This window comes from Ovis canadensis, chromosome 7 (genome assembly GCF_042477335.2).
Source record: "Ovis canadensis isolate MfBH-ARS-UI-01 breed Bighorn chromosome 7, ARS-UI_OviCan_v2, whole genome shotgun sequence".
NCBI classification, from domain to species: Eukaryota; Metazoa; Chordata; class Mammalia; order Artiodactyla; family Bovidae; genus Ovis; species Ovis canadensis.
Window position 1 is genome coordinate 52835486 of NC_091251.1, and position 72089 is coordinate 52907574.

The following is a 72089-nucleotide window of genomic DNA, read 5'->3' on the forward strand; positions in this document are numbered from 1 at the left end:
CCTGTGGCCACTGCTGAGTTTTCCAAATTTGCTGGCGTATTGGGTGCAGCACTTTCACAGCATCATCTTTCAGGATTTGAAATAGTTCAACTGGAATTCCATCACCTCCACTAGCTTTGTTCTAGAGTCCTCCAAATTTTCTGAATGGTACTAGGCTGCATGTTGGTATTTTACTTTTTCCCCCTCTGGCCTGAATCTGCCATATTAATGTCTTTACATTAAAAAAGCACTCAGCACACATCTTGTGGTATAAAGTACATTTCCTAGAGTCTTCATCAATTTTTCTTTTTTGCATTTCTCATTAAGCATACCCTAATCTTATAAGTCTGTTCCACTAGACTAGTTATAAAAGCTATTTTGTTTAAAATATCTCAGCATCCAGTAGATGATAGAAATAAAACCATAACTAGCACTAACTAGAAGAAAACATAGTGATGAATCACCACAGGAGGCCCCAAGCACCCCCAGAGCTCTGTCACCTGCTTTTGTTATGGCCCCTTAATCCTACACAGTCACGTGCACAATCAGAGGAAAATTCGAGGGTGGTTCAGTCAGGCACCAATCTTTTAGCACTGTCTTACTCAGCTGGGGCTGCTGTAACAAATTATTGTAGACTAGGAGCTCAAAAGCAACAAAAATTTATTTCTCATAGTGGTAGAGGCTGAGAAGTCTGAGATCAGGGTACCAGGGTCTCTGGGTTTTGATGAGAGCTCTCCTCCCACTTTGCAGACGACTGCCTTCCTGATGTGTACTCACGTGGTGGGAAGAGAGAAACAGGAGGCAAGCTCTCCATGTCTCTTCTTACAGACACTAATGCCATGAGAGCAGATTCACACTTATGACCTAATTACCTCCCAAAGGTCCTGTCTCCCAATACCATCACATTGTCAATCAGGGTTTCAACATGCAAAGTTGGTGGGGATACAAACATTCAATCCATAGCATACTAAACTATCATTGTAATAAATTGAAAATATTGTATCAATTATCTCAAGTTTTCATGTGTAATCCCTTACATAATTAATGAAATGGAAATTGTCCTTATTCCTGCCAAAATAGGGACCTTAAATGAAATGTTTTACTAAAATTAGTTTTTAAAAAAATCCTCATCAGTACTCAGTTCAGAATTTTTGCTGCATTGTACAAGATTCACACAATAATCACAAGCCTCAGCAACCCTGATTCCTGCCAGCTGATGATTATTTTGGGTCAATGCTCTCAAATCATCCAAAACTGAGGAAACACTAAACAGCATAGTGTAGTTACCTGGAAAAACATCTCATTTTACTATGCAAATTTTAAACATTTTAATTGTTTCATCTAAAAAGTTACAAAAAAAATCTGGAAGGTGGAAAATAATTTTTAAAAATATTGTTTAAAACACTTTCTAACACTAAGTTCAGAAGAAACAATCACTTCCAATACTTTGACCACCTGATGCGAAGAAATGACTCATCAGAAAAGACCCTGATGCTGGGAAAGATTGAAGGCAGGAGGAGAAGGGGAAAACAGAGGATGTGATGGTTGGATAGCAACACTGACTTGATGGACATGAGTTTGAGAAAGCTCGGGGAGTTGGTAATGGACAAGGAAGCCTGGCGTGCTACAGTCCATGGGGTCACAAAGAGTCAGACACAACTGAGTGACTGAACTGAACCATTTCCAATGATTGCAATATTTTGAAAGCCATTAATGTGCTTTTTATTCTGACTTTTTGAGTAAGAGACCATCATATTGATTGACATCTGGCTGGGGGAGGGGGTAGAGAGAAGGATTTTTTCACTCAAAGATGCAAATAAGGGCTTCCTTGGAGGCTCAGTAGTAAGGAATCCGCCTGCCAATGCAAGAGACACAGGTTTGATCCCTGATCCAGCAAGATCCCACGTGCTGCAGAGCAACAAAGCCTGTGCGCCACAACTATTGAGCCTGTGCACCACAGCTACTGAGGCCTGCGCATCCGAGAGCCCACGCTCAACAAGAGAAGCCACTACAATGAGAAGCCTGCGCACTGTACCTAGACTGCAGCCCCTGTTTGCCACAACTAGAGGAAACACCCGTGCAGCAACAAAGACCCAGCACAGCCAAAAATACACAAATAAATTATATTAAGGATGCAAAGAGAAAGAATGATTTCCAGTTTCTAACACGCAAAATAAGATTATGCAGCAAGAAATAACTTTGAATGTCAGGCATTCCTTTTGAGTGACTATAGTCTCCAGGAGAATAGGTATTTTCTGTTTTGTTTATGGCTGTATCTGCTATGAACAGAGCCCAGTAATGGACTCTCAACAAAGAGCAGACATTCAACAAATATTTAGTGGATGAATGAACAAATGAACGAGGGAGTTTATATCTTTATCTCCTCCTTTAATATATCAGCAACCAAGCCTGGAGTTGCCAATTCAACCTGGAGTTGCCAAATTCATGGAATTTTCCCCTCAAGTAGAAAATACAACTTTCTGTAATAATGAAAGCCTATTCTATCAAAAAAAGAATGTGCTGCTGGGAGAGGAGGGGGCAGGAAGGAGGTTTCACCCTTCTCTCCCCAAAGAGATTATAGAGGAAGAGAAAAGAAGGAGCAAGACTACCAGAATGTGTGCCCTGATTTCCGTGCATTGAATAAGTAAAGACAACGCTGAAGGCAGATGAAAATCCGACCCCATTTGTTTCAGACTTCTGAAAAAGATGGCCCTTGTGTGGCTCTCACACCAACCCAAGGAATTGCTATGTCAATCTGCCAGGGTGGCTTGGTCAAAGAAAGGTACTAAAATTTAGCATTTCAGAGCAACTTTACCTGGTTCTTCTGTGGCACAGATGAGATCAAGAAGTAGCTGCAGGATGACCAAGGAGCCCGGCAGAAGGGGCACCGTGGTGGGAAACAAAGTAGAGCTGAAGCAAGGCCTGCAGAGCAAAGGTCAGGTCCCCACTGAACGAGAGTCAGAACTGACTTCCGAGCACGGAACCGCTGCTGGGAGGGGCCGTCTTCCCAGGTGTATTAGTTTTCTATTGCTGTGTAACTAATGACCACAAATTGAGCAGCTAACACAATACACATGTTTTATCTCACAGTTTCTCTGATCAAAAGTCTAGGCGTGGCTTAACTGGGTCCTCTGCTCAGGGGCTCACAGGCTACAGTCAAGGTGTCGGTAGGCTGCATTCTCATGCAAAGGCTCAGAGTCAGCTTTCAACCTCACTCAAGTGGTTGGCAGAATTCATCTCATTTTGGCTATAAAATAGAGAGCCCTGAGTGAGTTTTTCCTGACTGTTGGCTTGGGGTCACCTCCAGAGCTAAAGACCACCCACAGTGTCTTGCCCACTGACATCCTCACCATTTGATACTTACTTCATCAGACCCACAGGAGTCTCTCCTGCTTGGGGTCTTTGACCTCCAAAAGGGGCAGTCCTTCTTTTAAGGGCTCTCACCTGATTATATCAGCCCTCACCCCCACCCCTCAAGATAACTGTCCTTTCAATTTACTCAAAATCAGTTATCTGGGACCTTAATTATGTCTGTAAAATCCCTTCACCTTTGGCATATAATGTAATAGCCATGGGTATGACATCATTTCACCTTTGCTGCGTTCAGCTGGCTAGAAGCAATTCCCGGGTCTCACTTCAAATAAGGAGAGGGATCACACAAAGATGCGAACACTGCAATTAGTTAGGGTCACCCTAGGGTCTGTTTTCCACACCAGAAAAACTAGGGTAGCACCCCTCTATCCAGCAGAGGGGAAAGAGCAAAGGTCATGTGAGGCAGATGGCAACCAGGGTGACGATGGTGACACCACTCCAGACACTTCAGAGGCTAAAGAATCTCCACCACCACATGGTCACTCTTCACCTTCCTCTTCCCAAAACCCAGAAACAATCTCAGAAGGAGACAAGAAGGAAGAAGGGGACTCAAACCCCCAGAAATTAACCAGTTTCAGCTCTAGAAACTGAACTTCACCTGAAAGGTTTATGTCTTGAAGGCAGAGTAAAATCGGAGTTAACACTTCACATTTTAACTCTTATGGACCAGGTTAATTAGAAACAAAATAACCAACACATATTTCACAGACATCCAGAGAGATGTGCAATAAAAAAATCATGTGACTTGCCACACCTATTTTTATGAAGATTTGGTAAATCCATGGAGAGTGTCTCAGTCTTTGGTGAATATGGCTAAAGCTACCCTCTTAGAATGGAACACCATAAAATAAGACCATTTTAAATAAATTTAAGTGTTGCATAATATTCACTACAAATAATAATCCTTTTATCTTGAACATAAAGAAAAAGATACATAATTTTGCTACGAGAAAGTTAGTCTTTGCTACCAAAAAGTCAGGTTTTCCTCATCTCTACCAAATACATGTTGAATAAAGAATTCCACTTAAACTGTTGTAGAAATAGAAGCCAATCCAGCACATCTACGTGTCTCAAGTCAGTCTTTCAGCAACTGCATGTGCATGCAGCTTACAACAGAAGTCTCTGCTAGCTGTTTGTTAGAATTTATAATACATTTGCAACATTAACTACCATTTTAACCATTGATTATATGCTACACACTATGTTAAGTGCTTTGCATAATTTCAGGAAATCATTAAAACCTATGACAAATATGTAAATATGCCCATTTTACAGACAAAAAAACTGAGGCAGTGAAAGCAATTTGCCCAAGGTCACACAAAGAGTCCTACAGGAATTTAAACTCAGATCCACGTGGTTCCAACAGCCATGCTTGGAATCCTTGCACTATACCCATCAGTGCATGTGGATTGGTCTACAAAAGCCTACTGAACTCAGAATGTACCTAAATACAGTATTGCAATTGTACCTACGACTTTCAGAAATGATACAACAGCAAAATGTATTCCAACACAGAAAGCCTCCTTCCTCTCCCTTTTACAGCCCTGGAGAAAATAAGGGCAGAGTCACTCTGATTTCATCGTGGCTTCCTACCTCCAGGAAAGCAAGGAGATGCCTCCAGCTCCAAGTCTGTGCTGGTTGTTGTTCTCACAAGCTGAGTGAGTGACAGACATTTTCAGGAGTGGGTGAGCCAGGGAGTCCACAGCCTCCTGCCACATTCAAGCCCCAGGTCACTCCTCAGTCTGGGATGCTCCCCGTCACACTCTTACTTCTCCTCCTCAGGCCCCAGGGATTGGCCTATTCCTGCTTGTTTCCTCTAATCAAGGTTTTTCTCTTCTCTAACCTTCTATAAAACAGAAGCTGGCCTCAAGACTTCTAAATTTTAACCTTCTTATCAGAGAAAAAAACACAAATCATAAGTTCCCTATTCTTCCTACCCTTCCTATAAGATGTGAAAGCTCACATTTGCATGTAATTGTCAGTGACCAGACTGAGAGATTCAGGTGAAAAAGGAGGTGACTATAACCAGTTGCTATGACAACAGGAAGATATGAAATGGCATAGCAATTCATAGGACAAGCTTTTTAAATTACATAAATTTGAATTATTTCAAGAAACCATTCAAAACTACACATTTATAAATGACTGGCCAGTTGAAAGAATGAAGTATATCACACAAATAAACCACCTTGAATTAATCAGACAATTAAAGATCTGTACACAGTTTTTATCCTCAAGAGACTATAACAGGGAGAATTACTTACAATTCTGCAGCCTCTGTAAAGTTACATGTCAATCAGGCTGATCCAGCCGCATTAATATTAACGTGTTTCATGTCTACGGCAGCTCTAAGAATTAAGTCACAACTAGATTACACGGCCAACAGCATGAATCAGAAGCATTTGCCTTCACAGTTTAACACTGTTGACTATTGCCTCTCTCTTAAAATGTTCTCTCCCTAGGTTTCCCAAACACTTCACTCATTTACAGCCTTCATTGCTCTCAGAATTCCTCTCTGTCTCTGGTATTTCCAAGATTTTGTAGATGGTGCTCATTCTTTTGCTGTCTATTAGCATGTCCTCAGTCATTACCTCTAATCTGATGTCTCCCAAATATTTACCTTCATTCCCCAACCCTCTCCAGAGAGGCAGACCTCACATTCCAACTGCATGAAGAAATCTCCACTTGCATGTCCTAATGGCATCTCAAAATTGGTACTCCTCTATTCAAGCTTAAAGATTATTTCTCCTATTAGTGGATTCCCTGATGAGATTAATGGCACCAGCATCTTCCAGGAATTCAGGCAAAAATCTTTTTAGTCATTGTCTTTCCCTTCTTTCTTATATCCAGGCACAAAAGTCTTATTAATTCTACCTCCATAGCAGCTGTTTAGTCTGTGTGCTCCGATACAGTCAACACAGGCACCACCAAGTCTAGAACTGTCTATTACCTCCCATCTAAGCTACGGCCATGGGCTCCCAACTTCTCTCCCTGATTTCAGGCTTTTCTTACTTCACTGTTGTTCATACAATTCTGATCATAAGAATCATATGAGTGGGTTTTCTAATATGTTTCTAGACTTTGCACAATACCTACTGAATCCGAATTTATAGCAGAGGGGCTTGAGAACTTATATTTTCCTAAGTATCACCAGAGATTACTCTAATCAGATGAACATAGTTTGCTTAGTACTACAGACTGAATTAATTCATGGCTCTTGACCAAAATTTTCCATGGTCTTCCATCGCTGGTAAAATCAAGTCCAAATTTCTGTCTTGACATTTAAGGCCCTCCACAATCTAGTCTATATACATCCTTCCTGTCATCTTCCCGATTATTTCTTCTCACGTACTCTATGCCAAAACCACACTATTTGTCATGCCAGAATTTTTCTTGTTTTCCCTTCACAGTGACTTTGTTCACATAGTACCCTCAGCCTGGACTGCCCTCTAATGCATCAATCTCTGTGTTCAAACCCTATCCATCCTTCAAAGTTCATCTTAGCTCTACTCATTCCCCATTTTTGTAGCATCACCACAGCAAGTCGATACATGCATTGCTGTGCTATTATATTGCTATTTTGGGGTGTATGCCTGCCTCTCTTCTGTAAGATTAAGCTCTCTGAGGAAGAAGATTAGCCGTTTTCCCTTTTTTTCTGTTATTGAAGTGCTTATAGTAAGCAGCACATAGTTGGTGCTCAAAATGTTTGCATAAATAAGTAAACGATATAGCAGAAACAATCAGAACCAGTGGCTTGGAGCAAATGTTTTATCTATTATTCCCTCTACTCACCCACATGGCCCACCTCATTATCACTGCCTGAATGCAGGGCTTTTTCTTCCTCCTTACTAGTCAAGTCCTGCAGTCTTTAAGACACTGTCTCTCAAAGTATAGGCCACCAACTATTTGCATCAGAATGATACAGGTTTTTGTTAAAATGCAGATTTCCAGGTTACTGTTCTCAGACCTGAATTACAATCTCTGAGAGAAGGAACCTAATGATCCACATTTTTGATCAGCAGCAGCTCCCAAGGGATCCTTTTGCACAGGGATGTTGAAAATATTTGCTTTTAAACCTGGTTAAAGCTTCACTCCTAGAAAATTCAAGTTTGAGGCTTTACTATGGGCTTGATGCCATGTTGCTGCCTTATGACCTTGTTTACTATTTACCTCTATTTTTATTGGTAGACCAAAAACTTCATTTGGCTTTTTCTGTCAGATGCTGTGGAAAAATCCAAATGAACTTTTTTGCCAGCCCAACATTTTGTAGGTCCAGATAATTATAATATTTGTAAGTTGTCAATATTAAACAGTACTGTAGAGAGAATGTCATATAAAATACATACGTAGTAATAATTTACAATGTGCCCTTGGAATCAACCTGCCTCCAATCAGATATCAGCTCTAGTACTTAGGAGGTACATAGCCTTGAGTGAGTTACTTGAACCCTCCATGTCTCCACTTTCCCACTCATAAAATAGAATCATGATGCTACTTACATCATAGGACTGTTGTGAAGATTGCATGGGATAATTCATGTAGAGTACAAGCAGAGTACCCCAAGAGACATTAGTCATTATTACTGCTGCATAATTATCACTATCCAAAAAGTCTTTTTATTCTGCTTGGGTAGATAGGACACAAAATTAAAGGAGACTAACAAGACAGTCCTTTCAATCTGTGTCATCTATACTACAGAGTTATTCTGTACATGCAATAGTGGGTAAAACTATTAGACACAACAAAAAGGGCTCCAAATTTAGATGACCCAATACTGAAACATCATACACAACTCTAATATCCAGGGGGCTTCCCTTGTGGCTCAGTAGGAAAATAATCCACCTGCAATATGGAGACTTGGGTTTGATCCCTGGGTTGGGAAGATTCCCTGGAGAAGGGAAAGGCTACCCACTCCCGTATTCTGACCTGGAGAATTCCATGGACTGTATAGTCCATGGGGTCACAAAGAGTTGGACATGACTGAGAGACTTAAAAAAACAAAAAAATATCCACGGCCTTATTCTAGGAAAAACAATCTATCCTTTAGTTCTAAAGGCAACTGACATAGAGGCAATTTCTATCTAAGCCATGACAAATGTCTATCTCTGTTTTGAAATTTCACTAGTCTATCTATGTCCCAATGGGAGCATAATAACTTTTCAGTTTGTGATTTCCAGACTAAGGTAGTTTGACTGATGCTTCTCTTCAGAGGTCTAGATAGCATCACCCAGCATCCAGTTCATTGCTCTTTCCCTCTCATCACTTCAACCATAGACAGTGTTCAAGGAAATGCGTTCTCTTCAAGATCCTAATTTCAATCTTTGGACATATATACCCAGAACCGAGATTGCTGGATCATACGGTACTTCTATTTTTAATTTTTCAAGGAACTCCGGTAATTTTGGGAAAGGCTGTACCATTTTACATTCCCACCCATAGTGTACAAGAATTCCATTTCTCCACAACTTTGCCAGCACTTTTTTGTTTTTTTAATAATAACCACCCTAAAATATGCAATGTAATATCTCATCATTTGTCGTCTTGCTTTGCATTTCCTTGATGATTAGTGATGTTGAGCAATGTTTGATTTGTCTCTCAAATGTGTATGTCTTCTCTGGAGAAATGTCTACTCAAGTCCTTTGCCCATTTTTAATCAGGTTATCCGAACTTTTTTCTGTTGAGTTGTAGAAATTCCTTTTATGTTTAGGAAATTAACTTCTCAGCAGATACATGGTTTGCAAATATATTTTTTCCTCATCCTTAAGGTTGCCTTTTCACTCTGTTGACTGTTTCTTTTGAATAAATTTCAAGTGTTGAACAACTTTGCAATCCTGGGATAAATCCCACTTCATCATGGTATATTATCCTTTTGCATGCTATTGCTAGTATTTTGTTGAAGATTTTTATACTATATTCATAAGCAATGTTGATCTGTAGTTCTCTTTACTCATGATGGCTTTGTCTGATTTTGGTATCTGGGTAACAATGACCTCATAGAATGAGCTGGGAAGTGATTCTCTATTTTCAGAACAGGTTGTGAAGAATTTGTATTCATTCTTCTTTAAAATTCATAGACTTCACCAGTGAAGTCTTCTGGGTCACACTGAGACATGTTTTATGGCCTAATACATGGTTTATCTGGAAATGTTCCTTGTGAACTCGAGAAAAATTTATACTCTGCTATTTGTGGGTAGAGGGTTCCGTAGATGTCTTTTAGGTCTGGTTGGTTTATATACAGTGTTGTTGAAGTCTTCCTCAGGGACAGTTTCTACTGACTGCTTTTTCCTATAAATGGGCCATCGTTTCCTGTTTCTTGTGTGTCTCATAATATTTGGCTGAAAATTGGACATTATAAATAATATAATGCAGCAACTCTGAAAATAAGATTTACACACACACAGAGTATTTTCTTTTTGCTGTTTACTGCTGTTGCTGGAAAAGTGAAAGCGTTACTGCTATTTATTTGTGTAGTGATTTTCCTGGACTATAAATTCGGTACAGTCTGTATCCTTTGTCATATGTAACCACTGAAGTCTCTGCTTGTTTAGTTCAGTGATCAGCTGATGACTGAACAGAAATTTCCTTGAATGCCTTGAACCAGTAAATCTCCCAACCTTTGCTGAAGGGCTATGTGCATGTGTGTGTGTTGATGTATGAGTCAATCTCTGGGTCAGGAAAATCCCCTGGAGAAGGAAATGGCAACCCACTCCAGTATTCTTGCCTGGGAAATCCCATGAACAAAGGAACCTGGCGGGGTACAGTCCATGAAGCTGCAAATAGTCAGACACGACTGAGCGACTGAGCATGTACACACAGCCATATAAAAACATGTAGGTACATGTTTTTAACAGATCTATTCACAACTGTCAAAAACGGAAAACCACTCAATGTCCATCAACCGATGAGTAAAATAAAAAGGAACAAACTACTGGTATATGCAGCTGTATGTTTGAATATCTAATAGATCATGCTACATAAAAGAAGTCAGCCTCAAAAGGCTATATACTGTATGATTCCATTTCTATGATATTCTGGAAAAGGCAAAACTATATAATAAAATAGATTAGTGGTTGACAGGGACTGGGGTTGTGGGAAAGGAATGACTTCAAAGGGACATGAGAGAACATTCAGAATGAGGAGGAAATTAAATAAAGAGGTATTTGCAGGGCAGGAATAGAGACGCAGACACAGGAAACAGACTTGTGGACACAGCGGAGGATGGGATGAATTGAGAGAGCAGCACTGAAACGTATAGTGACCATATGCAAAACAGATAGCTAGTGGGAAGTTGCTGTATTACATGGGGAGCTCAGCCTGGTGCTCTGTGACCACCTGGAGCGGTGGGATGGGGTGGGGGTGGGTCAGGAGGAAAGGGACACAAGTATACTTATGGCTGATTCATGTTTATGTATGGCAGAGGCCAATACAACACTGTAAAGCAATCATCCTCCAGTAAAAAATAAAAGAAGAGGTTAACCTGGCTACGTGCATTTATGGATAGTAAAAGAAACATACATCTAAACAAGGCAAATTTTACTGTACATAGTAAATTATACCTCAAAGGAAAAAAAACTCCTTCCTGCTCTAAATATTTTTCTTGGTTTAATTAGTTTAGCCTAAGACTACCCTCTAGCTCTGGCCAGTCTTTAATCATTGTTTGTTTAGCAGACTATCCAGAATTAAAATATCGTTCATGAACATCTAAATATGTAATAATATCACGAGTTGTCTTCCCACAAAATGTGTAAGAGAATTCAATAGAAGAAAGGAAAAAAAATTAATTTGATAACATAACTACAAGGAGATTCAATGTCACATTTTTATAATAACAAAAAGATAAAAACATGAATGCTGATCAATAGCTGATTAGCAACTAGTAATATAAAACCATATCATAGGCTACTATGTAGCCATTAAAATAATTATGAAATTGTATATCAATATTTATTAATATGAAAAGTTATCAATATCTACAGCATTGTGTTAAGGTAAAAGCAAATGATTAAATAGTATGCTAGTGTGATTTTATTTTGGAAATGCCTAGGAAACATTCCCCAATATGTAAATGCTGGATTCTCCTGGTGGGTTAATTATAGATAGTTCATATTTACACATGCAGGATAATCCTACTAGTTGTCTCAAGACCTGCTGGCCTGAGTCTGGAGTTGCCTGGGTAACTGATCCCATCCTTGGTTTGTAGCACTCAGTTCAGAAAAGCTGGAAGCCCAGGCTATGAGAGCCTAGGGAGTCTGAAGGTGATAAATGAGCATTGTGTTCTAGTTTAAGTGTGCTTTACCGAAGCACTCACAGGAGACCTTTTGTATATTTTTTAACACTGGCATGGATGAAATGCACCTGGCTCAGTGGAGCACTCTCAGCTCACATCAAACTATGCGTGCAAAACTGCTCCGGCCTCAGGTGTAAAATGCTGAACTTCCAGAGGTTTTAACATAACCACTGGTCACTCAGACTTCTTACCCACAGCAGTGTATCTACCGGGAAGGTCCTGTTTATTGGGAAGGACCTTCCCTGAAGGTCCTGGGAAAGTCACTGGATAATGTTGCTATGACCTCTTTCTACAACCTCTAGATTAAAAAAAGCTTGATTGATTTACCCAAATGTGATCAGTGTCCGATCAGTCTGAACCTATTACAACTGACATTTGTTCATTCACTTCATTTCCATCTGTAAAAAGAAAAGAAAACCCATTTAGTGAGTCTGTAATATTATTCATAACAAGTAAAATGAAAAAGATAATGTCGATTTTAAGACAGAAAGTCCTTATTAAATTAAAATTGACACTTCTCTTTGAACTATGGATTCTAGTTCTTTCAAAGATATGCCTTGAGCTTATTTCTGATCAGGTATAATTCATTATATTTTTCTATTAGAGAATTTATTAAATGACACAAATTTTGTTAAAAAAACTTCCGCTGTATAAATAATTTCTGGAGAAAATATTTTTTAAATAATATTCTTTCTAAGCCATACTAAAAGCAAACTATGACTTTTACAGTGGATGTGGAAGAGGGGTTATAAAATAAACAACAAAAAAGCTATTGAAAGGAACACAATAAATCAGTTGAGAAGTAGGAGAAATCTGAGCTGCTGAAACTACTTACATCCATTCCCTGAGCCATCATGGCAGAATGGAAATTATCCTCTTTTTTAGTGTCTGCTTTTATACCAAGTATTGCAAGAAAAACTGAAAACACACAAATGTCTACATAAAAACACATGCACCAAAACAAAAACACAAAACCAAATTGCAGATGACTACCCAATTACATTCCCCAGTGGAACTGAAGAGCAGTCAGTGCTAAGCAGATAATTAAGAACATAGGACGTGAAACATGCTAAATTTGTCTTGATCTCAGACCCATCACCTTTTTAAGTGCAGACAGATCACTGCCTCATTTCCATATTGTGAGTCATATTCCACCTGAACTTAAGCCCTGAAAAACTGGGGGATTACTGCATTGTAGTCTGAGTGCATACAGTGTTGAGCAAAGGCAATACAGATACCAATCCTTCCACAGACTAATACTTGAGTCTTTGTCTCAATCAACCGAGTAATTTTGAGCTTGCATTTATACATAACACTGTAATCATGGCTATCACACATCCCAGATTTTCAAAGCATGTCTGATTTTAAGTGTTCCGTTATTACATGGTCTGTTTTTTTTTAAGACTGAAAAAGAAATGCAGTCCTCTAAATAGCATAAAACAGGGTTGTTATTGGCAAGGAGGCCTTATGGGAAGACCAGATATAGTTGAACAGTATAAGTTGGTAGAGAAGTAAAAGATAACTGACCCAATTCCTGAAGCTCAGAGGAACAATAATAACCCTGGTTTCATTATAGTCAAGGCTTCATAACACATGTGTAACTTCCCCTACTAGAACTGTGAGTTGTATATCTAAGTATGTTAATAACCTTAAATAGGTGTTAGAAGATTGAAAGGCATGCCTGTATTATTAATGCTATAGAAGTAATCAAGAGCAGCAGTCTCTAAACTTTTTAATCACATACACATTCCCTCAGGAAAAAATTTTGAGTATTCACTCAAAATGTATATTTATTTATATAAATACACACAAGTACTATTTATTTCTATAAATACATGCATGTAAGAGTAGGGAAGTACTGTGGTAGTTCTCTATCACGTGGCATAATATAAATTTTGAATAAGATGATCCTTAACAATTGAGATTTTGTAGCTTACTTTCTGGGCTTCCCCGGTGGTGTTGGTGGTGGTGGTTTAGTTGCTAAGTCGTGTCCGACTCTTGCGACAACATGGTCTGTAGCCCTCAAGGCTCCTCTGTTCGCAGGATTTCCCGGGCAAGAATACTGCAGTGGGTTGCCATTTCCTTCTCCACCAGGTGGCGTTAGTGGTAAAGATTCCAGCTGCCAATGCAGGAGACACAAGGGACATCCATTGGAATATCCCCTGGAGAAGGAAATGGCAACCTACTCCAATATTCTTGCCTGGAAAATTCCATGGACAGAAGAGCCTGGTGGGCTACCGTCCATGGAGTCCTCAGTCACATCCGACTGAGCCCACACACAGTTTACTTTTTAAACTCTTCTTGATGGTTTTAAACTGTGGTTGTTTTGTGATGTGATTGATGAATTAGGATGAGGAGTGTCAGGGTGGAAATTTCTGTGTAGTTCCCAGCATTTCTAGTTTTACTTTAGCCAATATACTTTTGTTAGAATCTTTGTAAACCACTTGCCCATTTTATGAGCGTTTTTCTTTACATCTAGACTAGATGTGAGAGTTGGACTGTGAAGAAGGCTGAGCGCCAAAGAATTGATGCTTTTGAACTGTGGTGTTGGAGAACACTCTTGAGAGTCCCTTGGGCTGCAAGGAGATCTAACCAGTCTGTTCTGAAGGAGATCAACCCTGGGATTTCTTTGGAAGGAATGATGCTAAAGCTGAAACTCCAGTACTTTGGACACCTCATGTGAAGAGTTAACTCACTGGAAAAGACTTTGATGCTGGGAGGGATTGCGGGCAGGAGGAGAAGGGGACGACCGAGGATGAGATGGCTGGATGGCATCACTGACTTGATGGACGTGAGTCTGAGTGAACTCCGGGAGTTGGTGATGGACAGGGAGACCTGGCGTGCTGCGATTCATGGGGTCACAAAGAGTCAGACACGACTGAGCGACTGAACTGAACTGAACTGAACTGAGACTATAATCCATAGATCTCCTTAACCAGAGGCAAATGAACTGCCTAGTATCACACATACTGAAAGTAAAGAGTTGGGGCACTGACCTGTGGAGCCCCAAGTTTCTCATGCATATTTTTGCGATGCGACATCCATGCTAAAGAAAGGAGCCAATGCCAGCCTGCACATTAAATATTAGTAAAGCTTAACTTCTTTCTTAATTTCTTAATTTGGGGGCAGGGGCTTCCCCTGTGGCTCAGCAGTAAAAAACTCCGCCTGCAATGCATAAGATTCAGCAAACATGGGTTAGATCCCTGGCTCGGGAAGATCGCCTGGAGGAGGAAATGGCAACCCACTCCAGTATTCTTGCCTGAAGAATTCCACAGAGGAGCCTGGCAGGCTACAGTCCAAAGGAACACAAAGAGTCAGACACAAATAAGCACACACACATGCAATTTCTTTCTCATATGTATAATGCACGTATGATAAATTTAAGTGAAAGTTCTAATGCTTTCCACATGAACCCTAACCACTCCCCCTCCCACCATGCACACAGGAGTAATTCTTAACTTACGAACAGAAATAACCAATATACTAAAATTAATATTATTTACTATTGAATTGTATTTAAGAGGGACCACATAAGTATTATAAGGAAAGGGCAGGTCACAAGAATACTCAAACCAAATAACAAGACAAAAATAGAACCAACCTCTGTATGAGGTTAATCCAATAGACTTATCTCCCTGGTCTAAACTCTATGGTATCTAGACTCTATACTTTCCAGAACTATTCTACAGAAAATAGTAATGACCCTCTGTGGTATTGTCCTCAGTTACATCTCATTATTTCCTGTTTCAGTTCAGTTCAGTTCAGTCGCTCAGTCGTGTCTGACTCTTTGCGACCCCATGAATTGCAGCACGCCAGGCCTCCCTGTCCATCACCAACTCCCGGAGTTCACTCAGACTCACGTCCATCGAGTCAGTGATGCCATCCAGCCATCTCATCCTCTGTCGTCCCCTTTTCCTCCTGCCCCCAATCCCTCCCAGCATCAGAGTCTTTTCCAATGAGTCAACTCTTCGCATGAGGTGGCCAAAGTACTGGAATTTCAGCTTTAGCATCATTCCTTCCAAAGAAATCCCAGGGTTGATCTCCTTCAGAATGGACTGGTTGGATTTCCTTGCAGCCCAAGGGACTCTCAAGAGTCTTCTCCAACACCACAGTTCAAAAGCATCAATTCTTTGGTGCTCAGCCTTCCTCACAGTCCAACTCTCACATCCATACATGACTACTGGAAAAACCATAGCCTTGGCTAGATGGACCTTAGTCGGCAAAGTAATGTCTCTGCTTTTGAATATTACTTGCACTGTTTTCTATCCTTCCCGTTGGCATCATCTTTTTCCTAAGTAATCGATATTTAGATAATCCATTTCTCAACTAACAGAATCTCAGCTTGGTACACCGTGGAACATTCGCCAAGATCACTCAATAGACTCTCCATCCAAGCTCTTCATCAGCTTTCCCTGTCCTTTGTCATCTGGTCTCATGCAAGAACTGTGTCCAAAGTAATTACCTATTACCATCCAAATTCAGATCCATCAAACTCCTCTGGATTTTCCCATTTCCCTTAGTCCCTCATACTTTTCAGTCTACAAGACATTTCAGACAGGCTATCTTACTGCTTAAACAAATGCAAGAAGACACAGAAAGGCACTCAACCTTACTTTTACATCCTTTTCCAGTGCCCTAAGGGCATCACCACATGCCATGGGCTTCCGAAAGGATCATTTATCCCACATCACTGTCTGCACACATCATGCAGAGTGCAGCCAGCACCTGCTGCTGCTAACTGAAACAGCTGGACCTGCACCAGAGTCACTGCTGTTTCTTTTTTTCCCAACTTTATTCAAGTATGGTTGACAAATAAAAATTGTGTATATTTAAGGTATGGGCTTCCCCAGTGGCTCAGAGGTAAAGAATCCACCTGCAATGCAAGAGCCACAGGAGATGAAGGTTCAATCCCTGGGTCGAGAAGATCTCCTGGAGGAGAGCATGGCAACACCCTCCAGTATTCTTGCTTGGAAATTCCCATGGACAAAGGCGCCTGGTGGGCTGCAGTCCATAGAGTCACAAAGAGTCAGACACGACTGAAGTAACTTAGCACATATATTTAAGGTATACAGTGGGATGGTTTGTTATATGTGCAGATTGTGAAATAATTATCATAATCAAGTTCACTAACACATGCATCACTTCACCTAGTTACAATTTTTGTGTGTGTGGTAAAAACACTTATGGTATACTCTCTTAGCAGATTTCAACTATAGAATACTATATCATTAACTATAGTCACCGTGCTGTGCATTAGATCCCCAGAACTTGTTCATCTTATAACCGGAAGCCTGTACACACTAAACATCTCCCCATTTCCCCCACACCCCAGCTCCTAGCAGTCACCATTCTACTTTCTGCTTCTATGAGCTCAAGTACTTCAGATTCCACTTATAAATGAGATGATACAGTATTTGTCTGTCTGTCTGATTTATTTCACCTAGCATAATGGCCACTAGGCTTTTCCCTATTGTTGCAAATGGCAGGGTTTCCTTCTTTTTATGACTAAATACTATTCCATTGTTTGTACATACCATATTTTCTTTATCCGTTCACCCATCAGTGGACATTTTTGGTATTTCCATATCTTGACTATTAGATGATGCTTCAGTGAACGAGAGAGGGCAGATATCTTTTGGAGGTATTGATTTCATTTCTTTTGGATACATACCCAGGAGTAGAATTGCTGGATCACATGGAAGGGTATTTTTTTTATAAACTTCCATATCGTTTTCCATAATGGCTGTACCACTTTACATTCTTATATGTGCTATGAATATGTACTTCTTGACCACTTTCACCACTGCTAAACTTCAGTCAAGCCTTTTGCAAGTTTTCTGAGATATTCACACTCCAAAAATTTATGGATAAATAAAGGCCATTTGACTTCTAATGAGTCTTTTTTTTAAGTTTACCTTTACTTTAAACAACTAAAACTAAACAGCATAAACCAAATGTCAACACCTACTTCGTGGAAAAAATGCTGAGTATGGCCATTTTTCACAGGGGGGAAGAAATGCATTTTTAAAGCCCACACAATGTGGGTCATAAAGTAATTAAGCAATGGTTTTGAAATGCTACTATTTGGAGAAGGCTTTCCGGGGCTTTAGAAAGCATAACAGAGCGGTGTGAAAAGTGGGGCAAATCTATTACTGGCCCCAGACTTAAGGAAGGAAATGACTCTACTCACCAATGAAGATACTTAATTTTCCTTCTCAGTCCCTCAACACAGAAAACTTCTATTTTCCACAAAGAGAACAAAGACCTCAGAGAGAATGCAGTCACAATATGCTGAAACTTAGTGAGTCATTTTCATTAACAAACAAAGGAGTTAAATTTTTCTGTAGCCTATTTGAAGGAAGTAAATTCTGTAAGAATCAACTGATTAATAACTGACTGATGAGTGTTTAAGAAAAGCCCAGGACACAGGGACAAGAGGTGGACAACCAGAACAGATATCCCAGGACACAAGCATCAGGGCACAAAGAAACAATCTCAACAACATAATAGAAACTATATTTTTAACTCTATGGTTTTGGATTATCACTCCCTCCTTGAAGGAGTTGGAAATGTTTCTAAAATACTATCTAACCTTATATTTTGTCATATATAAATGTTTATAGTTAGACTGTTTGTAGATCACATTAATTCAGTAAGTCTTCACAAATATTTTATTATCTGATTTAAAGAACCCTCCCACCAGATATGATGATCCACAGAGTCGTATAGTGGCTGGGCCTTGTACACTATTGTTCCTCAAGGCCAGGCCAACTCAGTGAAAGAGAATTCTTAATGAGCAATGTCTTAGTCAGGCTGAATTTTATTTAAGTATGCTACAACTTACACTGAGAAAAATAGCTTTCAGCAAATAAACTGTAGGTATATGATTTTTTAAAGTACAGAAGTATTTAACACTAAGAAAAGTCTTTTGACATTGGTTCAATGTGTTGATGATATACAACAGAACCATTACACTTACACTCATGTTCTGGTAAAGGTCTGAATGCTAATTTTTAAAATGTATCTATAAATAGCAACTGTCCTCCACCCTCAGGAAACTGCAGGAAAAAATTGTCTCAGAGGTTATAAATTATATACTGTTCATCTTGATCTCAGTCAAACTGATCATGTTTGCTTTAGTTGAAATGAAGACATCTTTTGAAATTTTGGATCAGAGATATTTTCTTTTGGAAGAAATAAAATCAAGAAACAAACCAGACATCGATTCTCCACTAGCTACTACAGGTCATTTATTCATCTACCGAGAAACCCCCAACAGGAGAGTGGACAAGTCTTACCTATGAGGTCACCAGGGTGATGTGAGGTCACCAGGGTGATGAGTCCAGGCTTTCTGAAACCAGAAGCACAACCTCTTCTGGGATTCTCTTCTCTGAGGCATTTCTTGGGCAGCATTCACCAGCTCCCCTCAGCCTCAACAACACTAGAACATTCTTTACTCTATCTGCACCAGTTGCAACAAAAAGCTTTAGGAAACAAAAACTCTCTCATTTTAATACCAAGATGGAATCAATGTGATATGAAGATTTAGTGATTTAATGGTTTTGTGATTTAATGTCTAAATTTAATATAAATGCCAGTCATAAAATTGAAGTTATATGAAAGAGATTTCCAATCTATGCTAGTTGGCACTGTCTACTAAATACCATACCAAAATGTACACGAGAGAATATTTGCTATAATGTGTTATGTTAGAGTGAAACAGATGAGTACCTATAACTGGAAATTGCTCCCAAAGAAAGCTAAATTAGCAAGTCTTTTACTTTGATAGATAAGCAATTTGAAAATATGCTGTCAAATCCCTACTGTCTTTTGAAAATAGCTTTAAAGACTGTGTGTGAATCAGGGCTGTCTTGATTACAAAAGGGAAAAAATAATTCGAGCCTGGTTAAGTAGACCAGCTCATGAAAGTCGAGGAGATCATCTAATCAAACAGCAGAATATGCAGGGTTAGAACCAACCCTAACAGCCTGACCACAACCTAGAGAAAAATCTCTGTGTCTCTCTGTCTCTGTCTCCCTCCTTCCCTCTCTCTCTCGCCCTCAACCCCATCCCCTCTCACTGCCTACAAACTCCTCCAAACAGCAAGTTCTGGGCTGCATTTGTGTTTTACCTCTTGTGACTTTCAATGACTTTCACCATCACGGAGAGAATACCTCACCAGCTCTCTGCAAATGTAAAAATCCCAGGTAGAAATGAATGCCCAAGTTCAGGTCAAGAAGCCAACTTTGGGATTTTGAAAGTATATCACACCTATCATAGGATTCTGCCCTGAGAAAAAAGGAGTTCCCGGTAAAAGAGAGAGTGATAAGTCCATAAAACCAGAGTCTGATTCCACTGCATTGTAAAGATCAAAAGAGTTCTTGATGGGAAGGTCAGATTATTTTTGTCAAACTCATGATGTTTTTTAATTGCTTTGTTTTAATTTTCTCAGGCCTGACTCCAAATCTTTGATATCATTTTATCTTTTATTTAATGGGTTTATCAAACTAATGATTGACATTTTAAAAATAAAGTTTATTCTGTTTTTACCTACTTAAATCACAACTCCTATTTTGTTCAGGATATGAGAAAAAATTGCTTTTTTAAGAGATAAAAAGAATCAAGCAAGTTAACTTCCAGAAATTGACATGTTTTATTCTTTGCAAATAAAGCAGCAGAGGGAGAAAAGCTCAACAAAAATATAGGTGGGGGGAGGGTGAATAAGAGAAATGAGTGACCTGTTTTGTTTCCGTAGATATTCACAATCTATTGTGAAACTGAATTCCTTTTAACTTATCTCACATGGCAATATTTGTTCTCTGTATAATTTCATTCAAATAAACTATTTGGCAAGCAAAAATAATAAATAAACAAATAAGCTTAATTTGAAAATAAAATACTTGATAAATAAGTCTTAGTTCTATATAGAACATTGTAAGGCAAAATGGGTCAACAGATGCTCTAAAATTCACAGTCAACTGGCCCACAAACCAGTGGGCTTATATGCTCGCTTGAGTTATTTTCTCTCTCATTCTTCTGAGGCAGGCTAAATAAATACACATGCAAGAAAAATCTCTGCAACTAAAAATCCTTGATATACTCTCTACTACCATATTAATATCCAGAAAGTACACTGGGATAAAATCTCTTCCTCATTCACCTATACTGAATACCATTCACTTTCAATCATTCATTACATCTATTTCCTTTTTTTTTTTTTTCAGAATCAATTCTCTATCACTTATGATATCTAAATGGTAGTACACATATTCTCCCCAAACTTGTTTAACACTGTGGACATCTTCAAAGAGAACATATACTGCACCTCAGAGCTTTAGAATGTATATATACACGTGTGTGTGTGTATTACTTAGAATATTCTATCTTGGAGTATTTTAGAAGTTTGTAGCAAGCCATACATTTTTACTTCCATTGGAGGAAATTCATTTTTCTATGATCATTCTTATCTCCTTAAGAGTCAGGTGCTACTTGCCTACAACACCTCAACCTATAAAGAAACTACTACAGGCTCCCCTTCCACTCAAGACATGCAGAGCACAATAGCCCTGGTGAGCCCTGCACAGGTGCTCCTGACCCCTTAAGTCTCTAGATAACCAAGTAGCATCTATCTTTTATTATGCCCAGTGACAAGTGGGTTGCATAGCAAGGAACTTATACGACATTTCTCTTCAGGTGGCTCTTCACACTATGACAACCTAGATGAGTCAGCGAGTCTAGGACAGAACAAGAAAGGCCCGTAAACCTGAAGCCTTGGCCTGTGTCTCCCCTGAGCTCTGCTCAGGTGACATGGACTCCAGGGTAACTCTCCAGGGAAACAGCCTACTCGGGCAGAACAACACCTCCAAAGTTAAAAACATCTCAACTATTTCTCATAAATATGTTACACAGAGAGCAACGGGGCCTGTAAAGGAGGTTCTTTTACACTATTTTGGGCTGAGATCAGTCCATTCTGATGGCCTCATGCTTACAACAGTCACAGGAGACAATCTGATTATCCATGCCCTGGATATTGGTCAACTGAAGACTGAAAAAGCAGCCATTCTAATAGAGCAATTAATATGGAACAAGGATGACTTTCTGATTATGGTCAGAATAAACATGCAATCATTGATGATGAGCCTAATAGACGTGGCTGGACACAAATGCAAAGCCAGTTGAAATCCAGATGATTTCAGTCAGTATTCTTCTCTCATGCAATGCCTCCCATCCCTAGTCAAACCCTGTCTAGGATTGTCTGCAATGTCCAGACTGACAGTGTAATGAATCTGAGTGTAAATTCCTTGAAGCCAAAACAAAGCATTTCTGTTCTACTTTGCAAATGGTATATGGGGCTTCCCAGGTCTGCCTGCCAATGCAGGAGATACCAGAGACACAGGTTCAATCCCTGGGTCAGGGAAATCCCCCCTAGAACAGGAAATAGCAACCCACTCCAGTATTCTTGCCTGAGAAATCCCATGGACAGAGGAGCTTGGCAGGCTACAGCCCATGCAGTTGCAAAGAGTGGAATATGGTGGAGCAACTGAGCACACACAGCACACACACAGATCACATATAGCATCTATGGCGTGACAGTTAAATTTATGTGTCGGGTTGACTGGCTAAGGGGTGCCCAGATAGCTGATAAGACATTATTTCTGGAAGAAATTAGCATTTGAGTAGGTAAACTGAGTAAAGAAGACTGTGCTCCCCAATGTAGGTGGGCATCATCCAATCTGTTGAGGGCCTTAATAGAACAGAAGAGCAGAAGAAGGGGAACTTCTCATTCTTTGCCTGAGATGAGGCATTCATCTTCTGCCCTTGGACATCAGCACTTCCAGTTCTTGGGCCTTCAGACTCAAACCAGGATGTAATACCATCAGCTCCCCTGATTCTTAGGCCTTCAGACTCAGACACTGAACGTATAACCAGGTTTCCTGGGTTTCCAGCTTTTAGACAACAGACTGTGGTTTTTCTCAGCCTCCATAATCACATGAGCCAATTCCCATAATAAATCTCCTCATATATATCTGTGCCTATGGAGATATATTGGGCTTCCCAGGGAGCACAGCAGGTAAAGAATCCGCCTGCAGTGCAGGAGATGCAGGTTTGATCCGTGGGTCAGGAAAATCCCCTGGAGGAGGGCATGGCAACCCACTCCAGTAATCTTATCTGGAGAATCCCACAGACAGGAGACTGGCGGGCTACAGTCCATGGGGTCGCAAAGTCGGACAAAACTGAAGTAACTTAGCATAGGTTCTGTTTCTCTGGAGAACTCTAATAAACATAGTGTTCAAATATAATAAATTACATTGAGGTAACAAAAACTGGAAAAGTATGCTTTTTCCCTGAAATGTTCAAATTAAGTCAATCCACTAGACAGTTTCATTAAGAAAAAAACATATGGCAAATGTTCAAAAGAGATCACTCACACAAATGCAGCAAAGGCGAAAACAATAGGATGTGTTTAATAAATTTAAAACACCCCAACAGAGAATCTCCACACTTTTAAGGGAAAATAGAGAATAATCAAACAGATATATCCAAATAACTCTTAACAATCTAAGCAATGGTGTGGAGGGGTGGAGGAGGGAGGGTTTATTACAGCCAAACCCATTCCTACATGGCTTCAGTGAGACTTGGAGAAAGAAACATTTCAGGGACAAACACCACCTCTTATTTCTTACTCACATACCAATTATGTAGTTTTTAGGATTACGAGTACAAAGATCCCTTGACAAGTGGGCACTATCACTGCACCAAGGGCAAATTTTCCCTACAGGCAGTTAATAGGGGACTCCAATTACAGATCTTTCTTGGGCACCCTTGTGACCGCAGAGAAATTAGCAACTGAGTAGGGAGGTGCAAGACAGGGACATTGATGACCCCACAAGCCAGGTAACCAAACATACTGGAATGGGAGAGAATGAGGTTGCAGAGTGAACAATGCAAAAGGTTGTAAAATGGAGGCTTTTTAACATTTTAATACATGACAGCTTAAAAGCACTGATGTTCACTTTTAGTTGCAGGTGATACTCTGTATCAGTACTGTCCAACTGAAATACAGTGCAAGCCACCTGTGTAATTTAAATTTTCTAAAAACCCATTTAAAAATGTAAAAAAAGATGAAATTAATTTTAACATTACATTTTATTTAACCCAATATGCCCAACATACTATCATGTAAATGTGCAATAAATAGAAAAATGTATTAATGAGGAATTCTACATTTTTTTCTTAGTAAAGTCTTTGAAACCTAAAGTGTATATTATACTTACAGCACCTCTCACTGACCACATGTGGCCAGTGGCTACTTTATTAGACATTATAACTCAGTATGCATTCTAAGAACATTCATTCACTCAGTTAATATATAACAAAGTGCCTACTTTGTGCCAAATACTGTGCAATACATTAATAATTAACACATCTCTGCTCATATAGAGCTTGGAGCTCATCATCTTAGCAGGAACACAGACATTAAGCAAATGTCTATGAAAGAATGCTATACAGGAAATGTATAGTGTCTCAAGAATATAGAATGTGTGTACATGTGCTAAGTCACTTGAGTCATGTTCAATTCTTTGCAACTCTATGAACTGTAGCCCACCAGGCTCCTCTGTCCATGGGATTCTCCAGGCAAGAATACTATAGTGGGTTGCCATGCCCTCCTCTAGGGGATCTCCCCAACCAAGGGATCGAACCCAAGTCTCTATGTCTTCTGCTTTGGCAGACAGGTTCTTTACCACTAGCTCCACCTGGGAAGCATCAAGTGTAGAACAATATGGGCCTATCAGCTAGAAGGAGCAATCAAGAAAATATTCATGAAGAAAGCAACATCTGATCTGAGATTAGAAGGACAAATAGAAGTTGGTTAGGTTTAGAGGCTGAGAGAAGGATGGAAACAGGGAGAAAAGTGGTCCAGGCAACCCTTGAGGATCAGATAAGGACAAGGAATTGAACAAGAGCCCATGAGCTGAAAACACAGTGCATAAGGAGAAGCATAGCAAAAAATGAAGTCAAAGAGGAGGGAGAAATCACACCCAGCAAGAAGGTGTGTTTCATCATAACAGCACATGGCAGCTTGGGGATAATGTTAGAGAGGGTGTGAGATGATCAGACTGCACGTGAAGAAGGTTATATAGAGTGATTTTTTTGGCGATCACACTGAGGGCTTTAGCAGCTGCTCAGGAAAAAGATGATGGTGGTTCAAAACAGGATGGAGAGAGATGCCAGAAATATCTAGGATGTAGACTCAGTAGGGTATGATGCCAATGACTAAGTTGGGTATGAGAAGTGAGAGATAGGGATGCCAGCTGAGAAACCAGGTAAATGGTTTCATCACCATATGATGAACTGGAGATATCATGGAAGAGCAAGTCTGAGGTGGAAGAACATGAGTTCTATTTTGAACATGTTCATGTTGAAGTGCCTATTATACATACAAGAAGGAATATCATTTAGACTTGCACCTGGAGAGAGGTTGGAGCTAAAAGTTTAACTTTAGAGGTCAGCAAAAAGATCTAAAGCCACAGAAAGGAGTGAAATCACCTAGAGTCCAAATGTCCAGTGAAAGAAGAGAGGACTTGGTCCTGAGAAGCTTCATCATGTAAAGACCAAATAAGAAGAATCCCAAGATGGCTGAGATATGTCCAGGGAAGTCAGAGGATGAAAATGCAGAATGAGGACAGGACAGGGAAGCTAAGAGAAGAGCTTTCTCCAGGAAGGAGTGAATAGTGAATGTGTGAAAAGCACATTAAAAAGTCAAGGAAGGTTAGAGGTAAGAAGTGTCCACTGGACCTAAAAACCAGACAGCATTGTAAGAGCAGCTCCCGTGGAGTAGTGGGGGCCATGGAATCAGGACGTGGAGATGACATGTTTCAAAAACCGTGACAGTCTGGATATGACAGGAAGATAAGAGTCAAGGCAGTAACTTCATCTCCATTCTCAGTTCTCTATTATCCTGCTTCTATCTGCCAGTGGCCCACCATAGACTCAGAGCTGACATACATAGTTACAGCTACACACAGAAGGTCTGCCCACAGCTAAAGCCAAGCAAACATAATCCCCACAGTGGGGAAAGTGACTAAATATTACAAGGTGATTGCTGGGCATCAAAAGATGCTTCCTTTTCAAGGAACCCCCAAGTGTAAAAGGATTGGCACTCTGGTAGAGAGATTGTTCCAAAACACTCTTCTGTTGCTAAGGGACTCCTAGGCTATAGAACTGTATATGTGTTCATCTACCTCTGGTCTGTGGTGATCATCATTATTTCCTATCTATCTTCCTACCTGCAGAACAACTGGGAAGAAAAATGTCCATGGGCAGGCCAGTGAGACACTGAAGATGGAGAAAGAGAGATGGCATAAAACTGAATCACTGGGTTTGAGAACCAAAGGGCAACCTGTCAACTCATTTCTAAGATCCTTAGCAGATGGTCTGTAAAAGGTAGTTTCCGTGGATTGCAAAACCTTGAAAGCATGGTGAAAAAAAATAAGCTGAAATCTCAGATCTGCCTGGATTTAAACCCTGATGTCCTTACTGCTGCATTTCCTCAGGTAACTCACTTCCAAAGGGTAAGCCTCCATTTCTTCATCCAAAAAAGGGTCTAATATCCCCTTACAATCTTGTGGCAGAAATTAAATGGGATAATGCTCAGGATGGAAAGCACTCCCTCATCTGGCTGGCACTGAATAGTTACAGATAGTTAATAAATGTTCATTTCTTCCCATAAAAGGCTTCTGAGCCTTCTGACTCTTTGATCTAAATGTCCCTTAAATGTGCATTAAACAGCATGAATGGGAGGTGTGTGCCAGTGGAATACTTCAGCAAGAAGAATCAATGTGAAAATCAGAAGACCAAGCAATTTAATATGCCAACATATTCTGAAGGTGTTAAAGAAATCATGAAATCACACCAGTGATGATTATCTGACTGATGGGTGACTAAAACAGCCTCTGACACTCTTGTTTCAGACTTCTCAGAAAAGAATGAAGTTATGGTGACCTCTAGTATGGCTCCCCTCGACACACATGAGGAGATTTTGTCACTAATATCCTTCCTAACACAAAAAAACAATGGGATTTTCCCACTTCTCCATGGTCAATTTCAGAACCACTTTTTTTTAAGGATTTAACATTGCAGGAAATATTTATTTTTAATTTTATCTCCTTCATCAATTTGGAGATTAGTGGGCCTGTATTGGAGAAGAAAAATGGCACCCCACTCCAGTACTCTTGCCTGGAGAATCCCATGGAGGGAGGAGCCTGGTAGGCTACAGCCCATGGGGTCGCAAAGAGTCGGACACGACTGAGCAACTTCACTTTCACTTTCATTCTGCTTCCTTATCCATTATCCCAGATTTTGAGCTATGGATCATTTCTCTAAATCTCAAGGTTAGCAGGGATGCTCTGACATCAATCTCTCTGCTCTTCAGACGGAGCTTGTCCTAAGGCCATGCTCACCTTCTATGCTCTCTCAGCACAGTCAGTGACAGTCTCAGGGCTTATCCAAGATTTCAAAACCCTCTCCTCTCTTGCCTCCAGAAAACATTCAAAACACTGTGAATTCAAAGAGCATCATTTCAGAGTTAAATGTTTAACCAAATCTAACACAATTTTTAGAGTAAATTAGTTAGTGCTTTAATATTCTTCTTGACTCTCCTCACAACTGAGCCAGATTCAGTACAGAGAACAAGTGAAGACTTGCCCTTTTCAAGGGCCATTTTTGTCCTGATCCACACTAGCTGGAAACCAGGGTGATGACTACTGGATTAAGAACAAATTCTTAAATGTTGAAGCAAGGTTTCCTACAGCCCATTTTATCTTCCACATCTCCCTCCTACAAACATTACAATCTCATTCATTAGCTTCTATGTGAGTGCTCTCAGTTGCTCACTCACGTCTGACTCTTTGAGACCCTATGGACTTTGGCCCACCAGGCTCCTCTGTCCATGGGATTTTCCAGGCAAGAATACAGAAGTGGGTTGCCATTTCCTTCTCCAGGGGATCTTCCCAACCCAGGGATCAAACTCATGTCTCTTATGTCTCCTGCAGGCGGATTCTTTACCCCTGCACCATCCTGGGAAGCCCAAAGTGTTAATAGCTCAGTCATGTCTGACTCCTTGTGACCCCATGGACCGTAGCCCACCAGGCTCCTCTATCCAGAGGATTCTCCAGGCAAGAATACTGGAGTGGGTTTCCATTCCCTTCTCCAGGGGATCTTCCTGACCCAGGGATGGAACACGGGTCTCCCACATTGCAGGCAGTTTCTTTACCATCTGAGTCACCTTCTGGGGGCTCCATTAGCTGCTAGCTGGTTCCCGAACATGCCCATCCCTCTGGCTCATGCAGCACTTTACTGACAGTCACCTCTGCCTGGACTGACTCTCTTCATCTCTACCTAGTCAAACTTACTCACCCTTTAAGGTCCAACTCAAATGCCACCTCCTCTATGAAATTTTCAGGTCAACAGAGACTGTGATGAGTTCTCACTCTACCAAACAGCCACAGCACTCAGACTATACCCACCCCATGGTGCTTTGCACAAATCAAATTTAACTCTGCTTATGTGGAGGTATAATTTATCTCCTACTAGTCTGTAAGTTTACTGAAAAGAAAAATCATATGTAAACATCATAATAATTTTTATAAATAATAAGTGTTTACAAATAATCAGTGTTAAATAAATAATAATCTGCTTTTAAAAAGTCTTACCAAATGCCCAAAATCACTAATCACATAATTTTCCATTCTAACACACAAGGGCTGTGTGACAGGATGGGCAGAGCCAAGGTTCTTTTAACTAGTTTCCAAATTCTCACCACTTACCACATCCTAGTTTTCCTTCCAGTCATCACAACATATTCATTATGGCTTTCATTCTAAACCCAGATGAGTTCTTCAGAGAAGTCGATCCTCCTTGGAAACAGACTATATTTCATAAGGATTTGCGACTGGCATGGAAATTTGGTTTTCAGCCTATGGGCTGGTCCTTTAGGTTTTGACATTTCTATTGTGACAAGATAGTAAACATATTCATCATGGAAGGAAACATCCTTCCTTCTATACAACGGATTTAGGAGTCACAGAGCCCACTGCCTGCCATTCGCCATCTCATCAGAAAGGCAGAGTTCATTAGTGGGAAGGTGGGAGCTTTCCATGACCCTATCAAAAGAGGAGCTTCAGAAAACGCACCTGTTGAGGACAGCAGGGCTTTAATAGCTTGAAGACTGACATAATTTATAATCACTTTCAGTTTGAACCTATGTCATGCTCATCATGTAAGAGATTATATTTTTTTTCCTAAGTAAGATACGCTTTCCTCAATCACTTTTGAAGGTTACCAAAGCAAAATGCTCTCCTTCTACACTTTTTTTTGGTGGGGGAGAGGGGGACAGGTGATGCTTTTAGGAGAGGAGAAGACCCTGTGCCCCTCTCTGGAAGAATTAAAGCCAATCAGATCATTTTCTAGGTCTTTTCTGACAACTCACCTGCTCTGCCCCAGAGGCAGAGTCCCAGCTGCATTGTGCAGAAGCAAATGATATGCAGGAGACAGCTTGGGCCTCTCCTAAGGAGCTCTGCTACAGAAAAACCCAGCTGCTGCTACAGTTGGACAGATCCTAGGGAAAGGTGGCCAGCTCTGGAGAGGTCAAGGTTCAGAAATAGCTGCTTGAAGTTCAATTAAATTCTACAATATGGGAAATCTGTGCTTCTGAATTAAAAAAGAAAAAAGATGACAGACTAAAAAGCTAGGTCCTTTAAGTGGGAAGGGGAATTAGGAGATTGGGATTGACACATATACACTATTGACACTATATGTAAAAGAAATAACTAATGAGAATATAATTATTCTCATTATTCTTTCCTTCCTGAATGGGAAGGAAGTCCAAAAGGGAGGAGATATATGTACCTGTGGGGCTTTTTCAGTGACTCAGTGGTAAAGAATCTACCTGCAATGGAGATGCAGCAGGAGCCGTGTGTTTGACCCCAGAGTCGAGAAGATCCCCTGGAGAAGGGAAAGGCAACCCACAACAGTATTCTTGCCTGGGAAATGCCATGGACAGAGGATCCTGGAGCGCTATAGTTCATAGAGTCGCAAAGAGTCAGATATGACTTAGCAACTAAACAATGACAAATATACAGATGGCTGATTCATTTTGCTGTACAGTAGAAACTATCACATTGTAAAGCAAATATACTTCAATAAAAATTAATTTTAAAAAAATGTTAAAGGGACATAAAATTTTGACAAAGCATAAGTAACCTTCAAGTCCCAATTGTAATCATGTAGTGAAGCCAAGATATCTGTGTTTATAGTAAAACAGTATCCACATGACCATGTGAGTAACAGCCCCATTAACTGATGCCAAAGCCGAAAAACCATACTGGGTGGAAGATGGGCCACTGGGAAGAAGGCAGGCTGCACAAACATGTCCCTTCCTCCTGCCACTTGTCCTAAAGAGACCCTCAGAGCAGTCCAGTTTGGAGTGCTGCAAAGCATCACTACCCCTTTTCGACTTTTAGCTGTTCAATTAGTCTTCAATAAATTGAAAGAGGGCAGAGTTTGGTCAAGGTTTTATGCCCACACCTCACAGAGCTTGACCAGAAAGCAGTGTTGCTGCCTAAATGATAAAGGGATAATTCTAATTTAATTTAAAAGGGCAAACTGTCAAGGGACTGAACACCTCAGGGCTTATCTACAAGAGCTAAGGCCTTTTATTACTAGATTTATATATCCCCATACCACTCAGATCAAAAGTGAGTGAAAGTCATTTCCACATAATGACTCTCCAGTAGCCTATGGATAATGAGTTTGTTATCTCCATCCGTCTCTTATTAGGAAGGGATTGGCCCCTTTACAAACACAGGATGGAGTGACTAAACCTTACACAAAGCTTTTATGAAGAGCTGGGCAGAATTTCCCAGAGCAACCAGGAAAGCAGATTCTATCCTCATCTTCACTGGCTGGGTCTGGTAAACTTAACTTTGACACGCCTCCATTTCTGAAAATGTAAAACGGAGACTCCCTAACAGCCCAACTGCAACAGAGTCTCTGTCAGGCTAATGATGTTGGTACGCACTGTAAGAAAAATGTACAAAGAGAATCCACAGCTATACTTTTACCTTGTTCTCTGGCCGTTGCCAAGTCTGTTAGAAACAATGATTCAGTAAGAAAAAGAAAGCAAAAGTTTGTTTCCAAGGGTCAGCAGTAATATCCTTATATGTTCAGTGGACTTTCAGTGTTGAGGTGGCTATTAATCCACCCTTATGGTACCCAAGTGGCTAACCCACAACTCTGAACTCTTCTGATGAGGTGAGTCCACCAGGGCCAAATAACCCTGTCAAGATGCCTCTCAAGAGGAGCAAATGAGGAGGTTGATGAACTATATCCACTCTTCTGTCTCCTTATCTAGAGTATAGCTTTGGATTGCTTGTTACTTCAGTATTAAGCAGCAGAAGAAGGCAAGATTTAACACAGTCCAAGTCATCATTCTCCCCAGCCTGAAACCAAAAGCAAAGTTCATCATTAGGCCTAACTCACCAAGTCCAAACAACATGTACAGTGCCAAAGCTATGAGAACAAGTTTGTTCCATACTAAGATCCGCCTGACACAGCATATCTCCTACACATTAGGATCACCTGGGGAGCTCTTAAAATCTAGATGCCTAGGCAACATCCTAATTAAGTCACAATGCCAAGTGTGTGCTTGCATGCCAACTCACTTTGGTCCAACTCTGTGTAACTCTATGGACTGTAGTTCGCCAGGCTCCTCTGTCCATGGGGATTCTCCAGGTTGGGGATTCTCCAGGCACCTAGTGTAGATTGCCACGCCCTCCTCCAGGTGATCTTCCTTACCCAGGGATCGAACCTGTATCCTCTGCACTTCAGGCAATTCTTTACCACTGAGCCACTGGGGAAGCCCCCAGAATTCCAAGGGAGTGTCATTATTTTTCAAGTCTCATTAGGTGATTCCAAAGTGCGTTCAAGGTTGAGAACCACTGCAGAATACCTTTCCATCCTCTCTATGAGTTTAGTCCTGAAAAGTGAAAGTGAAATTGTTAGTCACTCAGTTTTGTCTGACTCTCTGCAACCCCATGGACTGTAGCTCACCAGCCTTCGCTGTCCATGGAATTCTCCAGGCAAGGACACTGGAGTGAGTTGCTACTGAAGTGGATTTCCTACTCCGGGGATCTTCCCAATCCAGGGATTGAACCTAGTCTCCTGTATTACAGGCAGACTCTTTACCAACTGTGCCACCACGTAAGATTAGTTTAATCCTTGGATGACCAATTTATCCACAACTTTCTCAGTTTTAGCAATGAAAGTTCCACATCCCAGAACCCCTTCAGTCCCAAACAAACCAAGATAGTTGATCATTCTAATGCTGAATGCAATTTTTCAACACTTACATTTTAGCCTTATCAAAAAGAAGTCTTTTTTTATGCTTTTTACACTTGCCAGTGATGAATCATCTCAAAACAAAATCCACTATTTCTCACTTTCTCCATATATGCTCTTCATTCTACATCTCATTTCCTATCCAAAGTATTCTGAATAAAATATCTAAGACCCAGGGGACATTGACTCACAAGCCACAGAAATTACCTAAAAAAGTTAAAAATGGATTTCAGTAAAATTTATTAAAAGTGTACTATATGCCAAGCAGTTTCAAAGTTGTGGATCAAAGATGAGTAAGAGAAGTTGACATTCAAAGAGTTCACAATCCACTAACACTGTAACAGCCTAGGGAGAAAAAGGAGAGAGTAAAGGGAACAGAAAGAAAATAAAGGAGTAGATTGAAAAGTAGGCCAGAAGAAGAAACTTGTAGATTTTGTAATTTGTAGATTTTAACTTTGAACTTTAACCTTTATAGGAAAACATAATGTACATCTGCTCAAAATAAAAATGTAATGCTGGAAGAACAAAGAAACTTCCAGATGTAATTTTAAAGAGCTCTTTCTTCATGTGTCATTTCAGAAAATATTTTAGTTCCAAATTTGAAAAATCAGGGCAGATGAGCCGATCAAAACCACTTCAAGTTCCTAGAAAATCTAAGGTCAATGACCATAATAAAGCCCAGAATACATCCGACTAAAGGAAGTTATTTGGCTAGCAACTTGCCTCCCTTTTGGAATTTGACTTCATTATACTATTAATAATCCTCTCTTGTGAACCTTCCCTTAAGAAAAGCAAAAATTAAAAATGGTGCATAAGATAGTCTGATGGGTCAAGGCACACTGAATAAGACATGAAAATACTGAAGAGAAAAGGTAATCGTAGAACTGTATAAGAAAATAAAATACAGATCTCTCTTTTAATAAGCTCAAATATCAAAAAGAATTGGATAAGAATTTCAACATTCTTTTGAAACATTTTCAGCCACCAGACAGACTTCATATGGTTGATTTTGGATAGGTCCAAATCTTATTTTTATACATCTCCAGAAAAGGCAATTATTTTATTCTATTTTAAAATCTAATCAGATTCTAGTCTAAATAGCTCTCCCTTTTCCCTATTTTCATTTCATTTCAGAAAAAAAAAAAGAATAATCATCACATCAGGCTTTAAAGCTACCTAAGAATATTTAAGTTCTATTTCTTTTTTTATTTCTTACTGAGAAGTGTGTAAAAGTGGATAAAAGTGAAATTAGCTCAGCTTAAACAGAAAGCATTTCTGGGTAAGGGTTCTAGGGGTGTGGGGAGCTGGCCTGTACCAATGTGCAGCGGCTGATTGCTGAGTTCTGTGAGCTGCATAGCATTTCTGGGTAAGGGTTCTAGGGGTGTGGGGAGCTGGCCTGTACCAACGTGCAGCGGCTGATTGCTGAGTTTTGTGAGCTGCATGTGTCACACTGGTAGCTTGAAAACCGCCATGTGGAAGTATTTACACCACAGAAACTGGCATTAGAAAACAGGACTGGTTAGTTAGTTAGGAAGCTGGTTGTTAAATATCTACCAGCACAACACCTCTTCTAACCCACCACCTATTTTTTTGAGATAAATAAAAGGTAAATTCTGGATCAGAAAAATAAGAGTCTTGAGGATTACCATCAGTGAGATAGCCAAAGGAGCATGGAGATTGCAAATTGCTTCCCACCACAGTGATAGAATAGGAAGGAATTAAAAAGCTGCTCTGTATTTCAGCTCAAAATAGAGCCTCTTTAAAGAAGAGGTGCACAAATCAGCCATAGTAGGAAACAGGTTGACACTCTGGAGTCCACAGACCCCTCGCCCTCTCCACCTGGACCATCTCTACATAGTACCATATGAGAGTCAGGTGGGGAGGACCAAATACCTGGTTAGCAAGGAGCACCTGACACCATTTATATGAGATCTATCCAGTTTCACAGGCCAGAATGTCTCTCCTTTCCACGGTCCCACAGTGATGCCCTTCATGAAGTTTAAACACAAAGTTTGATTCCAAAGCTGTTTCTCTCCATCATACCAAAGTCATGCTGAGGAGAGGGGAAAAAAAAAAAAATAGCAGCTTCTTGCTTTCCATTCTGAAGGTGATGGTCAAGGTAAGAGATTTTCTATTTTTGTTCATGCTTTGTAAGCACGAACACAAAATTACTGGGAGTCCTGACCTATAGGTTTCTGTTTATGTTTTTCTTCAAACATTTTAAAATACCACTTTCCTATTTCTTTCCCCAACATATGCTTTATGTGTCCAGTGCTTCGCTCCTAATCTTTCACATCCCTTTTTGTGACAGTCTAAAGTAAAGGTGCAGCCAGGTGACCCTTCATTGATTTAGCAATGCTTCCCTGGGCTTGGAGAGGTGGAAAAATGTCCCCTATCCCTTTCAAGGCATAACGGTAGAAAATCAAGTTTTACAAAAGGCTGTCAGACTCTGCCCCTGGGAATACATTCCTTAGCCTGCTTAGGGCTCTGCGACCCTGGGCTGACTGCTCCCTCATAGCAGTTCTGGATGCCTCATAACCCCAGTCAGGCTCTAGCACTCCATGTCAAGCCACTAGTCTCCCACCTGTATGGATGCCCACCTGAAACCTTCTCTGACTCTGATACCTACACTAGGCTACCCTATCAAGGGATCACCTTTCTTACCTCACTCATGCTCTGAAATCTCTGGAGTTTTTGGCTTCCTGAGAAGTCACTGGCAACCCACTTCAATACTCTTGCCTGGAAAATCCCATGGACGGAGGAGTCTAGTAGGCTGCAGTCCGTGGGGTTGCTAAGAGTCAGACATGACTGAGCGACTTCGCTTTCCCTTTTCCCTTTCATGCATTGGAGAAGGAAATGGCAACCCACTCCAGTGTTCCTGCCTGGAGAATCCCAGGGACCGGGGAGCCTGGTGGCCTGCCATCTATGGGGTCGCACAGAGTTGGACACGACTGAAGCAACTTAGCAGCAGCAGCAGCAGCAGCAAGCTCCTCATATCTGGAATCGTTTCTTTCTCCCCATCCCGCCACCCCTCACCCCGACAGAACAAATTGCTAAATGTTCCTATGCTTTATAGAAAGAAAATAGGGAAGGAAGGAAAAAAGGAAGGTGGGAGGGAGGAAAAAAGAAACAGAAGAAGGAAGGAAATGTCCAGCAACATTTTCTGCCACAAACCGCTTCATGCTCATAAAACTAAACTTTTTTCCATCTACTGCCTTTTCATGTCCCTGGACTGCAAACATTATTCAGCTGTGGCAACACCCATCAATGCTGCAGCCACACACCATTTGCAATTTCTGTATCTCTTAACAGTTTACTCTTCTCCTAAGATATTTTGAAGGAAAAAAGAAAAGATTAAAATTTTTTGCACTGCAGCAGCACTGGGAATTGTAAACTCTGAGAGAAACATTCACAACATTAAGCTTGCTTGCAAACAAACAAGAAAAACTCTGTTTTCCCAGAGCCCATTAAAAAATAATAATAACTTTTTAAAAAATTTAAAAAAAAACAAAGCATCACAGAATCAGATGTAAAAATATTTCATTGATTTGAATGGTACACTGGACTCCAACGCTTCCCTTCCTGGGATGACACTGATATCTTGGTACCAAAAGTGAAGAAGGGATGAGTGAACCCACCCCTGTCTCCAGACAACGGCACACCTAGCCTAGGAAAAGTGAAAGGAGAGGCAAGACAGAAACCAGCTAGAAAAACGGGATTTATAATAGGAAGAAGGCTTACAGGAAGCCATCCCCAGGGTGACTAAGCTGTTAGAAAGCATAAGTGACATAGGACTTTTTGGACAGCTGTAGACACTCATTTGCATGTGAAGGTAAGCAATGACCAGTCAAAGGAGGTTTAATTAGCTTTTCTTTCAATTACTACTGTGATGCAATTAATTATCTGTCCCCCAAACCATTATTTTTTTTTTTTTGCTTGATCCTCTGCTGATGGGATCTTACAAATGATGGAGCAGCAAAACTTTTTAACACTTTGTGTTTCCTCGGGATTTTCAAGCCCTCCAACTGAAAATGCCAGCATTAAGAACAGAGTCTCCCAAGAGGACTGCACAAACCCTGGGAGGGGTGTCAGGTGAGGCTCCGAAGTGCTAAAAAATATTAGGACTTCTATTTTTTCATATGTTTTAATCCTTCAAAAGAAAGGAATAAAGATCTGCTAACATCTAACCTATGGATCAGCTCCAGCATCCTCTCTCCACATAGATGTCTGACTGCCAGGTTATCAGACGGCACTTCTCTAGGAGGGACGTGGGAGGAGCAGCCAGCCCTGCCCTGGCTTTCTCCTTACTTTTTAGCATCCTGCTCCATATTGTATTTTGCATGTCCCCAATTCAGTGGACTCACAGGCTATATCATCTAGTTAATCAAACTATTCCTTCACAAATGCTCTGATGGCTTCAACATATTTCTGCAAAGAAACCAACTTACTAACAACGCAAGTGAAAACATAAGATGGCAAAAGCAAAGTCAACACTTCTCCGGCTTCCTGTGTGAGCTCTTTCTCAGCTACTTACTTAATCTGTCCCTTCAAGGTAAATTAGATGCTTTAACAATAAGCAAGAAAGCAACTGCTTTTCAAAAGAAACTCAAGTACAGAAAGACATTGTCAAAAGGAATGCTTGAAAATCGTTCCATCATTATATGATTTTGTTGAAGAAAATACTGTAAGCATATTGCTATAAACACTGTCCTCTCTGAAAACTGTTTTTAAATCTTCCAAATGGAGAGTTTCAGTGGGTTTTGAACACCTTTGTTCAAAACATTAAAATGCATTACCTTCAAATTAGTTTTGCAAAAACATCTGATTGATATCACAGATGATGGAAATTCACTAGCTGTATTTCAATGAAAACCTACTGCAAGATGAATTTGGGGCTGTAAATTGACTTACATGATGAAGTGAAGTCCATGATGAATTCCTTCTATTTGGGTGTTTTTGAGGAATATTTTTCAACTATGACAACAATTGAAAAACCAAGTCTCAAACTTGAACTGGAAATACCTCTTCTAATTGCTTCATCACAAAGTTTTTTTACAAATAGTCTAAAAACTAATAAAACATATTCAAGTACATTGCTCTCATTTTAAATGGTAATAATATTTTAATGACAGAAAAAATATTTTGTAACCATAAACTAAATAAAATATCATTTAAGGTATTTTTATATCATCTTTTTAAATTCCTTTAAGTGTATGTTTTATAATAAATATATATGACTATTTGAGTACATGTAAACAGTAAATAATATAAGTAGATTGTGGGTGAATGTTCAAAAATATTTCACAGATAGAGGCATAAGATCCGATAAGCTTTGTGACCACTGGCCTACAATGGCTGTTGACTTGGTAAGAATTTACTTCCAACACATTATGGTGCTTACTGTATATACCAAATAACAAGAGCACCTTGGCAGATAAGAGGACACTAAAAGCATATTCAGAGTAGTGCATCAATAAAGCTTAAATTAAGACAAGACAGGGATTCCCACGTGGCTCTAGTGGTAAAGAACCCACCTGCCAATGCGGAAGACAAGAGACACAGGTTCCATCCCTGGGTCGGGAAGATCCCCTGGGGGAGGGCATGGCAACCCACCCCAGGAGTCTTGTCTGGAGAATCCCATGGACAGAGGAGCCTGGCTGGCCACAGTCCGTGGGGTCACAAAGAGTCGGACACGACTGAAGTGACAGCACACACGCACAAGACAAGCCATCCTAAGACACCGGCCACAAAACACAGGCTTTAAGCATTCATACTCAGAATCACAACAGGATGGCCATGCTGTTTGCAGTACTCTGTTTTAAATGCATTTAGAAACTCTGCTGCTACTGCTGCTGCTTGCCGCTGCTGCTTGCTGCTGCTGCTGCTGCTGCTTAGCTGCTTCAGCTGTGTCCGACTCTGATCCCATGGACTATAGATCGCCAGGCTCCTCTGTCCATGGAGATTCTCCAGCAAGATTACCGGAGTGGGTTGCCATGCCCTCCCCCAGGGGATCTTCCCGACCCAGGGATCGAACCCAGGTCTTCCACATTGCAGGCAGAATTTTTAGTGCCTGAGCCATCAGGGAAGCCCTTAGAAACTCTGAATATGTCTAATGTAAGCTTTCAAGTCAAAGGTTCCTACAGCCATTTAACTCCCTTCCACCCTACCGTGAACTGTCATTTTCACCAGTGGCACCAAGATTTCTAATCATCATAACACAATCATCATTATTGACAACATTTTTCTTAACCTCGTAAGTCAAATCATGTCACTTCAACATTCGGCCTGTGAGCTTTCCACATCACAGCAAAAGCCTGGACTGTAGAAGGTCCTCTCCCATCTCATCCCTTGTTTGCCTGGTGGCTCAGTGATAAAGAATCTGCCTGCTAATGCAGGAGATGTGGGTTCAATCCCTGGGTCAGGAAGATCCCCTGAAGAAGAAAATGGCAACCCCTCCAGAAAAATCCCATGAACAGAGGAGTCTGATGGGCTATAGTCCATGGGGTTGCCAAAGAGGTAGACACAACTCAGCAATTCAACAACAACAACACACACACTTGCTTTTTTATATTTAGCCACAAGGATGATTTCTGTGTTTTATTCATGCTATATCCCCAGTGCATACAACAATATCTGGCCCATAGCATCATGTCTTTAAATAAGTATTCATCGTAAGACGAAAACTGAAGCATTGTTTCAAAATACTCAAAAAGACAAGGAGAAACCGCCTCCATTAACATTTATTTATTACTTTATTGTGTACTTACTATGTATAAGGAAACCCTTTTTTCTGATTTATTCATTTTTGGTTGTTCTGGGTCTTTACTGCTGCACATGGGCCTTCTCTAGTTGTGGCGGCGGGGGGACTACTCTTTGTTGCAGTCTGCAGGCTTCTCTTGCAGTGGCTTCTCTTGTTGAGGAACACAGGCTCAGTAGTTGTGGAACGTGTGCTTAGTTGCTCCACAGCATGTGGGATCTTCCAGGACCAGGGATCGAACCTGTGTCCCCTGCATTGGCATGAGGATTCTTTAACCACTGGACCACCAGGGAAATCCTAAAGAACTCTTTTTGATTGAGGAAATAAAGATGAACAAAACACAACTCTCTCAAGAAATGTATGACCCAATGGGTGATACAATCACAAATAATTAACTACACAACAGACTACAGATGTTAAGCTCCCTGGTGGTATGGTGAGGTAGGGGAGAGAGAACCCGCTTCTCTCTGATCAAAGAGGGAAGGAAAGTTAGGGACATGGAATATTGGAGATGATGTTAGAGAATAAAATACTCTCTCAGAGGTAAAATAATACCCATGCTTTAAACAAGTCACACATTATAGAATATGATTAATTTTTCTCAGTTTTTCCCTCTTTCCACTTCCCAGAGAGGTAAATAAAATGGACTCATAAGTGTAGGAATTATTAGAATTTTAACAAAAGCTTTTTCATTCAGAAACAGAGAAATTTGACCCAGAAAAATGAGGGGACATTGTGGGGACATCAGAGGAGGATAAGTGTGAGCTAAAGCCACTGGGATGCACCCCGGTCTGAACAGGGGAAGTCTGTGTTTGTTTGACTTTAACACCAACAGTTTCTTTCAGCAAATGCCACATTCCTGGCAAGTTGACGTTCCTTATGTCAGTTTTGCACTTAAAGAAGATAACAAGGAAAAGTCAAAGTCCCATGAATCTCTCTTAATCTTTGATTCAAACATCATCTAGAGGATCAGGACATCAGATGGGACATCTTTCAGCCTTCCCCCTCCCCAAGTACTCAAGTTCTTTTAAAGCCAAATGGGAAGAAAAGATACGAATCCAGGATTACCAGATTTATACTTGCTAGTATTTTTATCTCATTCTGTCATTATATATCTGTGATCATAGCACCTGCTGGTGCAGAAGCGCCAAAAGACCAGGTTCAAGAGCTTTTGCAACTGTTTAGTTGCTGGACTAAAATAGGTATCTGGACAGAAGAGACTTCTGCTTAAAAGAGAAAGGCAAAATTATCTTCCATGCTGCTAAATATATATAACCTTCCAGCAACAGGTAAGGGTGGGTCAGTGTGTACAGAAGATAGCAACCAACAGGCACTGTTAGGCTTGCTGGGATTTATTAACCTGGATGTGTTCTTCACTGCCGATGGTTTATATCAAATGGGGCATCAGAATGACTTCCCAGAAGCCCTAGTGGGCTTGTTTGCTTTACAACAGTACAAGCAGTGGTGTGATGATGAACGGGTTCTAAGAAGAGAGAACTCCAGCATTCTTCCCATATTGACTACAGAAATAGGGATGAATACTGTGGGGACAGAAATATTTTAGTTTGAAACAGCATATGAACAGAAAGGAATACATTTGAGTCAGTTCTAGTGAGGTGGAAGAACCTAGGGCCTGTTATACAGAGTGAAGTAAGTCAGAAAGAGAAAAATTTCATAAATGAATGCATATATACAGAATCTAGAAAAATGGTACTGATGAACCTATTTGCAGGACCAGGAATAAAGACACAGACATAGAGACAGACTTTGGACACAGCGGGGGAAGGGGGGAGGAGAGGGTCGAACACACTGAGAGTCACACTGACATATATAGGCTACCGTGTATAAAATAGCTGGCTAGCAGGAAGCTGCTGTAGGGGCACAGGGAGCTCAGCCTGGTGCTCCGTGAGGACCTAGAGGCTGGGATGATGGGGGAGAGGTTCAGGAGGGAGGGGATGTTTGCGTACTTGTGACCGATTCACACTGTTGCATGGCAGAAGCCAACACAATATTGTAAAGCGATTATCCTCCAACTAAAAATATAAACAGCTGTTAATCAAGTATAAAATTATATTTCCTGCTTGAATAATTTTCTTAAGTATTTATAATATGTAAAGCAATGAGGAAAATGTCTTAGGGGTAAAGCTTTGATTCTATGACCAGGATCTTCGTCAGTAGTCCTCAATGTCACATCTACTCAATGTCCTTCAGAAGAAGGGCAAGGAGAGACACTATTATAGACCACTACAATGCCCAAAAAGTTCTTTTTGGTTTGCCAAATGAAACCAGGCCTTTTGTAACAAAGCAGGTTACAAACCTGCCTTTTGTAACCAGGCTCCTCTTTGTACTCTCTTATTGACTCACAATCAATGACGAGTTTATTTCTCAGTTCGGGATGTCCTGTGGATAAAGGTTGATTTCCAGAGCAAAGGAGTTGAGTCCCATGTTTTACATGACACTCAAGGGGTTAATTATTAGGCAGGTAGTGTGCCTTTCATTTCTAGGAAAAGATAAACATCTTCCCTCAACAGTCCATGGGGATAATGAAAGGCAGACAAAAGATCTGATCTTCATTTCACTGTTGATGAAGTGAATATCCTGAATGGATATTCTATAGCAGTCTAATGAGAGCACAGCTCACAGCGGAAATTTGAAATATTCTGAGTCCCTACAGAAAAGGAGATTCAAACCTGCTTTTGTTTAGTTCCTTACTTCCAAGTGCTTTTATACCCTTTCTCCAAGTCTCTCCCCTACCACTCCTTTCTGATTGTGCATATAACTCAGTGCATAGTAGCAATTCCAGCCAAGCAGTTATTCTAGCCCCAAACAAGCATCAGAATTTGGCTTCTGTCCAGGAACAGTGTCAGTGAAAATATTTCCATTCAGGCTCTTTATCCTCTTGCCACCTCAGAGAAATGGCCTTGACACAACCCAAGGCCCAGACCATAGGAGATGCAGCACAGACCCAAGCAGCTCATTCCTTAACCCGTTTCAATCTGAAAACCATAGCTCAACCACACCTCAGAATCAAATGCGGGACACAGCGCTAACAGAAGTAAAGTCTGCAGCCCAAGGAAATACCACCATCCATTTTTATTGAAATCTTTTATCGGCTAAGGTCTAGTTTCTTTTAGGTTTACACAAATGTCTTTCAAATCCTATGGCCTATGAACCTACGCAACTATTATGGCTGACCTATTCCATAAGTAAATGAAGCTTTCTGACCTTCAAAACTGTCAATCCAAAAATTGTCATCAAAAGCTTTTTAAAAACCCCCGAAGTATATCTGAAAAGCAAAGCAATGCTTATTATCTCAGATTTCTAGACACTTCCCTTGGAGAAAATTCTCCCCTCTCATCACCCTTACCACTACCCTTCTCAAGTGCAAAACCCAAAGGCTAGCTCCCATTAAATTCTAAGTCTATGATGCTGTTGTCAGTCAATCAGTCGTGTCCGACTCTTTGTGACTGCATGGACTGCGGCACGCCAGACCTCCCTGTGCCTCCCCATCTCCTGAACTTTGCCCAAGATCTATAAGTGGGGGGAGGGAGAAAACACATTTTCATTGTTTAAAGCAAAACAGCACAAAAATTTTCTTCCATAAATGAAGTCATAGGAAAAGAAAGAAAACTGGAAACCAACAATATAGCCCTCCCACTCAGTCAAGATTTTTGTGAGAAGTCCATGACTGTTAGCAGGACACACATACCCCTGGCTCTCTTCTACTGCCAGAGAAGCAAAAGGCATGTGAAGTTTCCTTAAGATTTGATACCTGCTGGCCAGAGAGAAGAATTAACTATGAATAGCCAATAAATATTATTTTATGAACTTTAAGGCCCCAGGGCGACTTTATTTTACCAATGAACTAGCTCTTTAAACAGGATAGATGAGCACATGAGCACATCAGAGATGCCATCCTATGGCTGTTAACTGTCTGTGCATCTTTCTCGGAGACACCAGGTGGCAAAATAAACTGCAGCCCTGTAAGATGAAGCCGTAAATGATGAAAATTAGTTTCATGTGTCACAGTGAACGATGCCCTGTTGTATTCCACCCGTGCAGACCAATAGCATCCTCTGTCTCTCTGTCTCTCTCTGAATATCTTTTCTCAGTGTCTCCATCTGCAGAGGAAGAAGGCCGGAACAATGGGAAGAATTCTTTCTCCTCTGTCTCCTTTTACCCGGTCTCTTTTCCCTGTTTCTCTCCCTCAAGTGTCTCTCCTCTCCCTGTCTCACTTTGGTATTTCCATTTGGGTTTTCTTGTTTTGCGGGGAGTAGTACTGATTTTACACTCCAGGAAATGAGAAGATACAGCTGGGCAAGGAGCTCCCTGGGACTGAATCACAATTGTTCCCAGTGGTTTTATCTGTCTTCTTTACAAGCCTCCTTGCTGCCCACAAAAGTGCCAAGCTCCTGATAAATGGGACAGCGAGGTGTCACATTTTTCCCCTCTAAATACAGAGTAAACTCTCACAACCTTGCTTCACTGAAAAATGAAACTATAACTACAGGCAGGAGGGTCCTTAAAGAATTCCTTTCTAGGTTCAGCCCCAGAGTAGCTTCCACATGGCTAAACAAGAGCTTCAGAGGAAAAATATTTATTCTTATTAAATGATGTCCCACAAGACAACTTTGTTTCTACAGCTACCTGTTCCAGGAATCCTAGTTACATCACTGACATTAGAACCCACACCTGTAATAAGAAGTATCTGGAGGTGGAAAGATGAGCAGCCCTTCCCAGTGAGCTCTGGGTCCTCCAGACCTTTCCTTTCCATCCCCACTGGCTGGCACATTTTAAACAATAAATGTGTATTGGTAATGATGAAGCCTATATTTTCTGGCCTCAAGTCCTGCCAAGATTGGAGTCCTGATCCATCCTTTATCCTCCCAGAATTGTATTAGTTCTTGAAAATAACAGAAGTTTTCTTACAGGTTTCAATAAGCCACCATTATCCAGAATAAGCACCGCCCTCTATGACTATATTATCTCACACCTGTAGTTCCTATTGCTCCAAACCAGGGGCTGGCAAACTATGGCTCAAGGGCCATATCCACCCCACCACATATTTGTTTAAATTTCAGTGGCCATCATGCCTATTTATTCATGTATTGTCTGTAGCTGCTTTTGCAGTGTGATGGCACGGTTGAGTAGTTGCTGCAGAGACTATTCAAACCTTCACCGAAACAATCAGATATACCTGCTCTAAGCAACAGAACATCTGATGATTATACCAAAAACTGTACCACTCACTGAATATTTACCATGAAAAGATGCTAAATGATTTACACAGATTATCTCATTTAATTGTCACAGCCACCTTATAAGTTATAAGCACTTTCATTACCATCATTTTAAGAAAGAAACCACATACATCATATACCTATATCAAATCACCATGATATACACTTGAGATATCCTTTGATTTTATATGTCAATATAATTATACCTCAATAAAGCTGAAGTAAACAAACTGGGTATCTTATAAGAGGAGCCAGAGTCAAACCTAAAAAGACAGGTTAGAGAGTCCACACTAGTCACCACTTTTCCAAACTGTCTCTAGATTTGAGGATGCCAATGCTCTGGTAAGCAAGAGATTGGACCTCAGGAGGACACAGTGCAAAACAAAACAAAGAATGTTTATTTTAATGAAGGAAGTAGGACCAAAGAATGAGAAAGTATTTGCGTTCATCAAGACAACAGCTGGTACAGCAGACTACAAGCTTTTACCCACTTCAAACTTTAAACCACTTTCATAGATTTCCAGCATGAAGTCCAGGAAAGAAAGAACAACTAGCTAGGCACTGAATAAATGTTTGATGAATGGATGGGTGGATAGATGGTGGATGGAAGAAAACCAACTGATCTCACAGAGTCAAAGGGAGAACTGAATGTCTAAGAACTGAGAAAAGTACCACAATAAATTCAAAAACCAACCTCAACAGGAGAACTTAGAAATTTTCTCAGCAGACCACTATCATCAGCATGACAGCCCAAGAAACATTAAGTTTCTGGGTATTTCCATGCCAGATTTCAAATTCCACGGAGACAAAAATCTTATTAAGTCACCCTGACTCAGGTATACACCTCTACTAGAGGGTGGCTCTCATCCCTGGTTGCACTTTAGAATCACCTAGGGAGCTTTTCGAGCACCTAAATTCCTGAGCATCACCTAAGATCAACTGAAACTGACTCTTTGGGGGTGAAGACTTAGTGAACTCAAGACTCTATTCAGTACTTATGAGGCTGGCAATCATCTCACAAGGCCAGTTGGAAACAGAGCAGAGAGAATCTAAGAGCTCAAGCCTTCCCATGCCTGCTCCCCAACCTGACTCTGGGGTTCAGTTCAGTTCAGTCACTCAGTCATGTCTGACTCTTTGTGACCCCATGAATCGCAGCATGCCAGGCCTCCCTGTCCAACACCAACTCCCAGAGTCCACCCAAACCCATGTCCATTGAGTCGGTGATGCCATCCAACCATCTCATCCTTTGTCGTCCCCTTCTCCTCCTGCCCTCAATCTTTCCCAGCATCAGGGTCTTTTCACATGAGTCAGCTCTTCACATCAGGTGGCCAAAGTATTGGAGTTTCAGCTTCAACATCAGTCCTTCCAATGAACACCCAGGACTGATCTCCTTTAGAATGGACTGGTTGGATCTCCTTGCAGTCCATGAGACTCTCAAGGGTCTTCTCCAACACCACAGTTCAAAAGCATTAATTCTTTAGCACTCAGCTTTCTTCACAGTCAAACTCTCATATCCATACATGACCACTGGAAAAACCATAGCCTTGACTAGAAGGACCTTTGTTGACAAAGTAATGTCTCTGCTTTTTAATATGCTGTCTAGGTTGGTCATAACTTACTCTGGGGTAGGGGCTGATAAAAACCTCATTATTCCTTGTTGTTGTTCTTTAGTCACTCAGTCATGTCTGACTCTCTGCAACCCCATGAACTGTAGCCTGCTAGGCTCCTCTGTCCATGGGATTTCCCAGGCAAGAATATTGGAGTGGGTTGTCATTTCCTTCTCCAGGGGATCTTCCCAACCCAAGGATCGAAACTAGGTCTCCTGCTTGGCAGGAAGATTCTTTACCACTGAGCCACCAGTATTATTTTTTCATTATTCTTTAAGCTAACTTACCTTAGAGCTCTTCTTTTCTGCAAAGTGTAACACCCTAACCAACAGAATCCTGATCCCCAAGAAGAAAGCACTGCAACTAATCTGCATCGTCTCAATGAAATCAGATCCAGTTAGTTAATCAACACACCCCAAGGGCCACTCTATACCCAGAACTGTTCTGACTGCTTTAGAGGATATTAGTAATTGTTAGACTCCCTGTATCCTTAAGAAACTCTTTTAAAATAGTAATTGTAAAACTCTGACCTACAGAATCTAAAAGAAACAGAGTAAGAGTGACTTAGACCGAGCATGCTAGTAATATATTCCCTTTTTTGTCTGGTTTATCTATTTTTTTAAAAATGCATTTTCAAGCAAGGATATAAAAACTGTATTAGGGGAATTTTTAAGAATGGTTATCTTGTGTATTAGCATAGATTTTGACCTCCTGATATGGGAAGCAAACAAGTAACGTTTCTAGGTCTATTTTCTGGGCTGAATAAAAGGCAATCAAAGGAACTCTTACAAGATTATCTACAGCTGCAAAGTCATGATTTCTGAAGCAAATCAAACTCTCCATGCAAAATCCCATCTCCTCAGTGCAACCTTGCGAGGAAGCAAGAGGAACAAAGCACTGATTTCAAAGAGGAGCTTCTTACTGAACTCATTCAAACCTCCAGTGGCCACTTGCTTCTGAGTAAACCACCTGATCTTTGGGAAGAGAAATAAATCTTCTCCTCAGTGGTTCAACTGTTAGTCCCGTGGAGAGTGCTTCCAAGATGGAAAAAGACAGAAATTTAAATAATGAAGAGAACAAGCAACTGCAGCTTCTTCCCCTTCTAGCACTAGGGAATTCAATTATTCGATTTTCAACCTTCCTGACTCTCAAGCAGCCACATGGGGCACACCAAGACTGCAACCATTTAGGGCCCATCTCTCACTATCGAGAGCTTGCACTGCCTCCCTAATAAGATCCATCTTATATTTTATGGTGCAGTTGAACAGGGAGCTTTCGACATTGGAGCCAGGGTTTATCACTGTGAGGATAATTGAAGAAACCAGTCCAACATGTTAAGTGAGCCTGTAAAAAGGGGCTGCGGCTGCTGCTGCTAAGTCACTTCAGTCATGTCCGACTCTGTGCGACCCCATAGATTGTAGCCCACCAGGCTCCCCCGTCCCTGGGATTCTCCAGGCATGAACACTGGAGTGGGTTGCCATTTCCTTCTCCAATGCAGAAAAGTGAAAAGTGAAAGTGAAGTCACTCAGTCATGTCCAACTCTTCACAACCCCATGGACTACAGCCTACCAGGCTCCTCCATCCATGGGATTTTCCAGGCAAGCGTACTGGAGAGGGTTGCCATTTCCTTCTCCGGTAAGAAGGGACAAATTCTGATAAAATTTGTAAACTAAGAAGGCAAATGGATTTGGATAGTGATGGTGGTGGTGATGATGAGTTGAAGTTAAAATGTAATGCAGAATAATTTTCCTTTGGAATTCCAAAGTGGTTTTCTTTTTAGCTCTTGTATCTCAAAACTATTTCAGAGACTAGCAGTGGTTAGCACTAGGTAGTACATATTGTGGAATATTCACTCTGGTTGCAAAACAGATTCTTTTAGACTCCAAGAGCAACGTTTGAATCAACCAAACAAAGAAACACAGTTTCCTAAATAGGAATGGTATCTTTATAAAATATGGTTCTCCTAAAATAAGAATGTTAGCACTGTTATTTTAACAGGTTTCTCCAAAAGACAAGTACCTGGTCAACTCCCTACCATCCTGAATGGAAAGACCCTGTAAACGATGAGCAGATATTTGTTCAGCAAAATAGAGAACTATTGTTTTTTAATCTTTTTTGTGTTTATAGCTGTATGGGCCATGCCTTAACACATTTTTTGTATAACTAGCACAAGAGGATTTCTGCAGCTTGGAAACCAGAGATAAAATTAATATATTGGCTGATACCCACAACAGCCTCTCAGGTGTCATCATTGAGAATTATTATTTTCAGTAGTTCATGGCTCATTTCTTTAAAATTAAAATTAGTGTTGTGGCACCCAAGGATAATTTTCCAGCTGTCTCTACAGAGAATAATATAAGCTTGGTGAGTTTAATGAATGGTGGTTTACTGCCAGTCAGTGTCAATGCCATGGATGCGTTTGTATTTAATAGGAAGCAGAATCATCGTCTTAACCACTGTGTCTTCATTAATATGAAATCCTTATATAGCCATGTTAGCTGATAAATTATGCCCAGCATCTCAATTACCTTATCAAAGAAAATGATTCCTAATGACCAAGGAGGGGATATAGGAGTGCAGAGAGAAATCATGACCAAATTAGTTAGGATGAAACTGAACCCTCTGCAGATTGGCAGATTAGCTCTGAACTAGTTAGTAGGAAGTGTGCAGCCTGTATGAGCAGGAAGATGTAGAGGTGGCATGACTAAATAACAGAACGTGAAGGTGGGATTAAGGAAGGTGACAGACCCTGCAACTTCTCCAAACAAGCAACCAGGAAGATCTCACACAGACATTTATATCAGGTTCCCAAACACATACAAACCAAGCATACACATAATCCTGAGGGCCAGAACTGTTTAGGGACTTTGCGGAGACCCCATGGGTGAGACCCACATTGGTGCTACGCCCTGGGCGTACCAGCCATGGGCCCCTTTGCTCCTAAAGTTTTTCCCAGCCTTCCCCTGCTCTACTATGCTGCAGAGGGACCCACCCCTGTATCAGGCTGCTTCTCATCCTGGCTCAACAACTGGCTTCCAACTGGATTTGACCAACAGGAGCACTAAAAGGAGACTGGGAGGCAGGAGAAAGGGAGAAGTCAGAGCAGTTCCTCCACTCCTTCCCTGTCTGTCTTAAGTAGCATCTCCAGCAGAAGCTATGCTTTTTCCTTGATCCCAGCTCACACTGGAGAGCCAGCTATGGGAGAGCCCAACCCATGGGCTCCAATACCATCACCTTCTCTCCCTTTGTTTCTCCACATAAGGATAGGGAAGCTTCTGGTTGTTTCTAACCCCTTGAATATCTACTGTCCTCCCCTTAAATACCCATCTCTCCCTTGACCGATAACAAATACCTTGTATTAAATTCATTTAATTTAAATGCACAGAATGGTTTCTATTCTCTTTGTTGGACTTTGAGTGATGCAGGAAGTAACAGCTGGAAAGGCCGCAAGTGTAAGGCCTCAGGAATATATATGACAGAATCATTCATTCTTACCAATGAATTGGGTTGAGAGGAGGTAATTCATTATAGAGAAGTGCCTGGAGAGCCAGGTGCCCAGGTTTACATGAATTCATTGCATTATTCTCCATCCAGCAACCTAGGAATTCAAGAAAACTAGGAGCAATAGCCTTCCCAAGCAGGCCCTTGGAGGAGAAAACAGCTCTGAAATCAAAGCTCTCAAGCTTTCCTTTCCCTCCAAAGAAGACTTGAGAAAATAGTTGAGAGAGCTTCTCTATTCAGAGAAAACTATATAGGGAGCAGAGTTAGAAACATCATCAGGATCTCCACAGACTCTAAAGAAAGCACAGATTTCCAGCAACAGGGTGGATCCCTAAGCCAAGCAGCAAAAATTTATTTGAAAAAAATACTAATTAAAATTAGCACCTCTCTGTCTTCAAAATCAAACAAGTGGGCAAGTCTGGGTTGGGAGTGCCTCCAGGCCAAAGGCCATATGTGACCGTCTTTACAAGACTCAGAAAATGTTTATGAAGGAACACTCCCTAGTTTCTTCCCCAGATGAGCCCCATAAACCACCAGATCGCCAAGAACTGAAATAATTCCATCTTCCCCATGGAAGAATGGAGGCAGTGGAATGGGATCAAGACTGTACAACCTGTCAGTGGAAGAACAGAGGCAAATAATAAGATTTAAATATAAGCAAAAGTCCCTGACACTAACAGTGAGTCTGCTGGCTCATGGCTGCCTCCCAGGAATCATTACTATACTGCTTTTCATAATCTCCTTAAAGTGAAATTAAAAGTCACTACTGCTCTTCATCTCCCTGCCTATTTGCTCAACAGAATGAAATCGTCCTTCCTTATGCTGCAAATGAGCTCCCTACTTCAAACATCCCTTAGACACTCATGGCATTTCCTTGAAGAAAGTCCTCCTCCAGCTACTCTTAATTAAACCAAGGTGACAAGAGAAGCTCCTATCACCGCCCCCGTCAGCCTGTGTAGCAGTACGTTGCTTCACTCTCTTTTCCTGTGCTTCCCATTCAGGCTTGTAGCCACCCATATCAGCTGCAAGCCAGCTTGGCCCATGAGGAAATGGCTCATACCTACACTCAGGGAACCTTTCCTGCAGTGCGTGGTGCTTCTTTTTATAAATTTATTTTATTGAAGTATAGTTGACCTACAATGCTGTGTTAATTTCTGCTGTACAGTAAAAGTATCCGTATACACATTCTGTTTTCATATTCTTTTTCATTATAGTTTATCACAGGATACGGAATACAATTCCCTGTGCTTAGGACCTTGCTGCTTTTCCATTCTATATATAATAATTTGCATCTACTAACTCCACACTCCCATGCCACCCTTCTCCCCAACTGCCTCCCCTTTGGCAACCACAAGTCTGTTTCTTTGTCTATCCCACGGTGTTTTGAAGAATGCTATGCCTCTAGGGTACCCAGCTGGGGAGCTGACTTCGAGCTCTGAAAGGAGGGATAAGGGGGATGAACCAGTCTCTCTGCAAAAATTTGTACCCCTTACCAACAGCTTCTCCTGGGAGCCTCCAAGGCTTGGAGCCTCCAAGGCTTGGAGCCAGGCCATTTCTGCCCACAAACATCTCACCAGATGGATGCATGAACCTGACCTTTAGGTCTAGTACAAAAATGCTCCAGCAACAACTGCATCAATGTCACCTTAGCCTTGAATGATTTTCCATTTTAAGAAATTTTGAGACTATTTAAAGGTAGAGCAATATGTCCTGAAATTAAGCCATTTAAAAGAAATATATAGTAAAATTCAAGACTCTTCATAGGCAGCCAAGGTAACTAGTGTCTGTGACCTTAAAGATTTTAGAGAGGTTGCTGTCAGCCCCCACCCTCCTCCAAGAAGCAGTATAGATTAGTAGCCAAAAAACAGACTTCCGGGCCAGAGGATCTAAATTTGATTCCAAGTATAACAGTAAAAACTTTTGTATTCTTAATCACTATAGGAATCACTATAGTTAATCACAAGTTAATCACCATAAGGATGTTACCTATAAGCTTAAATTATACATAATGGTCCACTTCTGGGAACCCTGCCTCCCAGGTAATGATCAGTAAGCTAAAATACCTTTTTTTTGCTCACAGGAAGCATCCTGACCAGGCCTGCTTGTGAATGACTGCAGAAAGGAAGAAATTCCACCCATACAATATTGTAAAGTAATCAGCCTCCAATTAAAATAAATAAATTTAAATTAAAAAATAAAATAAAGATAAGACCCCTATTCAAAAAAAAAGAAAAGAAAGGAAGAAATTAACACATTTCCTCAGGAAACGTTTGACTTGACTCCCTCCCCTTGTAGTATAAAAGAAGCCTGAATTCTAACTCAGGTAAGATGGCTCTTTGGGACACAAGTCCACCAACTTCTCCACCTGCCGGATTTCCAAATACAGTCTCTGTTCCTTGCCCTAATAAATTATCACTCAATTTATTGGCCTGTTGTACCGTAAGTAATACAAACTTAGACTTGGTAACACAAGTTTCACTACCTGCTAGGTGACCAGAACAAGCTGCTTCTCTGTATTTTTATTTTCTGATCTGTAAAATGGAAGTGATCATTATAAAAGTACCCACCTCAAGGTAATTATGAGGATTGAATGGGTTGCATGCATGTTAAGTTGCTTCAGTCATGTCAAATTCTTTATGACCCAGTGAACTGTAGCCCACCAGGCTCTTCTGTCCATGGGATTCTCCAGGCAAGAATACTGGAGTGGGTTGTTGTGCCCTCCTCCAGGGGATCTTGTCAAGAACACTTTTTAATAAATCCCAGCGAATGGTGTTTGCCATTCATTATTGACCTATTCATTCAACAAGTACTTACTATTCTCCCTGACTCCTTCTGATTATACACTGGAGGTGATGAACAGATTCAAGTGATTAGATCTGGTAGTCAGAGTGCCTGAAGAACTATGGACAGAGGTTCATGACACTGTACAGAAGGCAGTAACCAAAACCATTCCCAAGAAAAAGAAATGCAAGAAGGAAAAAAATGGTTGTCTGAGGAGGCCTTACAAATAGCTGAGAAAAGAAGAGAAGTGAAAAGCAAGGGAGAAAGGGAAAGATATATCCAACTGAATGCAGAGTTCCAGAGAATAGCAAGGAGAGATAAGAAGGCCTTCTTAAATGAACGGCTTCCCTGGTGGCTCAGAGGTTAAAGCGGCTGCCTCTAACGTGGGAGACCTGGGTTCGATCCCTGGGTCAGGAAGATCCTCTGGAGAAGGAAATGGCAACCCACTCCAGTATTCTTGCCTGGAGAATCCCATGGACAGAGGAGCCTGGTGGGATACAGTCCACAGGGTCGCAAAGAGTTGTAGACGACTGAGCGACTTAACTTTCTTTCTTAAATAAACAATGCAAAGAAATAGACGAAAACAATAGAATGGGAAAGACTATAGATCTCTTCAAGAAAATTGGAGATATCAAGGGAACATGTCATGTAAGGATGGGCATGATAAAAGACAGAAACAGTAAGGATCTAGCAGAAAAAGAAGAGATTGAGAAGAGGTGGTAAGAATACACAGAAGAACTATATAAAAAAGGTCTTAATGACCCAGCTAACCATGATGGTGTGGTCACCCACCTAGAGCCAGACATCCTGGAGTGTGAAGTAAAGTGGGCCTTAGGAAGCATTAATATGAACAAAGCTAGTAGAGGTCATGGAATTCCAGCTGAGGTATTTAAAATCCTAAGACCTGATGCTGTTAAAGTGCCACACTCAATACACCAGCAAATTTGGAAAACTCAGCAGCAGCCACAGGACTGCAAAAGGTCAGTTTTCATTCCAATTCCAAAGAAGGGCAGTGTCAAAGAATATTCAAACTACTGCACAATTGCACTCATTTCACATGCTAGAAAGATTATGTTCAAAATTCTTCAAGCTAGGCTTCAGCAGTATGTGAACCAAGAATTTCCAGACATACAAGCTGAGTTTCGAAGAGGCAGAGGAATCAGAGATCAAATTGCCAACATTTGCTGGATCATGGAAAAAGCAAGGGAGTTCCAGAAAAACATCTACTTTTGTTTCGCTGACTATGCTAAAGCCTTTGACTATGTGGATCACAACAAACTGGAAGATTCTTAAAGAGATGGGAGTATCAGATCACCTTACCTGTCTCATGAGAAATCTGTATGCAGGTTAAGAAGCAACAGTTAGAACTGGACATAAAACTGATTGGTTGAAAACTGGGAAAGGAGTACATCAAGGCTGTATATTGTCACCCTGCTTATTTAACTTCTATGCAGAGTACATCATGTAAAATGCCAAGCTGGATGAATCACAAGCTGGAATCAAGATTGCTGGGAGAAATATTAACATCCTCAGATAAGCAGATGATACTACTTTAATGGCAGAAAGTGAAGAGAAGTTGAAGAGCCTCTTAAAGAGGGTAAAAGAGGAAAGTGGAAAATGCTAGCCTGAAACTAAGAATTCAAAAAACTAAGATCATGGCTTCTGGTTCTATCACTTCATGGCAAATAGAAGGGGGGGAAAATGGAAGCAGTGACAGATTTTATTTTCTTGAGCTCCAAAATCACTGCAGATGGTGACTGCAGCCATGAAATTAAAAGACACTTGCTCCTTGAAAGGAAAGCCATGACAAACGTAGACATCACCTTGCTGACAAAGGTCCGTCCAGTCAAAACTATGGTTTTTCCAATAGTCATATATGGATGTGAGAGGTGGATGACAAAAAAGGTTGAGTGCCGAACAACTGATGCTTTTGAACTGTGTGGTGTTGGAGAAGACTCTCAAGAGTCCCTTGGACTGCAAGGAGATCAAACCAGTCAATCCTAAAGGAAATCAGTCCTGAAAATTCATTGGAAGGACTGATGCTGAAGCTGAAGCTCCAATATTTTGGCCACCTGATATGAAGAGCTGACTCACTGGAAAAGACCCTGATGCTGAGAAAGACTGAAGGCAGGAGAAGTTGGTGGTAGAGAATGAGATGGTTAGATAGCATCACTGACTCAATGGACATAAATCTGAGCAAACTCCAGAAGAAAGTGAAAGACAGGAGCCTGCTTCGCTGGGTCAAAAAGAGTCAGACATGACTTGGCGACTGCTCAAGAACAACAACTGACTCCTTCATGTGGCTGCTAACAAAGACCCAGACACTATGGTACAGAAACAAAACTCAGTCCCTGAGTCCTTGTTCCCTATGAGAGTCCTATAACCATAAAGAATGAAGTCCATAATATTAGCTCTTAGAGAGCAGAGGCCCACAGAAAAGTGGTGGCAACCACAGCATGGAAACCATCCCACCAGGGAGAATATGTATAGCTCTAGACGTGATCACTCCTTGGAACCTTTTCCAAATGTAAGTTGCAACAGCAGAACTGGTTAGTACATCAGTTACACTTTCCCCTCCTGCTCTCTCTAGAGAGTCTGATAGCAGGACTCCAGGGGCAGTCGGGAGCCCAATGTTACCTGCAGCCTTGCAGACCTGCCCTGGCTGCCCTGCCTCATGGAGGGACTCGCCCATCCAGAGCTGCAGGTGCAGGCTGGCTTTCCATGGCTCCTGCCTTTTACAGGACACAGCATCCTGGAGAGCAAGCAGCTGCAGGAGAAGTCACAGCTGGTCATAGGGTGACACATGCTAGACTTCTTCTCTTCACTGTCCCTGCACCTCTGGGAAAATGACTGATGTTTCTGAGATTGTCTCTCTCCAGAAGCCCCTCAGAGGTTCTGCCAAGCTGGAGTTTCCAAAAGCTAGATGCCTCCTCTGTCTGGAATCTAAATGAGGAGCAACACAGGCCAGGCTAAAACCTGCATCGTGATAAAAGGAAATTAGGAAAATGCCCCATAAACAGCCCAGAGATAAGGAGACCTGGTCACTATGTGTGAACATCTTAAGAGATAAAGAGATAAGGAAAAAAGCATCCTTCAGAGAAGTCATCAAGGAAAATAAACCTTGTAATATGAATTAGCAGAATCATGAACATCTTGGGTTAGAATTCTAATTTTGAAACATCCTAACTATGTGACTTCAGGCAGCTTTTAACCTCTCCTTGTGTCTCATTTTCCCCACATGTCAGCTGGGGCAATAAGGCCTGCCCCCGGGGGATGCTATGAAATGAATGTGACCTGGTGTGGAAGTGTAACTGGGGGCCCAGAAATGGGGTCCTCCCTGTGCCCCCAAGCCTCAGTGCCTCCTTCACGCCCATAGCTTTGCTTCTCCCTTCTTTCCAGCAGACTAGCACCACAATTCTTTTCAACATCTGTTCTGCTCCTTGGTTTTCTCCACAGCTTCACCTAAACGTGGATTTGCTCATCTGTGTTTCCTCAAAGAGTTCCGAGAAGCCCACTGGCCACATAAAGCCCAGGCCACTGCTGGCATCACGCTGTAACATCTGAACCACCTTCCCAGAGCAGTTTCTCAAACACCCAATCAAGGCATTATAACTCATTGTTGTTGTTGAATTGCTATGTCTGACTCTTTGCCACCCCACAGACTGCAGCACACCAGGCTCCTCTGTCCTCCACTATAAAAAATAACTAAATTTGACAAATGCGTCCCTAAAGTTCATTGATAGAATGTCTTTTATCTTAAATAACACAAAAAATCCACTTTGTTGCAACTGTGCAGTCAGTGCTTGTGTTCACCTGAGAATCATTAGCTGTAGCTCCTGCATGTGGCTCAAAACTCGACGTGTCATCAGGAGCCGTGTGCTCCAACAGCACCCCCCCAACTCACAAGGAGACCCCAAGCAGGTTCCTTTGCCTCAGGTCACTTAAAAATGTCCTCAACACTAAAATGAGGAATCTTGATATATATAAATAACTTCCTGGGATTTATTGAGAAGTCATTTTTTAAATTTTTTGTAGTTTTAACTTTATCAATATAAATATACATCAAAAGATGCACTTCACAACTGTACAGTAACAGTTAAAAAACACAAGGATATTTTTCAGGAAGAACTCCTTTAATATAAACATCTTTAGGGGGTTATATATTTTAATCACAATCACATGATAAATATTTGATTTGCATTCATTAGATAAATGGGAATAAAAGTTATAATCCCAGGAAAGACATTTAGTGATTCTAAATGCTGAACATTTGAATAATAGTGCTAAGGGACTGAAATGGGAGTGAAATGTACCCAAGAGGAAAATTCGGAGACTTCAAAACAGCTTTTTGGAAAAATAAATAAATAATAGAATGAAAAAAAGCACTGCAGCTCAAAAGATGGGGGAGGGGCAGAGATTTTAAAAATTAATGAACTGAGATCTTTTCTCCAGAAACATCATTTCTGTATCATTTAATCAGACTTGAGCTTTCTTAAATTGCCTTTGAAACAAGTTAATAAACAATGCATGCCTGCCCTAGTATGCATTTCTTACGAGTTAATGTACTCTGAGATTCATCCTTCGGTAAATACCGGAGAAATACCAATGGTCCCTGCGGGCTTTATTTGAGGTCAACAGTGAAGGGTAAAGCCCTTCTCAAAGGCTTTGGAAGGCATAGGAAAAGACCACCTGCTCAAAAATATCATTCTATCTAACTACTGCAGGACAGAAATATCCCCTACTAGAGTCAAAGTCACTGATGGCAATTAATTCCTTGTCTCCAAAGGACTGTTAAAAATAAACATGGGGCAACACCAGGATTTCCTCTTTCATGGCTGAGTAATATTTCATTAACACACACACGTAACATATTCATGATGCACTTATCCACTGATGAACGTTAAAATAGTTCCCATATCTTGACTATTGTGAATAATGCAAGAATGAACCTGGGGGTGCAAATATCTCAGTATCTCATCGAAATACTGAGGATTCTGAGAAATACTGATTCACTTTCTTTGGATACATATCCAGAAGTAAATTTGCTGAATCATATGGTAGACCTACTATTACTTTTTGAGGAACCTCCATATCATTTCCCACAATGGCTGAACCAAAAAGGACAAAGCTGGAGGACACTATGCTAAGGGCAACAAGCCAAACACAGAAAGACAAATACTGTATGATCTCACTTCCATGTGGAATCTGAAAAAAGTTGAACCCATAGAACCAGACAATGGTGATTACCAGGGACTGAGGGATGGTGGAAATGATATTGGTGAAAGGCTATGAATCTTCAGTTATGAGATGAATAAGTTCTGGGGATCTAATATACAGCATGATGACTACAGTTAATAAGACTACTGTAAACTTGAAATTTGCTAAGCAAGTAAATCATAAGTGTTTTCATTACCAAAATTATTGGTAACCAGGTAATAGGTAAGTTACTTTGATTTTAGCAATCACTTCCAAGTATATACATATATTAAATCATCACACTGTATACCTTTTAAAAATAAGTAAATAAATGAAATCTGAAAATAATAATAATAAAAGAGACATGTGGACTATGACAGATGATAGATTAATCCACTAGTACCCATCAATGCGGGCTTCCCCTGTGGCTCAGTGGTAAAGAATCCACCTGCCAATGCAGGAGACTCAGGAGACACGGGTTTGATCCCTGGGTCAGGAAGATCTCCTGGAGAAGGAAATGACAACCCACCCCAGTATTCTTGCCTGGGAAATCCCATGGACAGAAGAGCCTGGAGGGCTACAGTCCATTGGGTCACAAAGAGTCGACACAAGAATCAGACACAACTGAGCAATTGAGCATACAGACATGCACTCATCAATGTACTAAGAGGAATCAGAATTTCTAGAAGACAAGTGTTGAACCAAAATATTTTGACAGAAAGGGAGGACTGAGTTAAAGAGGAAAGACTGAGATGACATTTCAAAGGGCAGAGAGGCTGGTGAGGGTTAGAGCTAGGGTTAAAATTGGAAAGGGGGAAAAAAAAGAGGGAATAGAGATATCTTAAAAGTATTCTCATCTATTTCTCAATTCTACCTAAGGTGGTAATACTTCCCTACCAGGGACCTAGGTATGTCTTAATGTACTATATTTAGATGAGCTGCCAAGGGGATATTTTTTTTTTTTAATCACAGAGTTATTTCTCAAAGCCCACTGAGAATCAAGCTCCTTGGTTTTCAAGTCTACAGAAATCTACCTTTCACATAGTTTAGACCTAGGTGGAATTCTTTAACTCATTGTGATAACCTTAAAATAAAACTGAGATCAAAATCAGCAAGGTTCAAACTGAAGAAAATCTCACCTGCTTGGCCACACTTTGATTCCCAGGTGCTGTGTAAACACCTTTACACTACTGATGCTCAACATACTACCCCCAAAAAAGGCTTAAATTTCCAGATAAATAAATAATTATTCTGCAACTTGGGAATGGAGTTTGTTTTTGTCAAAATTTTTCTAGGTTGTGACCTTTTCCATTTCTGAAATAGCAGAAAATACAGAGGGAACTGAGGTTTGCAAATTGAGAGACTAGATCACCGTGGAGCTTGATACAACTCTAAGCCTAGTTAAATGTTGGCTAGAAATGTGCCCCAAACACCAAAACAAGGTGAAAGGGAGGGTCAGAGATTTTCCAAAGGGGTACGGTGGTGAGAAAATTCACTGCCTATTTGCTGGAGAGTTCCCCTCAGATACAGAGCCACTGATTGAAATTTCATTGCCAGGCAATTTCACATTCTCCTATATTAAGCAGGCACCAAACCATCCCAAACCAAGTGCTAAGATACGTGAAATGTTCTAACCATTTTAAATTGCTCTCCTCCATTCATGAAATGACTCCCAATCAACTTCCTATTCCTGAACGTATTAATATGGCAGGAATTTTGTTAAAATTCAATCACTGTGAATCATGCATGGTAATTTAAAACTACCGCAGACTAATGTTTGGTTGAGAACTGTATTCTAATTGAAAAAATGATAGAAAAGTTAGTCTAGTTCAAGGCTCCAGGACATATTGAAAGAAACCGTGGCTACAAAGCATTACCCAATCACACATCCTTGTCCTCTGTGTCCATTTGTTGAGAGGGCAGGACCTACTCCTGGCTCTCTTCATGGGACATTACCCAATCTGGAAGAGATGTTGCTGAGTAAGCTGTGCTGAAAAGGGTATCTTGGGGGCAGGGATGGACTGCCTAGAAGTCCAATGATTGGTATGCAAAGGAAAGACTGAAGTCAAGGAGAGAGCTGAAAAGGCCAAGCTTGGGAAGCTGTCCTAAACCTTGGCAAGAAGACAGAGGCAAGGACCAAATCAGTAAGACAAATGTCTCAACAAAAACCAGCAGTGATGAAAGCATGTCAACAAGTAACGTTTGAAATAGGCCAGAAGGAATGATTATAACTAAGCTCAGGAACCACAGAAGTGCTGTTTTCGTAGGGTCCAATCACATGGTGAGAAGGTGGGTTACTGGCTCCTAGGAACCAGGCAGGTGGGTCTCCTCAGAGAGTGAAAATCACTCAGTCGTGTCCGACTCTTTGTGGCCCCATGGACTATACACTCCGTGGAATTCTTCCCTTCCCCAGGGGATCTTCCCAACTCAGGGATCGAACCCAGTTCTCCCATTTTGCAGGCAGATTCTTTACCAGCTGAGCTACAAAGAAAGCCCAAGAACACTGGAGTGGGTAGCCTATCCCTTCTCCAGCGGACATTCCCAACCCAGGAATTCAACCAGGGTCTCCTGCACTGCAGGCAGATTCTTTACCAACTGATCTATCAGGGAAGCTCCCCAGAGGCTTAGACAAACAGATACAGCCCAGGATCCAGCCAGGGTTACACTCTCAAATTGTGTTTGTGTGTCTGGTGTGCCAAGGAATGTACAAAACCCCAAGATAAGCATGGCACATAGACTATGAATTGTCCTAAGTGGATAATTCAAGTGCTATTTTTATTTTTAAACAATCCTAATTATATTATACAATAGAATTTGAAACTCCCAATAATGGCACTAATGAAAGGGAGATCTGCATTGGGTTCTGCCCCAAGGGCCCCTGGGGGAACTAATTTTCTCTATCAATAAGGGAGCTTGCCTGTAAGATTGACCAAATGTGTGAAAATAGTTGAACCCATTGGGGTCACCTTTTCTCAGAACAACCAAAACTCAAGTAAACGACCCCTCATCTCCTATAGTCTATGACCGGCCTCATAACAGATGTACATACCTCTTCAATTTGAATACTAACTTAAAATCTGATTTATATAGCGGGTTCTGGAGCCACAAAGCCTTAGGCTCACAAGGCTCTCTGAAGGACTGTTTGTAAGGACTGTCCCTCTTCTCTATAAATAGTCCCAAGTTTAAATGGCCTATAGAAGCTGACCAATGGAATTGCCTCAGGGCCAATGCCATTCTTTTGCAACACCACACACAGCTACCTGGTCATTTGGAATTTACAAAGTGCAATTGCATAGGGATCTATGGCTAACGCTGTTGTTAAACTTCCATTTCCACTTGTGGGGTTTCTCAACATGGTAGTTCTTAACATGAAATGGTTAGTTACCTACTATTTACTCTTTAGCAATACTGTGAGTGTTGCTGTGTTCTAGCAATACTGTGGAAGAAAACAACATGAAAATTAATTTCCTCAGCTAAACTAAAGAGAAAAAGGTCTTTCCCAGGAATGAAGAGGAGAAGGGTTAAACAAGAACACCACAAATAAACTCCTAAGAAAAAGCCATCTCTTTCAAATCTTTGAGCTGGCAGGTGAAGGAGAGAAAAGACATGTGGAAAAGCCAGAGTTGGCCAGAAGAAAGCTAGTATTTTTTGTTTCTTTTTTGAGATATAGTTGACTTACAGTACTGTGTTAGTTTCAGGTATACAGCAAAATGATTCAGTTATATTTTTCTAGAGTATTTTCCGTTATAGTCTATTGCAAGGTATTGAACATAGTTCCCTGTGCTATATAGTAAAAACTTATTGCTTCACTAGTTTATGTATAGTAGCTTGTATCTGCTAATCCCATACTTGAAATTTATCCCTCCTCCTTTCTCTTTCCCCTTTGGTAACCATATGTTGGTTTTCTATCCCTGTGAATCTGTTTCTATTTTGTACATAGATTCATTTGTACTATTTTTTAATATTCTTACATATAAGTGATATCATATAATATTTGTCTTTCTCTGTCCAACTTATCAATACCACATAGTATGATATTCTCTAGGTCATTCATGTTGCTGCAAATGGCAATATTTCATTCTTTCCATGACTAATATTCCACTGTATTGATATTTATATATTACATCTTATTAAACCAACTGTATGTTGATGGATACTTGGGTCATTTCCACATCTTGGCATAAAAACAAACATAAAGATATCAATGGAACAAAATAGAGAGAACAGAAATAAACCACACACCTATGGTCAATTAACCTACAGCAAAAGAGGCAGGAATACACAATGGAGAAAAAATAGTCTCTTCAACAAGTGGTGTTTGGAAAGCTGGACAGTTACATGTAAATCAATGAAATTAGAACACTCCCTCATGCCATATCCAAAAATAAACTCAACATGGTTTAATGATCTAAATAAAAGACATGATACCACAAAACTCCTAGAAGAGGACATAGGCAAAACATTCTCTGACATAAATCTTAGTAATATCTTCTTAGATCAATCTCTTAAGGCAAAAGAAATAAAAGCAAAAATAAATAACTGGGACCTAATCAAACATAAAAACTTTGCACAGCACAGGAAACCACAACAAAATGAAAAGATAACATACAGAATGGGAAAAAATATTTACAAATGATATGACAAAAAAATGGTGACCATTAACAAATGTCAAATGTCATTTGTTAATGGCATTAACAAATGGTTAATATACAAAATATACAAACAGTTCATACACCACAATATCAAAAAAACACAATTCAGTCAAAAAATAGGCAGAAAGACCTAAACAGACATTTAACCAAAGAAGACATACAGATGGCCAACAAGCACATGAAAAGTTGCTCAACATCACTAATTATTAGAGAATGCAAATGAAAACCACAATAAGACATTACCTCACACCAGGCAGAATGGCTATCATTAAAAATCTAAAAATAATAAATTCTGGAGACCTGTGGGGAAAAGGTAACCTTTCTACATTATTGGCGGGAATGTACGGCCACTATGGAAAACAGTATGGAGTTTCCTTTCAAAACTAAAAATAGAGCTACCATACGATCCAAGAATCCCAGCCCTGAGCATATGTCTCCCAAAGACAAAAACTCTATTTTTAAAAGATACATGCACCCCAATGTTCATAGCAGAACTATTAATAATAGAAAGCTAGTTTTTATTCTTAGTTCTCTAAGTCAATGAGAGCGGACACCTCAGAAATCATACACCAAGAATTAAAAGGTGACCACTTCCATCCCCAGAGAACCTTCTGAAATTTAGTTCCAAGCATCCAGTTTGAAGAAATATGAGGTTCCCTATGGCTACTCCCAGCTTTTGTGACCTACTGAGGAGGCACATTAAGAGGAATTTTAGTTCAGATATTGCCTGGAGAAAATTGTAGTTACTTCATAGTAACCACAAGAAGCATATAAGCTCACTCTGAACTAAGGAATTCTGAAGACCTATGCCCTGCCTCAGAAGTTCAGAACTGCTATAAGGAAACCTTGCAGTAGATCTGTAACCCAGACTCACCTCCGTGGTGAACCCATCTTCCTTCCCAGATCCGCCCCTGAAGAACTCAGGTAAGTACTGAAGGTGCTGTGAGCTGTCCTCCACTAGTGGTGCTGAACTATGAGAGCTGCCTGCCAAGACACCAAAGCAATAGTGAAAGAGATGGGAGATAATGAGGAGTAGCTGCTGTCATCGTCTATAAAGGTTTCCAAAAGGAGCCATGATCAAAAAGTGCCACCACCTCTCACCACTGAGCTGCTGTCACTGAGAACAAGCGCCAATCGGTCCTAGCCAATCGGACAGCACCCTCAGTTGGGATTCCCACAGACAGGATTGTTCCTGGATGTAGCAGTGTCAGGCTAACGAGGAAGGAGCAGAAATTTTTTCCTGAGGGATTTTCGCAGCCCTCCTCCCACCCCAGTGCAATAACACTCTTGCAATATCCAAAAGTAAATGGAATTATACAGCTTTAAATTTATACAATCTTATATGTCATATCTATGTCAATTTTCTCAAGAGAAATGGGAGATCACTGGCCCTTTGATATGTTTAGGGAAGGCCTTCTGATAAATTCACGGAAGCAAAAGGACAATTTTTTACTCACTAATTTCATGGGGATTAGAGACCCAAAATGTGGGGCAGCATCTACTGTGTCTTGAATACCCAAGCCTCTGACTCTCTAGGTCCCAGTATGTGACACTGGAAAAGAGCATTACAGACAATAAGATGGGGTCAATGGAACATTGCTTTTATAACTGCTTCAAACCTCATCTATAAACTGTGGTTAATAATATCCCCCTCAAAGATTGTTGTGGAAATTAAATCATTTTTAAAGTATGTGAAAAGTCTCTGGCATATTGGCTGGAAGATGCATATTGAGTGGGGGAGAATATATGAGAAAATCAAGAGTCAGGAAATTAATTAATTTTATACATGTATAGAGATAGAGATTGCCATGATAACACTTATCACAATAGTAACAATTATAATTATGTATTTGTGTATATCCTTCAAAAAGACAAAATCCATATTTATTCAGATTCCTGTGTCTAGCTACTAAGATTGCTTGAGTGCTCAGTAACTATCTGTTGAATTAATTTTACTCAGATTCCCCACTACCAGCCTTGAAGCATGAAGAGCGGAGAGAAGCAATGAAATTATTGGAGTGTTCTCTAGTCTTCCTGCCTAGTACCCAGAGACATCAGTGGATTACAGCAGCAGCTATTCCTCTTTATCTCTAATCTCCTTAAACATCTCTCAGCATCTTAGCAGAAAGTCTAACATACCTGGTCTACTACACCCCATTAATGTGCTGTTACCATCTACTTATCATGCTTCCAGGCTAACAGCAGAAAAATACAACATACTTGAAACGTGCTTTCTGTACTGCTCACAAGTCAAACAGCAAGAAAGGGGGAAGAAGAAAACAGGACAAATGAAAACAGAATTTGTTACATTTTCTGAGCTCATACTTGTGGTCACAGATGCTGGACACTTTAGCTACATTTTTTTTATTCCTGCAAAAAATTCCTGAAGGTTCACTGAAGAAATAGCATCATAACTCTGCTATAAATTTCCATATGTAAGTTTTTAATTTTATTAATGTTTACTAATAAATTAGTCCAAACTATAGTTACTAATGTTTACTAATAAATCAGTGCAAAGTCTAGAGTTTAGATGACATTTCTTAAAGCAAATAGATTGCTAATTTAAAAAAAAAAAATTTCTACTAAGCCCTGAAACTGACTCATGGATATCCATTTTACAACTCAGCCTACTGCTTCTAAAAGTGACAACCTCTAGACATTTCTTTTTTTAAATTCTGTTTCCTGTGCATAATTCCAAGTATATGGAGAAGGCTGCAGATGTGGCACTAAATGGATTATCCAGATGAGAAAAAGCTTTCTTGCTGTATGCATATTTATGATCAAACACATTTGCAGCTTCTAAACCCCAAACTCAACATTGATAAGATACAGGAGGAGTGAGGCAACAGAGACCATGTAACACAAAAGCCAGGGCATTGATATGCATGATGAGAATTCACATCAAAAAATGTCACATTTGATCAAGGACCTGGACATAGCTTCATAGTAAAGTGTAGGTATTTTGGGTCTTTGATGTAGATAATCAAAGGGGGAAAAAAAAGTCAATAGTGTTTGATCAGATCTCAGAAGGAAATTAATCATAGCTGTTCCATGAAACAACTTGGGGAAAAACTCATTTTACAAAAACATACAACCTACATTTGATGCTAATTTCAGACACTGTTTTGAGTACCTGTACCAAGTTATGACTAAGCCAGTGTAGAAAAGAAAGGTGAAAAACAAGTCCCCACCTCAATGAAAACTGAACAAACATTGAGAAAGAGCTCCACCTACTGGAATCAGTTTCCCTAAAACTGGCTAAAAATAGGAAAACACTCAAATCAGACTGGAAAACCACAAAGGTGCCCCCAAACTTTTCTGAACTAAAACTTCAACAGCATCAGAGGTCAAAGAACAGGTGCTGGTTGGCCCTGATGTCAAATCACACTGAGGTGCAGAGAATTTTCCAGTCAAGTCAAAGGAAAGTTTTTAAATTCATTATCTTCTTTCAACCATTGATCTAGAGAGTTGTATTCTAGCAACCAGAATCCATTTTATATAGAAAAATAGGGTTTTTCACATTGTATTTCTAAGCAAACAGAGATAATAATAGTATTACCTGCCATTTGTGTAAGTCTTTGGTTCACAGAGCTCTTTTATATATATTATCATTTAATAATATCTAATAATAACTGGGAAACTACTGTTTCCATGGTTAATATCCAACCAGAACACACCAATATGACATATTAAAAGCATTCATTTTAACTGGTCAGTATGTAAATGGTACAGCTTTAGTGGTGGTGGTGGTGGTTTAGTCACTAAGTTGTGTCCAATTCTTGTGACCCCATGGACCGTAGCCCACCAGGCCCCTCTGTCCATGGGATTCTCTAGGCAAGAATACTGGTACCAGCTTTAGATATTTTTAATATAACCTTTGACTCTATCACATTCAAATAAAACTGAATTGAAAACAAAAATCTGAGTAAATTTCAATCAAGAGATAAATATTTTTTTAAATCTATGCTCCCATTCCATCCTCCCACACAAACCCTAAGTCAATATTTGAGCTGGGGTGGGGACGAGAGATTATAGCCACCAGTTCTAACCATAGTCTTCTCAGTCAAAGGGAAATACCTTTCACAGGATTTACACACACTCACACCTCATACACTCACCCCACACACACACTCACCCCACATACACACACACACAATACACTCACACACCACACACATACACACACTTCTTCTCCCCGCTTTCAAGGAAACTTCAATTCCTTCAGTCAACAGACTTCACTGAACACTACCACATGCCAATTAAGTTCTAGAAATATAAAGAAAATAATGAGGAAACTGAAACTGGATCCCTGCTCAACCACATGCAAAGCCCTACACAAACTCTACCTGGATTAATTACTATGTTAGTTCAGACTGCTATAAACAGCAAGAGTGTCTTTCTCACAGTTCTGGAGGCTTAGAAGTCCAATCTCAAGCTGCTGACACATCTGGTGTCTGGGTGAGGGCCTGATTCCTGGGTTACTGGTGGCCATCTTCTTGTCGTATCTTCACACGGTAGAGAGCAGAGAGAGAAGAGGCAAGCTCTCCCATGTCTCTTCTTATGAGGGCACTAATCCCATCCACGAGGGCTTCACCCTCATGACCTAATTACCTCTCAAAGGCCCCACTTCTGAGTACCACCACATTGGGGATTGTATATGGAAATCAGCATATGAATTTGGGGGAGACACACTTTCATTCCATAATAGTTACCTAAATGCTACAATGGCTAGTAAAAGAAAATGCAGAAGACCTACCATGACCTAAGAATGGGAAAAGACTTCTTAAATTGCAAAAACACAAACCAAGAATCAAAGCATTGACTAATTAGGCTTCATCAAAATTAAGCTTTTCAATTCCATAAAGAATACCATGGACAAAATTATATAGCACTGACAGAACAGGAGGAGATAGTCACATAGCTTTACCTGTTTGAGATTAATATCTAGAATGTCTAAGAAACTCCTAAATCCAAAATAAAAAGACAGCACTCTCAAAGGAAAAACAGGCAAAGGATTACAAAATGCAATTTATGACAAAGGAAATCTTGAAGGCTAATAAGCATAAGAATAGTCATTCAAATCGAGAAAGGAAAGTTAAAATAACAAATGGAATGCAACTTTACAACAAGACTGCTAAAATTTAGAAAGCTGGATAATGCCAAGTGTTGGCTGGGGTATAAGACAGTGAGAACTGAAAGAGATTAAAAAAAAGATAAATAAGATCATTGCCACAATAGTGACTAATGATATCATAGAAACCAGAAATATCTTTTTTAAAAACTACAATTTTGAGCACCTGCTCTGAGCCAGCCCCTGTCCTGCTCACTCTAACATGCATTGTCTCTTTAATCTCTGTGACAATCGTTACTATTTTCCACACTTCGTAACCATATAAGACAACTTCTGCTAAAAGAGATTAAGCAGTCTCTTAAGCAGTCCTAGGGTCACACACCTATGAACGGTTATTTCAAAGGGCATTTAAAACCATGTCTCCTGACTCAGAGACCAAGGTTCTTTCTCCTGCACCAGGGTCCTCTCCCATTTCTCTAACCCTGCTGCTGCTGCTAAGTCGCTTCAGTCGTGGCCGACTCTGTGCGACCCCATAGATGGCAGCCCACCAGGCACCCCGGTCCTGGGATTCTCCAGGCAAGAACACTGGAGTGGGTTGCCATTTCCTTCTCCAATGCATGAAAGGGAAAAGTGAAAGTGAAGTCGCTCAGTCATGTCCGACTCTATGCGACCCCATGCACTGCAGCCCACCAGGCTCCTCCATCCATGGGATTTTCCAGGCAAGAGCACTGGAGTGGAGTGCCATTGCCTTCTCCAATTCCCCATCCCTAAAAATACTCTAATGGGCCCAGGAAAGAAAACTTTTTTTTAGAAATAAAACACTATAATTGCTTCTGAAGCAGCCATATAAAATAACAAGAAAGTCAACTCCTTTGTTTGGGAAAGCTCATTAATGATCTTTTCTGGCTATGCAAAGGCAGGACCTTAGTCTGAGGTATACACTGAAAGAAATTATGAGCTTCTCACTGGCAAGTTCAAAAGGATAAGAAGGGAATGAATATATGAAGTGTCCAGACTTAAAGGTCAAAAGGAGAGAAAAATCAGCATAGGATGAGAAAAGGGGTCCAGCAATAAGGCGGAGCCCAAGAAAGGACTCAGGAGAAAGAGTGCCTGTTGTGGGGAATGATGGTGACATATTTAGGAACACAGACATTTGAAACCAATAGGAACTAGCTTCCTATTCTGTTCTGAGCTGGGACTTCAGGATCCCTAGTCCTCTGGGAAAGTCTGCCATGTCACAGGCAGGCCTTAGTGGTGCTGATTCATAACCCCTCTCCCTCCAGCCCACCAGGCACAGTGGCATCAGGCAGGACGTGTGTGGCATTGTGGACATACACATATTTAGTTTACCAGCTGCACTGACCACAACTAAATCCAGGATTGTTTCACCCCTTTTATACATACAACCAACATTCCTTCCCTTGTGATTCATTTGTCTGCTGCTCAGACCCCTCCAGAACTCCTTCCCATACCTTACCATTGCTTGGAGATATCCAAACCATCACTGCTCATCCTCTGATTAATAATCACTTTACTTACTTGCGGTTTTTCTTACCATGATTTCATTGTCATGGTGGAGTAAGGGAGACCATGCAGCCAAGGCAGCCCAGAGGAGTATGTGCTCAATTCAGTCTCACTAGACACCCTGGTCCATTTGGTCCCTTCGGTCTGGAGTAAGGGGGAAATCTGGGAGGCCTTCCTGGAAAAGGTAATGTCTGAACCCAATCTGGAAGGCTAAGCAATGATTTGCAGACAGAGAAAGAACAACAGAACATTCAGACAGAGGAAAGGTGTATATCTGAGATAAATGGAGTGTGGAATAACTGGGAATAAAAACCAGGCAGGACTTGCTAGGACACAGAGCTGAAGAGGACACTGAGCAATGTGCATTCTCCCCTAAGAGTGACAGGGTGCTAAACTTAAGAATGACAGTTAATTCTAATAACCTAAGAAAATGCTTTCCTTAGTCATACAAAGGATTGTCTCATGAAAGACCTAGCAATTTTTTTCCTATTTTTTAAATCAATTGCTACAAAAATATTTACAAAGATTTTTTTAATGTCACATTTGTTTCCTTCTCAAATCCATAGGGATACCCTAAAAATCTGTGACACAGATACCAAATTAATTTCTGAAATATGACAATTGAAAAATAGTTCTTGTTCTCAGAGTCATAATTCCAATTTTTAAAAGGACATGGGAGTAAAACTTCACATCAAGAAGTTAAGGTCATCTACAAAAATCCAGGAGGCCAGCACATGGTACTGAAGACAAAATACCAGGTTTGAGGAGGAAGTCCTGCCATGCATGCTGGTAAATGCCTTAGCAAGGGGCAGGGGGACCTGCCAGAGCTATGGGAGCAACAGAAGGAACTGAGCAGAGGTGTTAATACCAGAAAAGCTTTCATCCCTAAGGTCTAAGACCAACCAAGGAATCCAGAAGCACAAACTAGATCCTACAGGACTCATGCCTGTACCTCAAAGAACCCTCTCAAATCATGTGGTCCACACATGGCATGACAAACTCTGTCCTCTCTCTCCTCTCCTCCTCTAATCTCTACTACATAATTGTCTCTCATTTGCATGTACTTAGTTAGGTGCTTGCCTATTTCCATATGCATGAAAATCTGCCAGATACACATACATATGCACACATATACACAACAATGTACCTGAGGGTTTGACAAGTACACTGTCCCCGTTTCCACATACTTTATAAGTACGTAAATTTCCCATTGTGTACTTTGGCCCCAACCATCCTTGTTACCATCAAAATCAACCAGAAGCCCAGTCTTCTGTGCTGTTAGAGAAAGTACAAAGTGGTCAACAGTTTCTGGAGTTGTACATATTCTGATTTAGCAATTCCCCTGCCAGGAATTTATGAAATAAATAGGCAAATATGTATGGAGAATACCCATCACAGCATTGTTCATCATAAAAAACAAAAGTATAACAACTTAGATAATCATCAATAGGAAAATGATTAAATAAATCATGATAACCATACAACTGCACAAAGGAATCCTACAAAGAAATCAAACTTAATAAAGTAATTTCATATTAACTAGAATAGAAAGATCTTTCATGATATAAAAAGTTGAAAAAGTATTGTTCACTTTTGTAATATATTCAAGAACATATTAAATACATTCCTAAAGTATGATGAACTTACTTAGGTGACCTTTTTCTATTTTTTACATTTCTTGAAGTTTCTACAATAACAATAGTTATATCTTTTATAAGAAAGAAGTTATTTCTTTAAGAAAAAGACCCATGGATTTCAGTAGCCATCATAATATGAACCAATAACAAAAGTGATATAAACACAAACCTGGTAGAAGTGTAGCGCTTAATAATTCTATTCCTAGTTAGTAGAATATAGTGCTGAGAACCTGGAAGGCCTAAACTCGTTGTCCACAATACTACCTTCCAGTCTGAATTCCAAGTATTGAGCGTGACATGAATAAACAAAAAGCTCATCCAGAGAAGTGTTCCCAGGAGAGCAAAGGGCCAAGAAACCTGTCCTTGAGGCATGACTGATGAAACTGAGATGTTTATCCCTGACACCAGATTCCCTGGGGCCAGCAGGAGGGCTGGCATCAAATACAAAAAAAGGCTAACGTGTGTAAGAAAGATCTGCATCATTCTATATAGCTTTGGAGAAACAGTGAGTGGAAGTATAAATAAATCAAGATTTTCATTTACAACAGAAGAAGGAACAGGAGAAAAGATGGGGAAAAAGGGAAGGAGGGAAAAAACAAAAAGAATCTTCTAACAATTCAAACTTTTTGAACTGAATAGGCCGAAGTGGTAAGTCAGATCATCATTGAAAATGTGCAAACAGTAGCTGAGGTCCAACTGTCAGGAATAGTGTAGCAGGGCTTCTTGTATTGGGGACAATCCCAAATGTTCTTTCCAACTCTAAGCTATTACAAAATTCACTCACCCCCAGTTTACTCCAATATGCACTCTACAAAACAGAAGACAGGAAATAAATGGGTTATTGGGTTCAATAACCCAAGGAAATAAAGATAACTAATTCCCTTGAGTGCAGAATGACTCATTCAGAGCATTCACATTTTTTTCTGTAGAGTCTGAAGAAACTGTTACGAAAATGTTAAGTGCATAAGAAGTGAATGTCACTTAAAGTCAAAATTCTCTCAGGTTTCCACACTGCAGTAATAACAGCCTCTTGTCCATGTTCCAGATCTAGTTCATCACAAAGAAAGTTGGCCTGAGGATTTGGGTAATGTATGGTCCTTCAGCCAGGGCGGCTCCTAGTTGTAATCCTTTCTTAAGAAGTTTTTCTCACGCACAAAGTTATCTCACTACTATAAATCTGTTTCATCTTTTGAAAATGGATGGATTATCAACTTATCTCTCATAAATATAAGGATGAGTAATAATAATAAATTATTTAGCTAGAATATAGATGAACTATAGTGTGGGCTTCCCTGGAGGCTCAGACAGTAAAAAACCTGCCTGCAATGCAGGAGACCCAGGTTCAATCCCTGGGTCAGGAAGATGCCCTGGAGAAGGAAATGGGGTTACCCACTCCAGTATTCTTCCCAGAATTCCATGGACAGAGAAGTCCAGGGGGTTGCAAAGAATCAGACACGACTGAGCTAATTAACACTTTCACTTTTTATGATAAAGTATATTTTGTTAGCACAAGAAAAACATAATAGAAAAGGAAATAATAAAATAATAATATAGGCTATTGTAATGCTAATAGAATAGATACTATTCATAATATACAATAGTATAATATATAATATTATATACAATAATGTTAATAAAATAAGCCCATATGGAATCATGCATCAGACCTTATGATCATTTCTGTGTATGCGATTGTTACCTAACTGTGCCTCATGATAACACCATCTGCACATTTCAGCATCCCTTAGAAGAGTGTAGTCCTTTCTCAGTAAGATTTCCCCATGCCCCTCGAGTTCTCTTACACAAGGTGAACAAGTAGAGAGCAGTGGATCAAGGTCAGAGACCCATGATCCCATCAGACAGAAATACCAGACTGGAGAGAAAACAACCACCATGTCATATATGGTGATGCTTCTGGCTCTCTCCAGAGGAGTTCTCTACAAATAGTTGGTCCAGAAGATAGTCATACTCAAATGTCTTAATTTTATTGTTCAACTGAGCCAGAAATATGTCTTCACTGTAAAACAGAATGAGCCATTTATGTATTTAGTATCCACTTCTTTGGGGCTCCTCCAGAGTTTCCAGGGA